The sequence below is a fragment of the Megalopta genalis genome, chromosome 13, assembly GCF_051020955.1.
Source record: "Megalopta genalis isolate 19385.01 chromosome 13, iyMegGena1_principal, whole genome shotgun sequence".
NCBI classification, from domain to species: domain Eukaryota; kingdom Metazoa; phylum Arthropoda; class Insecta; order Hymenoptera; family Halictidae; genus Megalopta; species Megalopta genalis.
In genome coordinates this window covers 6,116,802-6,188,890 of record NC_135025.1, presented here as the reverse complement: position 1 = coordinate 6,188,890, position 72,089 = coordinate 6,116,802, and the positions used below count along the sequence as shown (strand labels likewise).

The 72,089-nt window shown below is 37.8% G+C and overlaps 6 protein-coding genes across 18 annotated transcripts in view; 5 read left to right on the top strand and 1 right to left on the bottom strand.

The window, feature by feature from the left end:
- Atg18a (Autophagy-related 18a) overlaps positions 1–5,946 on the top strand; it is a 20,394-nt gene extending 14,448 nt beyond the window's left edge. For 3 of the 4 annotated variants that reach the window (XM_076525872.1, XM_076525873.1, XM_076525875.1), the window contains one exon: positions 1–2,829. This exon is cut by the window's left edge and continues 264 nt beyond it. Coding sequence is in view for 1 of the 4 variants with exons in the window: in XM_076525874.1 (XP_076381989.1) it covers positions 5,407–5,507 (101 nt within the window). In the remaining 3 variants the exon portion in view is untranslated. Of the gene's footprint in view, positions 2,830–5,406 lie in introns of those variants that run through there. The other variant, XM_076525874.1, reaches the window with a different exon arrangement.
- Positions 5,947–6,379: 433 nt separating this feature from the next.
- On the top strand, positions 6,380–7,347 carry firl (firelighter). The gene is made up of 4 exons (XM_033477049.2): positions 6,380–6,500; positions 6,578–6,695; positions 6,812–6,937; positions 7,036–7,347. Exons 1-4 carry the CDS (start codon positions 6,395–6,397, stop codon positions 7,142–7,144), a joined length of 459 nt encoding a protein of 152 aa, XP_033332940.2. The 5' UTR covers positions 6,380–6,394; the 3' UTR covers positions 7,145–7,347.
- A 989-nt stretch (positions 7,348–8,336) lies between these two features.
- LOC117224246 (short-chain dehydrogenase/reductase family 16C member 6) lies at positions 8,337–20,401 on the top strand. 2 transcript variants are annotated; one of them, XM_076525878.1, is made up of 7 exons: positions 8,337–9,186; positions 15,182–15,383; positions 16,694–17,053; positions 17,763–17,877; positions 17,973–18,057; positions 18,304–18,414; positions 18,497–20,401. In XM_076525878.1, the coding sequence occupies exons 2-7, from the start codon at positions 15,186–15,188 to the stop codon at positions 18,558–18,560; spliced, it is 933 nt and encodes a 310-aa protein (XP_076381993.1). In that variant the 5' UTR covers positions 8,337–9,186; positions 15,182–15,185; the 3' UTR covers positions 18,561–20,401. The 2 variants fall into 2 exon arrangements, with proteins under 2 accessions (XP_076381993.1, XP_033332932.2); XM_033477041.2 differs by lacking the exon at positions 8,337–9,186 and adding an exon at positions 10,356–11,199.
- On the bottom strand, positions 18,770–33,762 carry LOC117224248 (uncharacterized). 3 transcript variants are annotated; one of them, XM_076525883.1, is made up of 3 exons: positions 21,482–21,666; positions 20,391–20,524; positions 18,770–19,187 (listed from the first exon to the last, which is right to left on the bottom strand). In XM_076525883.1, the coding sequence occupies exons 1-3, from the start codon at positions 21,519–21,521 to the stop codon at positions 18,882–18,884; spliced, it is 480 nt and encodes a 159-aa protein (XP_076381998.1). In that variant the 5' UTR covers positions 21,522–21,666; the 3' UTR covers positions 18,770–18,881. The 3 variants fall into 3 exon arrangements, 1 of the variants encoding a protein (XP_076381998.1); XR_013034659.1 differs by lacking the exons at positions 18,770–19,187; positions 21,482–21,666 and adding an exon at positions 33,593–33,762 and having other exon boundaries at positions 19,754–20,524; XR_013034658.1 differs by lacking the exons at positions 18,770–19,187; positions 21,482–21,666 and adding an exon at positions 20,590–20,728 and having other exon boundaries at positions 19,754–20,524.
- Positions 22,352–33,312, top strand: NKAIN (sodium/potassium-transporting ATPase subunit beta-1-interacting protein). 2 transcript variants are annotated; one of them, XM_033477039.2, is made up of 6 exons: positions 22,352–22,757; positions 23,567–23,704; positions 23,801–23,881; positions 24,004–24,195; positions 24,274–24,334; positions 31,170–33,312. In XM_033477039.2, exons 1-6 carry the CDS (start codon positions 22,704–22,706, stop codon positions 31,928–31,930), a joined length of 1,287 nt encoding a protein of 428 aa, XP_033332930.1. In that variant the 5' UTR covers positions 22,352–22,703; the 3' UTR covers positions 31,931–33,312. The 2 variants fall into 2 exon arrangements, with proteins under 2 accessions (XP_033332930.1, XP_076381992.1); XM_076525877.1 differs by lacking the exon at positions 31,170–33,312 and adding an exon at positions 25,060–29,137.
- A 3,808-nt stretch (positions 33,763–37,570) lies between the features above and the next one.
- Positions 37,571–64,041, top strand: GLS (glutaminase). Of its 6 annotated transcripts, none has more exons than XM_033477035.2 (12): positions 37,571–37,869; positions 42,151–42,236; positions 49,365–49,400; positions 52,583–52,682; positions 52,779–52,921; positions 53,022–53,395; positions 53,945–54,225; positions 54,302–54,478; positions 55,499–55,659; positions 57,283–57,426; positions 58,696–58,836; positions 60,210–64,041. In XM_033477035.2, exons 1-12 carry the CDS (start codon positions 37,810–37,812, stop codon positions 60,397–60,399), a joined length of 1,893 nt encoding a protein of 630 aa, XP_033332926.2. In that variant the 5' UTR covers positions 37,571–37,809; the 3' UTR covers positions 60,400–64,041. The 6 variants fall into 6 exon arrangements, 5 of the variants coding, with proteins under 5 accessions (XP_033332926.2, XP_033332927.2, XP_033332929.1 ...); XM_033477036.2 differs by having other exon boundaries at positions 37,572–37,869; positions 57,301–57,426; XM_033477038.2 differs by lacking the exons at positions 37,571–37,869; positions 42,151–42,236; positions 49,365–49,400 and adding an exon at positions 45,705–45,952.
- The last annotated feature ends 8,048 nt before the right edge of the window (positions 64,042–72,089 follow it).

Here is a 72,089-nt window from a genome sequence, read left to right as displayed (position 1 = left end):
GAATGGAACACTTTCGATCAATCTTGTAGATTCAAAACGACATTGAATTTGACGCGAGGTATGACGAATTATATCGACGAATTAAGGACAAGTCATCGATCGAGTTTCGGCTGCTATCGCATAAATTGTCTATCTTTGACTTGAGGTACGGTTCGAGTTGCTACAGCCGTCTCTAAGGTGGTAAAACGTACTACGTACATATTGTTTAGCATGACATGACTGTTGTATGATGTGAGAGAACAAGTTATGGAGCGTATATCAGTTATGTAACTAATTCCGAAATTATCGTATAATAAGATACAATTTTTATGTGGTATTGGGAATGGATATTCCACAAAGATTATTTTAACTCCCTTCATCAGATTGCAATATTTGCAAGATCATCTTATATCGCAAACATTATATCATCGTTCATCGATATAAATGCAATTAATCAAAGCTGCTGTAAAGTGCTTTAAACAAAAAATTTTAAAACCTAGATTCTGCTTAAAAGTATTTCACGTAAATGCTTAATATAAAACGATATTATAGACAGTTAAGTATTTTTACCATGCATAAATACGTAAATGATTATCACGAGAAACGATGCATGCGTTTATAAATCATGGAAGATAAGATGTTTATAGAAAAAGGAACAGGAACAGGGATATTTTTACCAAATATCTTGTATAGGTTTTTTCGTTACATTAAGATTTGCAATTGTAATTCCAATATTGTGTATATCCGGTGTACTTGTTTCTCTTACAAAATGACATCAATAGTCACGATTGAAGAAAAAAAAAATGGAATGTGATGTTTACAGAAAATATAAGCAATTCTGGAAATAATTTAACATTGTTAACTATTCTGAGAGGTACATTCTTGTTGACATTTTCTTTTTTTAAGAATTCAAATACTCGAAACATTCAGAAAACTATATATGCGTTGTCATATTTTCTCTATAAAAATGTGTTCTTCAACTTGATCATCACAATGGTCATTTACAGTTTAAGCATATACAAATAATGATAGTTCATGTATACAAAATTTTAATTGTATTTATGGTTTACATAAGCTTAGAGAAATTACTTGTTAAGCGTGTTAAGTAAAATGCAGTAAGTTTACATACTGTATTAAGAGTTTCATCAATCTTAGTTTATTACGGGCGCATGTGGTAAATTACAGTCTTCGGTAAATCTTTAATCTTTGATATGTTAAGGGAAATCACAATTGCCACTTTCAGGGCCAACAGAAGCGGGGCCAGTTAACAGCCACTTTCGAGCCACAAAAATCAATATTTTATCGCGTTCGTCATTTCACTATCAGCCAGAAGTAAATTCTGATGACAGTGAAATGACGAATGTGGTGTGCTTATCGATTAAAGAGGCTGGAAAGTGGCCCGTGCATGTTGGCTCTTAGAAAAAAAAATTATCTTTTAAAGGAAGAAGTAAGTACTGTTGGATTCCGGTTGAGGAATAAGTATAATACGTTTTAAAATCGAACAAAGAGATTTTTTTTAAGAAGAGCGTTGCATATAGCAAGTATAATCATGACAAAGAAACAGGATTTGCTTGTGAAAGAATGAATTTGGAATTTATGAGCTTGGCTATGTAGGTATAGACGTATGTAGTAAGTATGAAAGTAATTTGGCTATATGCTAACGAGCTGGCATTTACAAAGGATAAGTAGCAATAACGTGTCGATCGAAGCTGGTATCCAACAGTACATAAGAAAAAAGAAAAACATAAACATGAAGAACCAATTCGTGTGAACACATGAAATAAGGAAAATTAAAAGAATTCTTAATAATAACAGAGCATAAATGCAATAACTACGTTGATTCGTAAAATAAAAAGTCTTACAAAAAAAAGATCACATATCTATTTTCATTAGTATTAGTATTATTCGTGGTGTATTTAAAAAGATGTATAATTTTGTAATTATTTCCTATGCACAATGTTCGTTTTTGTATATTTTCTGCTGTTGATAATGGGCTAAGTTCTAGAAAACTTGTTTCCTGTAAAAAAGAAATGTTTACTATTAAGAAACTTACCAGTACTTTGTATAACTAACCGATTTGTTTAATATAACTTTTAATCAGCCTTATACGGCACAAAATGATCTAGTTAAAGATTACCTGAGACCAACGCACATATTTCGCAGCGGCCACGGATTGTCTCTCTGATACTTTCAACAATAGAACAAAACATGTGGTATTATCGCGCTAATGTCAAGATACATACAGCTTTATTGTAAACATTCAACCAACCAATGTAAAACATTCATAGCTATCACGAACGTTTTATCACGACTAATATAATATTGTTTAATTCTTTTTTATCAGTCGTCCCGACTGGTTTGGTAGCTCTAGTATTAAAACTAACGTTCTAAAAGTTGAGTTTATTGGCAGTTATCAACCAAATCAAAATATCATTTCTAACGACAAAACGTTTAGTAATAATATCATAGAGCACAAGTTAAATCGGATAATAACGTATGATTTTCTTTCTTTTTTTTTTTACTGATTTTAGAATGTAACAAATCTGAGAATGTGTCGAGGTGATAACATTCCATGAATGTAGAACATACATATGTAGAAATGTCCATATGTATTTTCCGTATTGTTAGCGCTTGCAACGAGGTTTCAGGTCAAACCGATAACCTTGCGGTCCAATTTTCTTTTCTATACGTATGTATGTAGCCTGTGTATTATCAGTTATTTTGGTATGCATGATAGGTGCCAATCAACTTCAAAATGTATCACACATTTTTATACATGTATAGTCTGTACAATCGGATACATTGTGTATAAAGTTTTATTAATTGAATAGATTCCATATTCTATTTTCAGTTTTATTATTTTTTTTTTATCATGCTTGTCGAGATCCATCTATCCGACAAGTATCCTTTTTTTTTTATTTTTAATACATCTCTGTGCCCGTATTTGTTATTATAAAAAATAGGTATTCATCATATGAGGGAAACATTTGGGAGTAACTCTGTTAAAACGGTAAGGCTTGAGCGGATCTTGAGTCTGATACGAATTCCCTTTAACCGTCTAAAATCGCGAGTGTCGCATTTCTTAATGACTGAACATATCGAGCAAGGGGTTGCAATTAGCAAGGCAAGGTCAGACGACGAATAAGGAGTATTAGGGACTAGGAAACGACTTGAAATGTGGTAGCTGGATGCTTCATCAGGACAACGCACTTACGCATGCAATAATGTATCCAGTAAATCCCTGGTAAAATACGCAGCGTAAAACTTCGCCAGCTTTGATACACATATGTAGCAACCCCTACGCACAAATATGCATATAAATGCAAAATAATAACCGTAGAATAATGGTATATTTGATAAATATTCAGATTTTATTATTCCCCTTTTTTTATTTTTTCAATGCTATACTAAATATTTTCTTAGACGAATATTTATAAAAGTGTACGTAACATTAACTAAAAAAAATAATATCGATCACTACCCTTAATAAAATTTAAGAATCGTTAATGCAGTTCACTGTTTCACAGTCTACGACTATACCTTGTTCCTGATAATACAAGTTTCAGTCGATACGATAGGATGCGATACGAAAATGGTAATGAGATAAGTAAGAAAAAGAATGGACCGTAGGCTGGTGCGATCAACTTGAAATATTTTAGCAAACATTGACTTACAACAAGTATCAATGATCGCTTCGACGTGTGCGCACAAGGACCGATTTTTCAACATTAAAATTCCAGAAATGCTAAAACTTAGTTTGCTAAGTAATTAACACCCTAACGAGCTTTCGTCACTAGTTGTGCACAGTGACTAATATACTAAATATTGAACATTTTAAAGTAACTGAAATTACGAATGTTCTTTGTGCAAGGACTGGAAACATCGTGACTTCAGAAAGAACCGATTTGCGATATTCTGAAAAACCGTAAAAATAATAATGAATAGGCGAGATTGAAGAAAAAAAGGGAGTGCTGTGATTAATTTCGTTACAGAAATATTACGAATTCCACATATGACATCTATAATGAATAATGCGTATTTACCATCGATTAGAGTGACTTGATTTTATTAGACTCGTTCGGTAGCTGCAATTAACATAACCGAAGTTAACCGAGTGAACTTTGTAAGAAGTTAACAGAAGAAAGATGATTATCGTCGGTCGATAGGTTAAAAGGATGCACCGGAGTTAGCGCATAACCTAGAACTATTTACGATTTCGCAAGTCTATACATATTGCCCGCGAAGAGTGTCAACATGCACGCATTAATAAGTTATTCTTAGCTGAAAACCGTGCAAACGATAGCTATAGTTATTAATAATAATCTGAAGAAGTCACAATGTCAAGTATAGCGAGGGTCTTTCGGCTCGGTCATTTGCGATTATTATACAAACTATTTGTTTTGTCGGCGAAGATCGGTGCAGCTATAATAAACGCATCGATTAAAGGAATTGTATCGTTTGGTTCGAAGAACTTGTTAGGAGAAACGGTTCTGGTAAATGACAACAATATTATTAAATATATATAATTAGTATTATTAAATATATAATATTAAACGCCGCAAGCCGACTAAGTATAGTAAATTCTCCCTAAATTATATTCTTTTTTATTTTTTATTATATTATATAATTTTATTTTCTATTTTTTAATATGTAATAATATATTACATGTATATTTAATGTTTCGACAGGTTTAAGCTTATACCACCAAATTTTTATACCATAAACGCATCAAATTCCGTGGTCTAATAACATTGCTTAGAATTTGCAAATTCAGCTTCAGCAGTCGCAGGCGTATTTTGATTAGATCACCGGCGCTGGACACGGAATCGGTCGTGAGTTAGCCGTTCAGTTAGGCTCCCTCGGATGTATAGTCGTTTGCTGGGACACGGACTTCGAGGCGAATCAATCAACGATAAGAGCTGTGTCCGAAAATGGAGGAGAAGTGAGCTATCGTAACGCACCGATTAACGCTGAATACATTTTCGAAGACAAAGCATTTGAACGAGACAACGTTGAACGAAGTCATCTCGCGTGGCGCATAAAATGGTGATACGAGAACGTGCGATTAAGAATGAAGTTTCACTTGAATTTTCAGTTACTTTTTTATACTTATGAAACGTAAAACGTGGACAGGTATTTGTAGGTACAATCGAGCAGAGGTTGATTTTCGTGCGCAATCTCAGCGCGAATTATGATGAAATTACCGTATCTCTTGGTTTTCATGACTCACCCGATATAATAGATATGTATGCGTATTAATGAAACGAGAGAGTGCAAAAAGTCACGGAATTGTTGGTGTCTTTTTAGGATCCGCAAAAACCGTATTACGTATATCGAATCGGCGTTAATTGAACCGCCGTTAAAACAGACGTCTTGCTGCAGAAGACGTTGAGATTTTGATTCTCATTTTGATTTTGTATGACCTAGGTGTACGGCTTTCTGGTGGATGTGTCGAACAGGCGGGCGGTCTACGAAACTGTAAAATTGATGAAGAAGCAAGAGATACCGGACGTCTCGATCCTAATTAATAATGCCGCGGTGCTGTACCACAGCCGGTTTTTGAACCAGGACCAAGAACTGATCGAGAAAACATTTAATGTCAACGTCCTCTCGCAGTTCTGGGTATGGACTCGCCGAACATTAGCTCAGAGAAAACTCCCGAAACTAAGATTGCCATGTGACAAACGTTATCGTTCGATAATCAACCACATTAATCCATATTAATTAGAACTATCTTTGTCTACGTCTCATCTGCAAAAGCCGTAAGTTATTCCCGTTTTTTTTCTTTTTTTTTTTAGTAATCTCTATCGTTATTTCCATCGTTCGAAATATATAATATATATTATATATAATAATATAATAATAATTATATATTATATATATAATATATAATTTCACGTAATTGATGAATTTAACTGGTACATGAAATGAAACGGAATAAAATAAAATAAAGTTTTCTGTTAATAATTTCTTTTTCTGTAGAAAGTATAAACCATGTATTTCAGAAGAAGCTAAAGAGCTTTCGTCAGAGTGTTATTTCATAAATGCCGTTAACATTCCCACCGCAGCTCTCCTATCTGTTTCTCGCTTTTAATTAATATTCAAATATGCGATTCTTTCAGTAACGGTATTTACGATTTCAGTCGAATATCTTTTGGCTAGATTTTACACTCGCGTAAAACCACTTCCGAGCTGAAAATCCCGCTTCTGATAATACGAATTCCCTAGCTACACAGTATGCGAATGAATTTCTACGTATGCGAGCCGCAAGGCTCGCGTAATCGTGTCTCCTCTTCCCGAATTGTCCATTTTTGCGCGCAAAATATGAGCGCGAATTTTGGGAGAAATTACAGGAGGGAAACATTTTGACGCGTCGCCGCGTTTTCGCCAGACGATCCAAGCGTTCCTTCCGAGCATGATACGAAATCAAAAGGGACACATAGTATGCTCGTGCAGCATGTGCGGCATGTACGGTGTATCCGAGAAAGTGGCGTACTGTTCGTCGAAGTTCGCTGTCCGAGGTACAACTTGCTGCGAGAATAATAATCTAATCTTCGATTAGATTATGCAACGATTAAAACATCGATTCGCTTAACAGGACTGATGGAAGCGCTTCAAGAAGAACTGCGATCGGACCCGAGGACCGCCGATATACGATTTACGACCATTTATCCGTTTTACGTGGACACCGGATTAGCCAGGGACCCGAAATACAGGTGCGGAACGACCGTCGATTTGCGAGTCTAAGACGAGTCCAATTCGAAGCTGAAACTAATTTAAATAAGCAACCGACGATTAGCTTTTGCTGATTTACATACGTATTTCATCGAAGGTTCCCTTACATATTCGGAGTCGTGTCCACGGATTACGCGGCCCAAGAAATGATTAAAGCGATAAGAAGAAATTACACCGAGTACGCGATACCTCGTTGCCTTCTCACTCTGAACGCGATCAACAGGTTGGATCGTTTAATATGGGACAAAGAAAAAGGAAATGCGATTTTTTGTCACCGGTAACAGCTCTCTACCACGTTTATTTATTTTTTTTTGCCCTCAGAATTCTTCCTGACCGCGCGATGAGGCTGATTCTCGATTTCCTCGCGAACGTGGAAGAAAAACGGCACGGAAACCTTGCGACGGAAGACGCAATTCGGTTTAACAATTAAAAAAGCATGAATTATGCCTGTGCAACGGTAGGATCCTGTTGAGAAAGTCACGGATGAAAAGCAACGTGGAACATCGCTTAGAGGAACGATTATGCTTTTAGGATTTACCAGGATTTACCTGGCCATTGTTGACGAAGTTACTGCTTTCTATTGTCCACGATTATACTAAATAATAATAACAACATATGCAGTCAATTCCAAAATTAGTGGTACAGTATGTTTCAAACTCTAGCTCACTAGATGTGGGGTGATGATGGTTTGGGTCGGCAACTAAGTAATCGCCGATTTGTTCAATGAAATACAAATTTCTTTTTACTTGGAACGAAGTTTAATCTGTAATGTATTTTCCATTTTGATCGATGACCTTTCGTCATCTCTCTGACAACTTGAAAATTCCACGCTCGTAGAAAGTCTGATCCTTTTCGGTCGAAAACTGAGTTAAGTGAGATTTTACAGCGTCGTCATCGTTAAAAGTTTTACCACGAAGGGAGTTGTCCAGGGATCGAAATAAGTGGTGATCCGATGGCGCGAGATCAGGACTATATGGTGGGTGCAACATCAATTGCCAACCAATATCCATCAATTTTTGCCGAGTGGACAAAGACGTGTGCGGCCTAGCATTGTCCTGCTGGAAAATGACACCTTTACGATTGACCAATTCTGCTCGCTTTTCCTTGACCGCTGCATTCAATTTGTCCAGTTGCTAACATTCACGGATAATAAAAAATAACATAATAATAATAATAATAATAATTTTATAATATAACATTTACGGATATCATAAAAATGAGAGTGAGAGACGTCTATAACTGAAATCGGCGATTACTCAGTTGCCAACCCAATAGAATAATTTATAATATTAGAATAATATCAGTAATTACGCAGACGATTCTTATGCCTTGCAATACCTTGTAATACCAAGCTTATGCCTTGAAATATAGGCAAACGCGTGCACCAAGTTTCCAAAGATTTCATTCGGGGAAACGATGTAATTTGGAACAGAAAGATACATCTTGCCGGCGATATCGACACTGACATTTCGTTGCATATTAATTGTTACAGTTGATTGGTTTGCGGCGACGTATCCCAATACAGTCGGTGAAAACAGTCTACGCGCACTGTACGAGAAGTTACTTTGAAGTTGCATAATTTGCAAAGAGAACGGTAATAAATTAGGAATATTGTTTGCCGAAGCATTCTCGGATCTCGAAGATATCGCTTGATATTTCTAACTCCAACTCTCTCGAGCCGTCATCGATCTCCCGTTGCGAACAGGTAATCGAAACGCAGACTCATCCCTCCTGTGACCTTGGCCATGGCGATTAAACCGGACTGGTTCAGCGATTATAATGCAGAACCGTTGAACTGCATCCTCACGCATCTGTGTACGCGTTCGTTGCAGCAGAATTCACCTACGCGTTTCATTGTATGCACCTAATCCGAGATGGTCGGCCGCGAGCTTGTTACCGATCGGCTGGAAACGGTGAATTCTAAAGCAAACAAAGCAACGGGTCTGGAAGAGAGGAGAAGAAGGGAAGAGGCTGACGGTGGCGACGACCTTGCGTACTCTCGACTTATCCCAACATGTTCGAACGGAACGATATCCAGTCAGGTTGGAGCTATTTGAGCGTGCTGTGTCAGGCGGCCGGCACCACGCGGCGACTTCTTCGCGGACTCGTCCCTAATCGGTCGCATCATCTTCCGCGGCTCCGTTCGGCTTCTGCGGTTCTGTTTGAAAAGTTGCAGATCGTCCTTTGAGCCGGGATGGTGCGGCGTCGGCAACCAGCCGTCTTCGAGAAGATTCCGCGAGTTTTGTAAACGCTCCCTTGAACGCAGAGTTCGTCTCGAATCGATTCGAACGCCCGGATAAGGGACTAAGCTAAGCTGTTCATCGTGGAGCATAGTTAATCGTAATCTCAGTGCTTCGCATCGGAATAGGTGATTCATCTCGGCGCAACGATTACACACACCGGACGCCACCCGCGTTTTCATACTTAGCTCTTGGTCTTTCCTCGTGCTGCCGCGGCACCCGCAAGTTCAAGGTAAGCCTATTGTAATAACGATTTTAATGATGAAATTGATGGAATTGCATGGAAACGGTCGTGCGTAGTCCGATGTAATTTGCAACAGAAAGACATCTTGCCGGCGATATCGACACTGACATTTCGTTGCATATTAATTGTTGCAGTTGATTGGTTTGCGGCGACGTATCTAATACACAGTCGGTGAAAAAAGTCTACGCGCTCTGTACGAGAATTTACTTGAAGTTGCATAATTTGCAAAAAGGATGGTAATAAATTAGGAATATTGGTTGGAACAACGTCCTGCGCACCAATTTTTTCCGCCTTTTATATATATATATATATATTATATTATATTATATTATATTTATATATTATAATATATAATATATATTATATTATATTATATTTTATATATTATATATATTATATTATATTTATATATTATAATATATAATATATATTATGTTATATTATATTATATATTATATATATATATATGCCATTTATTATGCCAAAGAGGATGCGAGAAATCATAAAATTGAAAGGCGGCCCAACGGACCACTAGTTAACAAATTATAAACAATAATGCTACATATACAGAGACCTTCTTGACCACATTTTCGTTGAGTTTGACCTTTTCTTCCGTTTATTCGCTAACAAACAAATGCAACACCGTTCTTTGTTGTACTGTTAATAAATGTTACGTTCGTGAGCATAATAACGCCAAAGATTATTTGTATATTACTGTTTTTTCTGTCAAATTATGCAACCGCAAATAAATTCTTGTACATCGTACGGAGACTTTCTTGACCGACTGTAGTATGTATATTATGTATTTACGCGGCTAGGTGTTCCGACTAACCGTTTGGTTACATTTCCTGACGCCAATGTATGCAAATCGTGTTTCTACTTCCTTATTTACAGGAAGAACTTTACGAAACTACGGAATAACATTTCTCGTTCGTACTGGTTACGAGCACTGTACTCGTTTCTACCTCTATGTGCTATTAATTAATTGTTCTTTTAATTAATTATTATTCCTTAAACATTTCTTGGCGACTACCGCTATTAATTATCTATCCATTTAAATCGATCCAGTCAAATAAAAATGTTTCAAATGGAATTCGAATGGTTTTCTTTGGGGGGGGGGGGGGTAATCTGATATTAATAACGTGTCAACGACATACGAAGGTGTAATTTATATTTTTTAAACGGCATTATACATTTTTGATTATGCTAGTCGATTCGGCTTGTCATTCTCTTCATAAAAATACCGAGACATTTATTGCGAAAAATCATTGGTTTCGAAGATATTTTAATTTCAACATCTTTTCTAGAGACAAGAATAAATCATTGCACTCAGCCCGAAGGTCGTATTTTTGATGTCGCGTATTTATTTATGTCAATTTACGCGTCCCCCTAAAATCATTCAAATTTCGTTTGAGACATTTTTTGGTATAAATTTAAATGGGTAATCCTGCGCGTAGAATATATTTCTAATAGTTGCGTCGCTATTTTAACGTTGTGTTAAAATGTAAAATATATAATGTGCGTAAATATTTGATCTATTGTATCAAATATTGCATTCGTAGTGAAAGTGCTCTACACAGAAACAAATACATTTTTGAGTTTGGCATTTTGAGTCATTGCAGATTAGAGAATAACAATTTAACATTTTTGGAACAGTTGCAGACCCATGGAGATGATTTATGTCGAACCGATTTGTTACCTCGAATTATTAATTGCAGTTCGACGACAAAAAATGCCGCGAGGTGAATATATTTCGAAGCGTTTCCTTGTTTGTTTTACGATGATCCATCTCGGAATCGTGGAATCGCCAACATAGATTTCGAAACAAGTGACGTCAACGGGGAACAAAAACTGCGCCTTGATTAGCTAAAAAAACTCCGATCCCCCGGAAAGACCTTGCGGAACATTCGGAGCAATGACCATCCTCGCGTGGACGACGATGGAATCCTTTGTCAAAATATTACAATGGCGGCTGGTTCACATCGTCTGCAGATCGTATCGGTAAACCTCATTAAATCGGGTATTTCGCGACTGGTTACACAAAAAGATGTATCTGAACGTGTACACAGCGACTACCGTACATGGCGCAAAAAACAAACACGCAATCATCTAACTGCATTGTCGTTACCTTATCTCTCGTTGCATAAAAGTAAGTTAGTAGTGTAAGAAAAAAAATGAAAGGTTGTTTAAACTTCAAAAGTTGCAACGTTGAAAACGTTGAAAAATTACTGGCCTTTTCAGAGAGTTTATCCAGTTTTTATCTGTACAAAACAGAATAAAAGAGGCGCCACGATTGTCGTAAAATTATAAATTATACTTTCATAATTATAACATGTAATTGTATAAATTATAAATTATATAATATAAATATAATTGTAATTATAATTATACAATTATGTATTATATAATATAAATATAATTGTACATTTATATATTACACAATATAAATATGGTTAATTATATATTAACAATATAAATATAATTGTAATTATATTGTTATCTTATTTAGCAATTTATATTTTATTATATTTATATATTACACAATATAAATATGGTTATAAAATATATAATATAAATATAATTGTATAATTATATTATATATTTTATGACCATATTTATATTGTGTAATATATAAATATAATAAAATATAAATTGCTAAATAAGATAACAATATAATTACAATTATATTTATATTGTATAATATATAATTGTATAGTTATATTTATATTGTATAATATATAATTGTACAATTATATTTATATTATGTAATATATAATTATAATTATATTTATATTGTACAATATATAATTATATTTTTATTTTATTTAGCATTGTTCCTCGGTAGCTGCGATCACAAAGGCCATAAAATGACCATGTATCGAGCCGTAGTTGATCAATCCATGTGCTGCAACATGATATGTCTAGCACAATGGAATGCGTTTGTAGATTTGCAAGTGAAAACACTCATCTGACTCATGCAGATTAATTTAGCTAGAATGTTCATCTGCGCGAGACGATTCGAAGTGAAAATATTAACGCGGTTCCAGTCGAATAATAATTAATCCGATTCGCGTTAATTCGTCGCGTACTCGAATATCTAGCACCTGAAACAGGTTTTCGCCGTTTCACGAATTCATTCGGAGAGTCGTCGGCTTTCAAGTCCGGCAAAAACGCAAGATTTTCGTAACGATATTTATTAAGAGGATATTACGGAGCTGTCACCTCGCTCGCGTTCTCGACGCTTTCAGCGTCGGCATTTACCACTTACAATGTTAGATTATTGTCTTTCCATTACTGAGAAAAAAAAATGGCTACTGGTTGACCCTCTTTGCGCAACGATTAGTGCAAGTGAAAAATAGATTATTTCCGCTACGAAAGCGGAATAGTCTTGTTTAGCAATTATCGTTGATCGAACATCGCGAGCGCATACCCAAGGCCAAGGGGACGTGTACACGTTTACCTTGGAGACGTTTTTTAAGGAAATGTGGCAAGTTCGCGAGTCGTTTTCCCAGATATATTCGCGTTAAAATATACTCGACGAATTTTACGCTGTTAATTAAATTTCCGAGTCATTGGCACCGAGGACGCAAGCTTATGCAACCCTTCGTTACGAGCTATTGTACTTACTATTATTGCTTATTATTATTGTACTTACTATTATTACTTATTATTATTGTACTTACTATTATTACTTATTATTATTGTACTTACTATTATTACTTATTATTATTGTACTCTTACTATTATTACTTATTATTATTGTACTTACTATTATCGTACTTATTATTATTACTTATTATTACTGTACTCACTATTATTACTTATTATTATTGTACTTACTATTATTACTTATTATTATTGTACTTACTATTATTACTTATTATTATTGTACTCTTACTATTATTACTTATTATTATTGTACTTACTATTATCGTACTTATTATTATTACTTATTATTACTGTACTCACTATTATTACTTATTATTATTGTACTTACTATTATTACTTATTATTATTGTACTTACTATTATTACTTATTATTATTACTTACTATTATCGTACTTATTATTCGATGCAAATCACAAATCGAGTCATTCGTTCTGATAACCAACAAACAATTTATAAGTAGTTATAAATGCAGATCTTATATCATTATATTGTTATTATTATATATAGATCTTATTGGAGAACAAATTTTTCAACATTTTTCCTTCATGAAATCTACGAATAATCTAAAATCCTTTAATGACTGGATTATATCTAAAAGAAGCTTAATCACATTTTTAAGATAATAATCTCAACAGTTGGTTAATGTATCATCATTAAATTCGTACGAATGTAGCAATCAACGTCGCATCCTTTTCTGCCTTTCAAGCTTTTCTCGCTCGACACTTTTATTATATAACCCACATAATTTAACACATTTCTTGCCGGATCATAACGAATGAACCGCGATTAATTTAATACCGCAACGGCTTTCCATGGTTACAAGTGCTGTGTGACATAATACTCCATCATTTATAGACTACGCAATCACTATGTTAGTTTAGGTAAAATCTTTGATCCTTAATAACGCTATTAATATACAGGGTTGGTCAGGCAACGTGATCAGCATAATTTATTCTGTCGCCAGTGGTTCGATCGGAAACTTTTTCACCTGAAATAACACGATTTAAGGAGACCTTTAAGATGATCGTGCCAAAATTTTGTGTCAACCCTTTCTTTTCGGAATTATCAAAGTTTATTTATAGGTATAGCCACGGTTTTTTTTGTTTATATTCTGAGAAAACTATGCCTTTCGAATTCGTCTCAGCATCCCCTGAGCAATGGGTACAACAAAATTGTAGGTAAATCTGTGCAAAACTGAAGGTGACCTTGACAACTCCGAACGGGAAGGATTAACAAGAAATTTGGTACAATCATCTTAAAGCTCTCCTAAAAACCACGTTATTTTAGCTCGAAAAGTTCCCCGATCGAGCCACTAGCAACAAAATGAATTAAGCTGATCACGTTGCACGTGGTCCACCCTGTATGAAAATGGTTTCTTTCTCGTCGATGTTAATTCAAAAGGGAATTGCGTTGCGTAAGATAAAATGACTCGTGAAATGCGATGGTATACGATGCTTTTGCATCGCGCCGAGCGTTTCCGTGGACTTTGCTAATAGAAGATCTTCAAACAAGGAAGTGGATTGCCACGATAATTGAGTTATCATTTCAAATAATGGGAGAAGAATGAACAAACGAATTTCATCTTTTCTCGCCGTGTTTAGACAGCCGACCGCGACACTTGGAAATTATCGTTTCATTTCGCGTGCATAATACCCTTTGCATAACATTAATGTGCAGTTTCGCGTCCGATAATCCACGTGTCGCTTTGTTTTTCTGAGGTCGCTTAGCGATACGTAGTTTATTTATTTATCTATCTATTAAACCGGATAAACCAATCAAAATGATAAAAAGTGGTATATGAAAATGTCGGATGTTCGTTACGTTCGAAAACACTAGAAAAAGTGTTCGGAGGAATTTAACGTTTGCTGCAGTGATCAAGAGTTCGTGTTAATGGAATAACGTCGTAGCTTTTTTATACAGATGCAACATCAGATAGTAAACTTAATTGCGTTTAGACGTAATAAATTCGATATCGATTGACAACAAGCTGTGACAATTATTCTACATAAAGCTGTATTACCACTGATCCGACTTGACTTATTTTGCAACTTATTGAACTTATTTTAAACTTATCTTTAAATTTATTTTGCAAACTTAATTTGCCCATTGGTACCAAATTGGCGCAATGGTAAACAATCAGTACGACGAAAAGACAAATAATCGCGCACGACTTCTGTGAGAAGCGAAACACAAATTATTTCTTTCTTTTAGATCGAAATAAAACTTATTTTGTGGATACAGTAACGACGAAGACAGTCTAACTGCCGGATAGCGAAAGGGGACGATTGATCAAAGTAATCTGTTCTTGTTTCAGCGAAATGTTCGTCGAAAACTGCGAGGTTCCCGCGGTTCCCGTGACGAACTCGAGATTCGGCAGTCCTTCGACGATCGTCTGGCTGATCCTCGCTGGTGAACTTCTGATCGGTGGCTTTGTATCCGGTCTTCTGGCAATCCTCGAGTTCGTGAAGTCGTTGCTGCCTAAACCGCCAAGAGATCTAACTGGCGACGTGGTCTTGGTAAACGTTTTAACATATTTTAACACTTCCACGACCGCGCTAGAGACCTCAAAAATGTTCATAAAATTAAAATATTCCATTCTATTGAACAAAAATTACTAAGCAAACTTATATGGCATCAATTACTTCTTCAGCATTCGTACCTCATGCAAATCTTAATCAAATTAAGCAATCAGTTTTAATTTTTCATTAATCATCCATTCGGTCGTCAATCGACTGAATTTAAAACGGGGAGATCTCCCCATTTGGTTGGCTAAGTGTTAATGAACCGCAAAAATGGAACCGAAAGTTCGGTTCGATCGAGATCGACAAGTTACGGCGGTCAAATTGCAATTTTGCAAATATCGAGGGAAAATCGGGCAGTGTGAACCTGTCTGTGAATTGTTTCGTTACATCTTATTGTTGGACCAGAGAGACAACATTTTTACGATCTGCGTATTTTTAAATGCGTCAAGATTCGCAAGAAACGATATCAACGGAAGAACTTGAAAAATTCCATCGATTGGAGAAGAAGTCGTGTGGCACGACATAGTTGAATAAATAATCATACGAGTCCACGTGCTAATGATTATTATGCAAATATCCCGGAAGGCAGTGAAGGAAAAATACGTTCGATCTACTTATCCTTCATCGCTAGGACTCGTATTTGCGTCACGTAACTATTCCTATAACGTAAACGTGCAACCGCGTAATTCATTCTAATGATTGTTAAGCAAAAAGTTGTAATAAAGATGCGATTAATTCTATAGTACCCTCTCTCGCTCTCTTTCTCAATAGTTCGATATACGAGGCTATAGTATTTCCACGAAATGAAATGTTATGATTTGAAATAAAAAAATATTAATATAAATATTAATATCGAAATATATTATGAATTGAGATATCGCGGTTTTTCGGGTCTCGCGGCTCGATTTTCTAGAATCTGCATGCCGGTGTACATTAATATGAGCACATACTAATGCTAGAATAAAAACGATGACTCGACTTTCTTATTTCCAATTTTTGGCCACGATTCGAAGGCAATTCGGAGGCCGAGAAATTCACAGCAACCCGAAATTCGGCATTTCCAGGAGAATTAATTTCTCTCTAATTTCTCTCTAAATTAATTGCTGTACTTCCTTTCACGCTACTTTTCTATATAATAAAAGAACTGTGTCATTTCTTGTGTACGCATTGAACAAACTATAGCAAACGTGTCGCACGAAATACGCACAGAACGTGAACATGATTGGGGAGGAGGTGAAAAAAGAAGCTAATTTATGGCCCCCCCGTAAAAGTCTGATACGACGGAACACGTTCCTTTGTTTCAGATAGCCGGTGCCGCGTCGTCCCTCGGCGAATCTCTCGCGGATGAGTTCGCCAAAAGCGGTTGCTCCGTGATCTGCGTGGACCAGGATGCTGAGGCGATCAAAAGGATAGCCAGCAGCTTGAACGCGCGCTACCCCATCGTCGAGGAAGTGAAGCCGTCCCACAGAAAGGACGCCTCGTCGGGGCCGAGAACAGGGAAAACCGCTTACGAATGCGATCTTCTAAACAGAGACGACATACGGAAAGTAGCCGAAAAGATTAAGGACGAGGTTGGCAGAGTCGACATTCTTGTGACCTGCGTGGGCAGTCTGGATCAAGATATATTCGACACGGCCAGCAAAACGCTGATGAGCCATTTTTGGGTAATCTTCGGTTATTCTAGTTCGCGGAAAGAGAAACAGGTTCGGCGATATTTATTGACCGATCTGCTGTGTTCGACGAGCATAATCGTTGCGATTAAAGGGTAGCGGCCATTGGCTATTTATTGTAATTTTACAATTGTAATTTTCGCGAGAACGAAAACGTATTCTCAAATTTCAAGATGTTATATTAATATTTTATATTAATTTTATTTTATATATTATTATATATTATATTAATTTTATATTATATATTAATATTTGTAATAATATTTTAATAATATATATATATATATAATAATAAATAATATATATATATAATATTAATATATAATAATAATAATATATATATTATTATTATATATTATAATATATAGTATTAATAATAATAATTTTTATATTAATATTTATGCTAATATTTTATTAGCAAGCGAATAAATAACATGAATAATTTGAGATAAACGTGTCACGCGTCCACGAATGCTCTGGCTGAAACAGCTTATTTAATATTAGCAATGAAATTGTTGATTTTATCAAAATAAAACCGTCTTTTTGATCCGACATTTTCACGGCGACGCTTACTCGACGCGTATTCTACGAGTACGTTCGCCGCGCGCTCTGAAAAGAAGGCGGCACAGCTAACCGGTCGAATATGAATCCTGGTTCTCTCGCGTGTATACACGGTTCCGTTCTTATTTTTCTGTTTCCGTAGACGGTGTTGGCGTTCCTGCCGCTCATATTGTACCGCGAACGGGGCCACATCGTCGGCGTCACACCGGTTGCATCGTGTCGCGACGCTTACCACGGTTCAAGGGCGGCGATAACCAGTCAGTATAAAAGTGTAGCAACGATGCATTTCTAAAACCGAAATCCCGCTGCCCGACAATACATATATCGTCTCGATGTCAACTATTTTCTGCAGGTCTCATGGAGAGCTTGTGCCAAGAATTGAGCAACCATAGCAGCCGGCTGACGTTCCTGGCGTTCTCGCCAATCGCGAGATACAGGTAATGCAACTAATCCCCGAAAATTCTTTCGCGAACGCCTCGCTCTCGAGCAAGCCCGACGATCGTTTTCCTCGATCGCTGGATATCATGTTTCGCACGCGTTTCGTTGCGTGCGCTACGTCGCTGGTCAGACTATGAATTAACAAATGCCGGAGACGATTCGAACATTCGTAACATTTACCACCGTATCTCCTTCTCCCTTGTTGCGCAATTTTATTTACTTGTATTCTCATTGGATGGTCCAAGCACGCCGGAAGAAAGCGAGAAAGAGGTGGCCGCGGGCATCGTGCAAGCGGTGCGGACCGATCGGAACACTTTGAACGCCGACTGGACGTCCACGCTCTTGTATCGGATGAGGTATACTAGCTTTGTGGAGTAGCGTGAATCGAACGAAGCGCACCGTATCGCGAAATATACGTTTTGTAATCGTTCGTTTCAGCTGCGCGGCGTATCGCTGCATAGCGACGTTCACGGAATGGGTTCACTCGCAAGGGGCCGACTAGCGCGAGGTTTCGTGCGTTTTTCTGTGCCACGTGGAACACGATCGAACGAATCGAGGGTGCACGAAGAAGGCGGAAGTCACGCTGCCGATTCCAGGCTCTCGAAGAAACTCGCACGGTGAATCGAGAGAACAATGTACAAAAACTGACGATACAGCACTGTTGATGCAAGATAATTTAAAAATCTAATTAGCGCAGGAAGAACACGCGGGTGCGTAGAGAAGGCACGATTTATTCAAGAATGAACAAGGACGAGAAGAGGAGAGACGGTCGCACAGAAATTTCATGTAATGACTCCGTTCGGGATCGATGATACGCGGCGGTTCAGTCGGGTATCAGAACGTCGTAATGGCCGCTGTCCGAGTTTCCGGTGAACAGGAGCCTCGCGGTTCGATAATAAGAGCTCACATGGTTGTGGAACACACGCTTCAGTTGATATATGTCTCTGATTTCCCGGTATATCGACAGGTTCATGTAATTCATTTTCGTGGCCACCGTGCACTCCAACTCGCTGGCAAACGTGCCTACTATGCTCATGTAGTCGCAGTACGCCTGACGGTCCGATATGTTCCATTCGGCCATCACGAATGGCCCGTACTCGTACCAGTTGTCCTTGATGTGTTGGACGACCTGTTGGACGACGGCAAACAAATGTCAATTATAAACGTGATTCATTAAACGGCCGCCGTTTCGACGCGAACGAAACGAAGATTGCGATCGCGAAGTCGTTAACTAGACCGCGGCTCTTTACGCGCTCGGGGTTTCTAAAATGGGGAGGTGCGCGCACCGATACGAAGATCATTCGAATTATTATTCGCGATAAGAAACTTCTTAGTCGACGTAAGAAACTCGGCTCTTCTTCAGGCGGTCGGTAATCGAGCAACGAAAACGAGAATCTGCATGAAGATCTAGTCCAGTCATTGCAATCTGTTTTCTTTTTCTCTCGAAGAAGTAGCTTATTGGTCGAACGTTTGGAACGTTAAATAAACTTGGAACTTGCATAATCGTTGCAAGTGATTTTAATGGTTTAGCAGTTACCGAAGCATCGACTGAAGATGAGTCAATTTCTTAATAGCATTCAATCTTCGTTTCTAACGATTGCTTGATTATTCGCGTATATTATATGTTCGTATCAAATTAGGATCTTTCCGTGTTAAGTTCTACTTGTAAGAATGGTCACGATCGAAACATTGAAGTGTTAGCAGACAAAATTTATTTTTAATATATCCGACAAAGCTTCTAAACTCTGCCTCGTGCAAATTAGATGATCATTTGAAATTCTTGGGATTTTGAAAATCTCGAGAGAGATTTTCAAAATCGTTCGAATACGATACTTGATACTGACGATTTAAACTATGCTTCTTCAATGGGATGAGCTATTCAGGTTCCCTGCAAGCCAATCGGGGAACAGCGCGCATTAATTTTCAAGCCGCGATTCGCGTTATTCGAGAAATCAGTATAACTCCTCTTTACGACGTTTACCAAATGCTTCATAATTAGGATACGTAGCGATTCATAAATTATTGTAACAATTAAAGACTGTTGCCGAGAGAAACGCGCCGACGTATGCGAAACGGTCGCCGAGTAAATCGAAGTGCAGCGCCTAGGTCCTATTCCTGCAAGCTTTTCTTCCTCCCTAAACGAACACTTGTGTCCCCCGCCATTCGAATGCGCATCCAATTCCGGAGCGAATCTCGTCTCAGCGGAGAATTCTCTCAGCCATCGGTGCAAAGCAATTTCTGTTCCCACATCTCGGTGGCTGAGCAAGTTGCGCCCCGAAGCCGAAGCGCAAGAATAGGACTTACTAGTTGTACCAGGAAAAATAAAGCGCACCATTGTACGGAGGTGTCGGTGTTCGTCCTCATTTCGCCATAGAATGTAACTGATCGCTCGGAACATGCAATTCCCATCGCCGTATATGTTGTGCACGCGAAACGTGCCCTCAGCGCACCTTAACCGAGCCGTACCTACAACGAAATTGCGAACACGTGAATAAGGAAACGACGGGCTGACGGCGAACGTTTCGAGAGACCTTTTTTGAAAAGGGTGAAACGTTTGTTTTTAGGTTTACGGGCCCGAACGGTTCTGGATTCGCGCGAGATCAACTCGGTGCACGAACTCCAATCCGTGGACCGGAAGCGCGGGAATTTCGTTCCCCCAATTCTTGAAGCGTTCCTGACGTCACCGCGAACCAAATATTCTTTGTCTCTGCGGCAATCGCACCTTTTCGCATTCTTGATCAACGATGGACGAGACAACCGCCTCTCTATCGACAAAATATTCTGACTAGTGCGTTATTCGAACTGCGAGCTGTGCAGAGTTAATCGCACAGCGGGCGATTTGCCCAAAAACCGTGGCTGAAACATGTATCTTTGCAAGGTACAGTAAATTCTTCCCAATACTTCTTCAGCTTGTAAACAAGAAAGGACAATTTGGGAACAGGAGATACGATTATCCGAGCCTAGCGGCTCATTTTTATAATTAACGATTGTCAACAATTATAAGAACCAGTAAAAAGTCGTATCTCCTATTCCGAAATTGTCCATTTTTGTTTACAAGCTGAAGGAAAATGAGGAAGAATTTACTGTATACGTTATTTGCAAGTCTTGGACCGTATAGTCTGAGTAAAAAATCGTATCTCCTATTCCGAAATTGTCCATTTTTATTTACAAGCTGAAGGAAAATTATGAAGAATTTACTGTATACGTTATTTGCAAAGTCTTGGACCGTGTAGTCTGAGTTTGGTATTATTATTTATTTACCAGCATAGAGAACTACCTTTATGAAACTAATCTTTATAGGCACGGTGACCATACGTTCTTTATTTAAGTCAAGAATACCTATCTCTTTCACCTGTTCTTCATATTAAACAAAATTAAATTTTTTTTCACGACGAAAAAGGGAAGAACTTCAATTTTCTTTACCGTCTTCGAAGATGTGGCTCCCGAGGTAGAAACACACCATACAAGGTAAAAATAGCGTTCTCGAAAATGTTAAAATCGGAACTTCAAAAACGTCCAATTTAGGTTTCCTTCACGATCGAGATATGGTCTCTGCTTCATAGATTGCCGCATCTTTCGGTGGTATTGAAATGCGACCCAAAAACGGGTAAGATTGTACGCTCGACCTATTTACAAATTGAACAACGCGATTATTCACATCAGCAAAATTTCGTACCATGACGTTTTCATTTTGTGGAAATTCTCACGCAGAAATTGCATCGATCGATGCTCTTTTTTTCAAACGTTGAAACTGCATGCATATATACACTATTATACAGGAGCATTATAATTTTAGAACGATGAATTGTAGCGTTTCTGATGCAAAATGATGTGTTACAAGATTAGGTATCACCTAACAATATTTCATTTCTTTGATGACAACGTCGGTTCAGGTAATTCATAAAAATTGCACGAATATCTATTTTTAAGTACAATCAAAGAGGGTCGAAAATAATGTGAAAAAAATGATATAAGAGTTACCGGGGTATTATTTATACTTTCTACTTGACGAGCTGATTAATCGATAACACGAATTTTAAGTGGATACTCGAGTAAATTTTTTTAAACGAGGCGCACCATATGCGGGACGATAAATCTAAATGGGTTCAAGTGTTTAGCACACTGTGTTGTTTAAAAAGAAATTTGAATTAAAAGATAACAGCTTGTCAGCGGCACTGATTCATGGTGTTATATTTGTAATTGTGTCGTAACCTTTGGATGGTGTTCCATGCGTTTCAATGAACCCGAAGGGGTTAAGAGAATCTCGGTGTACAGCGTTGTTGTGCGTTGCACGATTGTGTTATCGGCGGAGTGCGAACGTTTTCCCCTTCTTATCTACCATTTAAATGGTAGGGATTAGCTCGAACAAGGTATAGGTTTGTAGACGACAAGCCTGGTCGTGCCGTTCTCTACCTACCCCGTCATAAAGCTAGTCTCGGTCTCGGGTACAAAATAGTACCGCGGACGAACCGTGTGCATGTCACTTGCGCCAGTCACCCACGAGAAAGGTACGGGGAACAAGTGTTGAAGAAATATGGCGGCGCATTGGAACGTGCAAGTGTGATGCAGCGTACGCGCAACGAAACGCTCGTCTCCGACTGACCAAAGAGGCCTCGCTCGCTAAATATCCACCTGGCCAAATGACATGGGAATTTGTAATCGAAGGCACTTCCTGCTGACAATATGTGTCTTACAACTCGTGAGTTTCCCCGAACCAGCGAACACGATACTTTTTCGTCCCTTTGTGTATCTCTCTATATCAACGTTATCATTCGCGATCGCGATGCACTCCGCAAGCGTGCACTTTTTCTTTCGTTTACGGATCGAGTCGTGTTTACACCTCGTTCACTTAAATCGAATTTTCGGGTCCGCTTCACACTTTCGTTTTCTGGGAACGAGTATATTGTATTGCTGCGGAACACCGTGCTACCATCGTTACGTGGAAACGGTGAATCAGTTTACGAACAGTTTTATCGATAATGCGCTACGACTCGATCGCACGCCGTACACTTGCTCGATTATCGTATCGTTTTATCGATCCGGAGGTCGCTGTGTTATCTTTATACCGGGGGATCTCTGTAGAAACTCGCTGAACCATTTATAAACACCGCTTTTCCTACTTTCTATTACTTTCCTTGGCTCGATATGAAAGTTGACCATTTTTCATTGACCAGGCTTAATCCAGTTTAATAAGTCATAAGGAATAGTAATTTTTTAGTAATCAAAATCTCTTATGTAATGCTCGCATGCTCGCGTAGAATGCTTTTTTTTCTGAAAAGCAATGAATTGCATTCTACGGAGCTGATCTATGAACTCACTATGACTCTGAGCAATTAATTCAGTATTTGGAGCATAAGACAATTGGAACAGATTATGAATGCGTTGCACAAAGTGTTCGCTGAAATTGATGGAGTTGCTTCATTTTGATGTTGGCCTGTTTACGTTGGCTTCATCTGTCTTATTACATACGAATAGAATTACGTCTATATTATTGCCTTCCTTTCGCAGATTACTACTGTGGAGCGCCAGGTTTTCGACTTTCTAGGCTTTATGTGGGCCCCGATACTGATTAACTTTTTCAATATTATATTTGTGATCTTGGGATTTTTTGGGGCCTTTCAATGCAGACCTAAATATATCATATCTGTAAGTAATAATTCTTATATTTGTTGGTTTAACAACGTAAACTAATACATATTATTGCATGTACGTTATTATTTAAAAAATCCTTGATTATTTCAGTATTGTGTATGGAATACCGTATGGTTGGGATGGAATATATTTATGATATGCTTTTACCTTGACGTGGGCATACTGGACAAAGTGAGTCATAGTATTGTGTATCTTTATGACCACAATTATAGTTATTATAGATATATATATTATTATGGCAACAATTATAGTTAGAGATATAGTTCTTGTAATAATTTTGAAATACTTTTTAGAATAGCGATATTTTGAACCTTGGAACAGGAAGCTTTTCATGGTGGCATGTCAATGGTCCAGGTTGCAAAGCCATTTACGATGTCACAGAACCTGAATTATTTAGACCTGCAAGGCCTAGCAATGTAACAGACTGTGTATTAGATTATGAAGTAGTTGAAATTTTACACGCGTCAACACAATGTATCTTAGGTGTACGTATTACTTTTGTAAATAATTTCTCATGAAATTCATTGTCATTTTCATTGAACATAATGTTTCGTGTATTTCAGTTTATTGCAGTCGTGGGCGGTATTTGCCTAAGTAAAGTTTTCCTGGAAGAAGATGACAGCTGTAAGTATCAAACTTAAAACCGTTCATTTCGATCAATCCTACCATCAGATCACTATAAAATGCAGTTCTGTTGCGTAAAATCATTCAGTGTTCTCTTTCGGGATTTTGTCTGGTGGTAAGTTCAGGTATAATTAGCAATGGTAACGGTGAACAAGAGCTGCATAGAAAAGCGAATCACGGGGATTATGAAATATCGTTGTATCACTTTTATGCAGTGAAACACTTCACGACTGAACATTTTTATTTCTAAATAACATATTGGGATTTATTATTGCTTGAAAAGAGGGTTGTCGGTTACAGTTGATTTCATTGGTGGATTTGATCCCCCATTTTGGTAAGTGCTTTGCCTGATTCATTGTTTGCACGCATTTTATTTTTTTTATTTTTGGTATTTGCCCATCTCAGCACGAGTAAAATTATTATTTCTCGAGATTGTCGACGAGAATGTCACTGCATTGCGAGAGATAACATATTCTGCATCTTCGTAATAGCGTAAACTTTGTGTCTGTTCACTTAGCTCTATGAGATCTCGACTAGCATGGATCATTTATCGAATATTGTTTTATTATTTTCTTTTCTTTTTTTTATTTTTCGCAACATTCGAACGTTCCAAAAGATCATTAGATGTCTCGATAAATAAAACTCTCGCGAGAAGAATCGTCTAAACAACAAATAGATACAGCAAATTATGATCTAATGCAATGGGTTCTGCGTCATATTTTCAGTTGACTTTGTGGGAGGTGATGACTTCGGGTTGGCAGGCCACACACCGTTACATCCTATGTACGTTAGCTACTCGGCTCTTCCATCACCTGCCCACCTTCACAAAAATTCCACTCAAAATTACTCGGAAGGCACGGTTAGCTCTCACCAATCGATCGGTCACGATACCAGCTTCCCAAAGCAAAACGAGAAATTCTTGAACAACTCGGTGCGAAGTAAAAATAGCTTCCGTAACGACACGATACGAACCACCAGAAGCAGCGTGTCCAATCGCGACCTAAAGTACGTTGACTACTCGAACGATTATTCGAATCCCTTAGATCATTTGCAGAGACCTGTGTCGCCGTACGACGAGTACGACTCATTGGACAGCGCGGCTAGATTGAGATATCAAAAGAACAAGATGTATTATCCTCATTCGTCGCGGTACAGTCCTGTCGCGTCTCCGCGTGCTAAATCTCGTCCGATCTCGTCGAAGCAACCTAAAGCCTCCGGTAAGCCTAGAGTCTTTACGGATCATATTCGCGAGCAACCCCTCCGATCTTATTACTCGGATCCTAGATTGGCGATCGAGAACCAACCAAACGCAAACGACCAGGAACATCCGAGTAGTAGACCCCACAACCATAGAGATAGCAGACCGTTGTCCTTATACGCCAGTAATTTTTGAAACGGTCACAGCCCTCGGTTCTTTTTTTTTATCTTCTCTTCTCTAGGGTCTCACGTCGGATTTTTTTCGCGGGTTTTAAATTGCGTACGACTGATGTTCTGTGAAGCACTTCGACGTTGAGTCAAAATTGTCAGAGCGCAACACGTAATTCCTATACTTGCCAAATAGATAGAACGATTAGAGTAGCTAATTTAGGGTGCCTTCCCCATCTACGATCCACGTTCTAGTGTAAATGGGATTCTCCATAATTCTCTGTAACATCACGCTAACACGTGTTCGCCACGTTTGTTTCTCTCTCTCTCTTTCTCTCTCTTTCTTTTTAAGTATTCCGACTGATTGTCTAATCGGATCCTGTGTTCAATAGCTCCGTTCATTTACCGTGCTCATGTTAGGGGATGCATACACTTCGGTATGGCACAAATAGGGTTGCATTCATGAATTGTCTTCATCTCTATTTTTTATTCGAAATTGTATATTATTAGGCAATCGTTGCCATTATTTAAAGATGCACAGTTTTATTTTTCGAAGATTTTTTTCATTAAGGAAATATTAAGAAATAGTGAAGATTCATATATACGGTAGGACAGATTTTTCGAAACAACGTCTGTGATACCAAAAAATATCTATTTCAAGCTTTGACTGAATGAAGTACGTAAATTATTATTTTAAAGTGGATAATTATGATAAAGTAATGGTCGTATAGAAATTCTCTTTAAAAAGGGAATCGCATGAGAAAACATTGTTATGCTTACAGAGAAGCACAAGCGTAATACTGTGAACTAATGTCGACAATTTTGTGCCTTACTTGCGTGTATCTAAACCCCTTAATACATTTTCTCAGAGATTTATTTACAATTAGACATTTGTGGGTGGTTATTAATCGTGAAGCATACGTATAATCATGTTCCGTGAAGCAACATGTATTTATACGGATACACGCGCGCTGTGATACGTATAGAAATATGAATTCATGATCATAATCGAGACTTTTTATCAATTGTAAGTTTTTTAAACTTGTACTTAGTGACAAATTTCGTCTTTCTCTCTCTTTTTGTTTGTTTTTTGTTTTTTTTTCTTTTTTTTTTTTGTTTAAAATATACCAGACGACGATGCGTTGCTTTGTAGAAAGTAACAAGCCTGAAATAAAAATTTTATTGTAAACGACCGCGACTGCCGTAGGGCTCGTTCGAAGCTATACATATTATTTTTTTTTGTGAATGGCTTGAGAAAGTGACATTCGATGGAACTTCTAAGGCTGCATTTGACGAGCTTGTTGTATCGTGACGATGAGCTAGTTTCGTTTCGTTTCGTTTCGTTTCGTTCACTGCTGCCGGATATTCTCTTGATTTGACGAATGTGTCTGTCAATGAGTAGTGCATGCTAGTTTCCTCCCCCCCCCATTACACGATTCTTTCAGTTCTCGGTAGAACGTTTATTTTAGGTTTTTCTTTGTCGAGCAAAACACACAATTAACACTATGCCGTCCGCAGATCTTAGATATGATTCTTTTGTTTGACGCCGGCATAATAGTTTGGAAATTTTAGATTTTAAAAAATATTTCGAAGATGGCGGTAATATAAATGAAGATAAAATGAAGATATGTCATCCAAAAATTTTCGTACTTAATTCTTAGTTAAATAAGCACAATGCTATTAGTTAGTTTGCTGCCTCTTAACACCCAAGAAATATAGTTCGAATGTTATTTCAGTTTTTGAAAATGGCACCAAAGTGCTACCACCGGCATACAACAGATAGTTTTTGCATGGCACCAGCGTGGTGCTATCGGACGGCATAGTGTTAAGGTATATCGGTTAGACGTAAACATAGACTTAATATATCGAGCAAAAATAACGCGTGCAATTGGAGATATTTAAATAAGACGACAACGATATGAATTTTCTAGTTTTACGTTCCACCGTCTCATTTATATACACACGTATGTATATAACAATATACTTTCTCGGAAAGCTGATTCACGACATTCCACGTAGATCATCGATCGCCTAACGGCGGATCCCGAGGTGGCGAAAAATTGTACATTGAAGCTCCTCGTTTCCTCCGAAACGAGGTGGTGGGTGTTCGTGTTTTGTTTTCTTCAAATAGACTGCACAAACTGGCGTTCGCGCAGGATGTTCTACGAATCGCCGTTGTTTTTTTTTCACGGAGGCGACGAATTATTAAATTATCGGTCGCGTGCGCGCGGCGGGGACACAAAAAGTCACGGAACGAACAAATATTTCACTTGCCGAACGTTGCTCGAACCTCCGGACACGCGAAGTCCGCGCACATGTCCTCGTTCCGTGTGCGATCCGCTGGCACGGCAATTAAGCTGCAAAATGCCGTTGGATCGCGCGCGCCGCAACGATTGATAAATGAATATTTAACGCGATCTAATAATAGACCGAACACGAGAGAGGACTAGCATTGCCCGATCCGTTGACAGGAAGAAGTTGTAACGACAGAAAAATAGGATATATACATATATGTATATACGTGTATATATATGTATATACATATGCATATTTCGTACTTGAGCGTGTTACGCAGTCTATTCTTCGTCGCACACGACCGATATCATATCGTTGGCCTCGCAAGGTTCATAAAACAACCTGTTCGCCGATCGAGTTTGTTTCTTTATTTTGTAAGTAGGTTTTATCGATGCATCGTTACTTATGAATTAGATACATCGTACACGTTGCAAACGACTAGCGCAGGATAGAAAAACGAGCACAAATTGTTTTACTTGACTTTCTTGCAGTGTTTCCCCCTGGGGGGCATATTTTAACGGATTTGCTGTCTATTTTTCTTTTGTTCTACTGTCGCTCGGTAATATATATATATACATATACAAATTGTACACACGTGTACGTATTTTTGGCCGATGTGCGCGTACGCATTTCTCGCGCGACTTTATTTATACGAAAGCAACACAGTTGAAACTTCCTGGTAGAACCTCGACGGTCGCACGTAATTGGGGCAGGAGATGATGATGATGATGATGATGCATGCTGGGTAACCGATCAGTCGCATATAAGGCCTTCCACTTCTTGTCACAGTACCAATACTCCTTCCGCCGTTGATTTTGTAATTTTATTTATAACGCAACCCCGCTGCCGAGAGCGACCGTCGCCGATACGCGTTGCAACTATCGAGGTTTCTACCGGTGTTTAGTCCGAACAAAGAACACGTTCCCCGGCCAGCCGTTTGTTTTTAACGCGCTACTTCCGGTCCAGGTGGTCGAACGTACGGTAGTGCAATTTCTCTTCCCGTTTGAAGCTTGTACACAAGTAGTCTCGTGTGTATGTGTATCTCGTTTAAAAGGCGTAGCTCTTAGTTTTATATTTATTTACTGTATCATTTGATTTACCTTGGTGCGGTTCATTGGCGACAATAAACGTGCAATGCTACTACTTCGCTTGCTTTTTTTTATTTATTAACCCCCACTCTATCTCTTTCTTTCCCACTCTAACAATCTCCTCTTCCGGTATTCGGGGAACTGTTTTTTTTTTATTTTTTATTTCATTCGTTCACTTTGTGTCCACTACCTTTTTTTTCTGGTTATCGTTCGCTATACGGGGGCCTTGGGGAATTATAGTGGTCGTGGGGCTGCGGAACCTCCGAGAAATTCTATTTCGTCGCGATGGGAATTTCATTTTTTCTTTTTTTTTTTTGGAACCGATTTGGTCGAATTAATGACTCGTAGACTCGTAGTGCATCGCTTGGGGAAAACGTAGAAATTGATATGTATATGTATATCCTAGGAAACTAAACTGTCCCAATTTATTTCCGTTCGATCTTTTTCCCGCATCTGGAAGTCCGATATTTTCTCTCCTGTTGTCCAGCTGCACCCTTTCCGATACCTTACACGTTTCGCTCGTTGTTTTCATTTCGTGCGAAGACAATTTTCGAGCCTCGTTGGAAAAAATAATCCGGAATTCTTTACGCGCTTTAACCCTTTGCACTCGAGTGGTGACTCGGAGGCACCACTATAATTTGTTACATCACGTTTTCAGATAATTTTTATATTAACAAAGTTCAGATTTACAAGATCGTTAAGAGCGTAACTGTTGCGCGAGTCCCAAGAGTCAATTTCATATGCATAAAATGCACTTTATCGTATAAAATAAAAATGCTGTAAGTGAGAAAAATGATTTTATATTTACAGTTAAAATAGCGTCGAGTGCAAAGGGTTAAAATGTATAATGGCAATTAAAATTATACTAGATCTTGAACAGCGAAATCTCCATTTTGATTTAGCTGATTTATCGTTTTCAAAACTTCGTGGTAAACAATCGTTCTCTCTACTTCACGATCTCAAGATCGAAGCAATCTTTTTACAACGCGCAATTTTCTGTTGCTATTTCGTTGCACTTCGAATAAACCTAAATCTACCGCTGGTATTGCAATAACTGTATGAACTATATTAATCTTGACCGTCGTTGAAAACGTTCTCCAAATCAAATAAATTCGTCTACACGGTGCACGAACTTTCGCTGTTTAGTTAACTACATCCTTTGGCAGTCGAAACAAGTTATCGCGACCTTGAAGGTCACTCGAAGCAAGCCATTTTAACGCATTTGTGTCGATTAACTTCTAAATCTTGTGTTAAATCCTATCATCTGCGTCTACAGGGTGTCCCTGAAAGATATGTACAGACGGGCACCAGGTGATCCCTCGTAAAAAGACATGACGAAAATATAGAATAACTTCTTCTGTTTGGGATTTTTCTAATTTTCGAGAAAATCGCAATAGCCGCAGAACTGACATCCCTTGCGTGGAAGGTTTCGATCACCTTGGGTGACCGAGGAGACACCCCGATCAGGGACACCTTGTACAGGGTTTCCCAAAAATGTCTCGCAATCCGAAAGTAGGCGATTCCTGATGCCAATTGAAACAACTTTTTCCTTAGCGAAAATGCAATCCGCGGCTTCGTTTACGAGTTATTAACGAAAAACAGTGACCAATGAGATGCGAGATCAGCTGGCGCGGGACGGCCGAGCCAATGAGCGCCGCCCGCCCGCCTCGCGCCAGCCGAGCTCGCCTCTCATTGGTCACTGCTTTTCGTTAATAACTCGTAAACGAAGCCGCGGATTGCATTCTCGCTAAGGAAAAAGTTGCTTCAAATCACCTCAGGAACCTCCCATTTCAGGATTGCGAGACATTTTCGGCACACCTTGTGTAGTCCGGTCAACCAGACGAGTCAGTAAAGCTCGATGCCTGCGGCTGAAGCAAAATTGGCTGTCGAGTGCCGAGCTAAGGGCGAACTTTGGTCCTCCTGCGAGGACCTTTGCTTGCAAGGCCTGATTGTAAAGCTTGATACACGCACTGGCTCGTCTCCCTGGACAGACTATATAGCATACGCGACCGTTGCTGTGTTTCTTCGACTCCTAAGCAATTGGTTCCCCATGTGACCAGACTCTTCGCTCTTTGTTTCCGCGACAGTACAAGCTAAACGGAAGAAGAAGCAGCCGAGGCCGTTGTACAGCATCGAGTACTCGCAGCCGGAGCCGCCGGTGCACGACGACAGCGTGTCCCCGAAGCCGATGACACCTCGAAGGGTGAAGCGGCGATCGGTGATCTCACGGGACGGGACCAGACGGTCCAGCCGGAGGAGCTCGGTGCGGCAGTCGCGCAGAAAGAACCCCGTGAACCGCATCATGGACCACCAGGAGAGCCTGTACGCGAACACGACGCCCAGCAACCTGACCAACCAGAACGTGAACTCGCTGTCCCAGGGCACGCTGAACTACGATCGCATCTCGATGACCTGGGACAGGGACCGTAACTCGAACTGGCAGCCGGAAGCCGTCAACATGGCCGTGTCCTCGCCCGCCATTTGGAACCAGGACTCGTCCAACAACTACTCGAACACCAGCAACTACGCGAACCAACCCTATCCGAACTGGGACGCGAGCAGCTCCACCAGGAATCTCACCGACAATTGGCAGCCGAGCGAGGTGAACCCGATGCAGTGGCAGGGCCAGAGCAACCCAACATTCCAGCAGACCAGCACCCAGAGCCTGAACGGCGAGGACCTGGACGATTTGTACAATAATCGACCGGCCAGCGCCAGGTCCAGCTATAGCAATTACCACGGGGTCAGAGCGACGCCCCAGGTGCCTAACAGGAACGACATTGTCAGACAGAGCCAGAGACAGTTCGTTCTCAGCGGGCCGCCCGCTTATCAGGACACGGTTATTTAGGATGATAATATTCTTCGGCCCGCGTTCGTGGGAGTCGAGACGATGGGGGAAGGACAATTTCACGAATTAGGGAATCGTTCATGGCGAAATGTCGGTCGGCTGCCAGACGTTGCTGTTGATTCAACCGTTGCGTTATCATACTTGATCATTGATTGATTTATTTCAAGTCCTGTTTACGCATTCAAATTTGTATTGATTATTCGTCTGCGATCAGGACGTCTAAATCTGTGAGATTTCTTCATGAAGTTCTTGCGTTTTGAATCATTTTTATCGCCGCGTGTTCCTTGATTTTTATTCGGCAAATTTCGTTGTAAGATTTAGAGGTAGATTTGTAAATAATGATTGGATCTGAAATAACGTTTGGATCTGTAGTTTTGTACAGAACTATGATTTTTATAGTTCAAAGATGCAGAGATAATTATGAATGAAGAATACACGAAAGACCTCGGGGAATACAACTTATGTCGAAGGAGTAAATGTTGTAGTAAAAAGAAACTTATTTTTAAGATTACATGTTCCGAGACTTCGAGATTATCGACGTTTCTTTTCCAGTAATAACTTTGCGATGTTGACATAATACTTGTAAAAATCTCATCCGCTAAAATGCTTTTCTCCTTCAAAAAATGAATCTATTAAAAACCACGTAATTCCGTGACGATTAACGTCTTCGAAATTGTACGTTTCCCATTGAAAAAAAGGTCGATGAAAAAGATTCTTTAATTTGTGCCTCTCGAGCACAGATATTATTTTCACTCTTCCTGCATAATTACGCTGCGCCACTTAATGCAAATCATCGAAACGGTCTGAGACAAAAAAAGACCAACGCGCGTTTATCATCGATGAATCGACGCGTTTAATATTCGATTCCTCTTCGCCACGAGATTCGACGATGCTCGATTCGCTTGCGTCAGCTGATACGTTTGCTTTTGTAGTTCTGATCCGGCCACGCGGATTTCTTGTCCCTAGGTTCGAAACACCTCCAGAGGAACAGACGGGGATAGGAAACGAATGGCATAATGGTTGAATCAGCAAATACGATTGCAGAATGATCTCATTGGTATCTCCCCGGGTCTCCCAAGGTTTCGATGTACGCGCGAATGCTGGCCATTGTTAGTAAATCATAGTTATACGCTGCGGCGATCTTACGTTAGAACTGTTACTGTTAAGGTACAGTGAGCGTGGGAAGGCTCGCCCTTCCCGGCGCCTCACTGATTTTCAAGCTTTACTTAATAGCAGCGGATGCGATTCGCACGGTTCGAGCTGCGCCTTGTTGTACTCTATAATAGAAATTCGACCGGTTTAAACAGGAGCAATCTCCCGGAAATTCTGATAACGTTTACAAGATATATATACATATATATACATACATATATATATAATACATATATAATACATATAATAATAATAATAATAATATATATATATATGTTATATATTATATATATTATATATATATATATATATATATATATATATCATATATTATATATATTATATTATATATATATATCATATATTATATATATTATATATATATTATATTATATATTATATATTATATATATATATATATATATTATTATTATTATTATTATTATTATTATTATATATATATATGTATATCGAGACTCGCAATATTTTATAGATCTCGTAGGTTCTTACCTTCTCGTAATCTCTCTGCCTTTTATCTCAGGATCGAACGCGTTGGAGGTTTTTCTCAGCGATACGCGCCTCTCTGGCATCGCGGTTGTCGCGAACGTTACGGTTCTCGCGATTCTTCACGACCACAGATCCGCGTTGCCGTTCAAACTGTGCTCATTCGTATAATCATCTGTAAATATCGAATTACCGTCATGACAATCATCTTTATTTATACTATACTGTTCGAGCCTTAAAAAGAAGAAAAGAGAAGAAAACACGATGCACTTACGCGTAAAAAGGTTTCGTAGCGGGGACACTTGCCTTTTTACATGCTATTTTTTCTAAAGGAGTATTTAAGATTTGCACCGAACGCCCAGTCGCGGCGTCTCGTTACGATATAGTGTCATAGTCTTCCAAATTGCGGGCGGGCCGCGTTCCGTAGATTGTGAACTGCACGGAGGCCGAAATAGGATAAGAATAGATGGACGGATAGATAAATTAGGAAGAGAGGACGTGGCGAGAACAAAAAATAAGAGCGTTACGAAAATGTTTACGGACGGATGAGAGTTGTGCCGGCCTCTCGTGTAGCTTTTATATATGTATACTGGTTTTATATATGTGTATGCACTGCGTGTGAAAAGTGCAATAAGGGGTTTTCATCGGAACTGCGAACTATTCTTTCATACGGAAAATCAAAATAGATTACGTCGATGATGTTGTCGAGCTCTGCGTACTTCTTAAGTACGTTCGTAGATTACCTGGTAGAATGTGAAATGGAAACCAAAGTATTAAGCATCGATGTAAGTTATAATTAATGATATACACCTAATCGTAATCTATTCATTGTAATTGTTAAACTGCCTCGAATCTTTCGCCGACTGTCGTACAACGTTAGGATGTAATTCGCGTCTCCGGCACAATCGATGATATTAGGTACTTAATAACTTTGATGTATCGGAAGTCTGTTTGTTCAATTAACAGGCTGTACTCTATTAAAAAGAAACAAAAAAAAAACGATAGCTTGATAATCTTCTGTTGAAACACCCGAAAGATATTATTACGATCTCTAAGCGCTATTTTGTTATCGTCGACCAACCTTAACGAGAAATCTGTGGGCTGTTAAGCATTGATCTTTTTAAAAGATTATCAACGCGTCGTTGTTTCTTACGGTAGGGATAAGCGTTTTTTAAGAACAATTATCGTTTTAGTCTATGCGTAGAGCAAATTTTCACTTCGCACGGTTATATCGCGTCGGTTCAAAATTTCGTGCCTATCCCGATGGAGAAGATATTCGATGAGTATGTTCGCGAATGTGACGGAATCGCGCGCGCACATGTTACGAACAGAAATGAATATTGTACGTGTATTAAAGAAGATATTAATAAATCACGGTAGGATGATCATCTTCCTTTGTCAAATACAAAAACAGTGCGTTGTCCAACCGTGCGTAAAAATTCTAACAGAATCGAAGTGACAGCTGATTTTCGGAAGTAAAAGATAAAGGGTTGAATCGTTTTATGAGATTCTAATAGCAAAATATGATTAAACGTTGGCACACGAGAAAGTAGAAAAATAGATCATTGTACCATAGACAAGTTTTAACAAGTTTTAACCAAATTTAACGCATTCTTCTATCTTCTCTGCGTCCGAAATGTTCCGTCGTTACATTTGTTTTTACCGTTAACACGTTCCGTGCCGAGCTTTTTTTTACTCGAATCTTCACACTTTGATCTAAAACTTGATGTATTACGTGCAATTATTAATTCTCGTACACATAACAACGTAACAAAAACTTATCAACGCCCATTCTTGCGGTGGAAATTGATTCTTCGGTTCTAAATTTTTTGTAAACAATTTGTTCAGTTCACTAAGTAAACATGCAAGCGTGTACCATCGATGGTACACGTGGCACGGAACGTGTTAACAAAGATGTTCGCGAATTAAATGTATAAATAATTTTTGCAACAGATGCTTGATTTATATCGAGTCGAATAATCTTTTTGCCAGGATAATTCTTTAACTGCTGCAATTTTATTCAACGATTGACAATTCTCTCGGCGTACATTTTCAAAGAGAAAAAACTTGTAGCTAAAGTTGTAAACAGCGACGTTTCAAATCTATTTGAACCGTTTCGGTTGCCTACCAAACAGTTATGCATAATTCGGTGGCGCGTTTAGTATGACCACCACGGCGGCGTTTAACGTGTCGATAAATGCGTTAATTCTCTTGTTAACAAGTATCACTAAACTCCGTAACGCGTGGCTTATCGACCAACGAACAGAGCGATGCGCGAAGAAACAATATGCACTTACATATTTGTTACGGCCGGATCGATGAAGCGCCTCGCCGGGTTCATATGATCGCCTCGAGTTAACGGGAACCATAACTCTATTGTATTCCCGCGTAATCGCGGGATCGTCGTTAATTATAGTTCAGTGCCCTGTTACAATGGCAGCTGTACCTATGTCTTTTTAATTCATTAGAAACGAATAAATCGTGTCACGTTAAGAATTCACCTTTCAGATTTCATTCGTTAACCGTATTTTTTTATATTCTTGTCCCGTGGGTTCCATGGATTATGTTCCTGTAGCACGAGTCGCACGATTTAATAATCTTTGGCGAGAATTCAAGATTTATTTAAAAAATAAGTAAGCGTTCTGTTTACGCTAATCGCCGTTACTTTCTCTAACTTTTCTCCTTGCTGAAATTCGTTAATTTAATTTTAATTATGCACGTTATCTATTGCCACTATTGCTCTAATAATAATAATAATATTATAAGAAAATGTCATTTCCAATATAGCTGCCGGTCAACACCACGTGATCGCAAAATAAGGGGAAAATTATTTGATATTATTCTTGATTCTCTAATCCCCTGAAAAATATTGGATTATTCGTTTGTACATCTAATGATTATTACACTGCAGATTTGATGCATCGATGACAAAAAGGAGTGGATTCAAAATGCTGTTATATCGTCTCCAACATGTCAGAATTATTAATTAAAATTGCAAATTGAAGATGCAATATTGACAGAAATGCAGACAATTTTTATTTTCCATGAATATCCACGGTTTAGTAATTACGACAGACTGTTTAATTTAACAGTGCAGTGAAATTAAAAATAATCGATTTTGATGGTTCGACGTTTACTTCAGAATTAATTTTCTTTAGTATGTCTTATTAAAAATTGTAAGAAACGCTTGCTGAAGATTTTGAAGTATAAATTAATTATTAATGTGATTTACGTCATATAATACGCATATCATGCCGTAAGAGGGTACTAACAACGATAAAAACAAACACCAATGATGCATATTTTTATATCTTTAATATAAATCCGCAAATAGGATCAGATTCTAGAACATATCCGTATGATCGAACCTAACCTCATTTCCACTAGAAACAATAGAAAAAAAAGCGTGCATGAAATCCACGCACGGAAATACGGGGCACGGAATTACGTGCTCCTGTAGGGGCGCGGAATTCTGGCGCGAGAAACGCCAACTTTTATTTCATTAAAAATTACCAAATCATTATCATCACCAAATTACAAACTTTCACCGTGCAAACAAATATACATTTAAACTAAAAACTGTCCGAAAAATCGAGATATATTTTCAGTGCATCGAATAAGAATTCTAGCATTTAATTGAGCGTCCTGTCGAAGCAAAAATCGGCTGAAAGGCACAGTAATCGGTACCTAAATCATCCCTAATTATCCTCTGCCACATGCAAGAAAAACTAGAGACGCGTTCCATTTCGCAACGCACGTCGAAACAACCCTTGCACGCAGCTCCTCCTCGCATCTGGATCAGCCGCCCCCGGCTGCCCCGAAATCCGCGAGGCCGACCGGGGGAGAACCAGTTGTTCCGTGTCCTATTGATTGCACAGTACGGAAAATCCGCTTCGAAATTCTCTCGACGGCGCGCCGCCACGTCTAAATCGCGCATGTGCCCTATTCTCGGCAGGCCTCCCCGTTAGTATACGTCCCCGCGCGACCCTTAATACCCGCAGTACCTCAAAGTTAGCAGGACGTCGAGGGTCGCTCTCTCGCGTCGCTGTTTTCCTCCGAGAGCGTGTGCGTGCGTACGCGGGCGTGTTCCGAGAGCAGACTCCGAGAGCAGAGCCGACAGTGACACAACCCCCAGGTTCCTGCGAGAAACTCCAATTCCACACATCGGTTGGTCCGCCGTGATCTTCCTCGAGAGCAGCCGAGAACTGCTGAACACCAGAAAAATGCTGAAGCTCGTGAAGATCGGCGCGAACGGGATCGGGATGCTGCACATCAGCAACAAGGTGCGAAATCCGTGGTCTCGCGAGCCCCGTTATTGATCCGAGAGATTCCCGCGAAAAATTCGCCCGACTTCTTCTATCGTATTCGGCAGCTGGAGACAATCGCGCGTGTCTCTGTGGCGATCGAATCGAACGCTCAGACCTGGCCGCTTGCGATTAGCAGCATATGGGCTGCTGAGGCCGGCTAAACTGCGCGGTGTCCCAAGGGCTCGGGTTGCCATGCTTACTTGGAAAGGTCGAACTGGATAGCCGGAGATAATTCTGCTCTTCGAGATCTGTTCTTCGGCGATCTCGAAGAGATCTACTATTCTTCGGCGATCTCTTCGAGATCTGTTCTTCGGCGATCTCTTCGAGATCTATTATTCTTCGGCGATCTCTCCGAAATCTATTATTCTTCAGCGATCTATTCGAGATCTGTTCTTCTGCGATCTCGAAGAGATCTATTATTCTTCGGCGATCTATTCGAGATCTGTTCTTCGGCGATCTCTCCGAAATCTATTATTCTTCGGCGATCTCTTCGAGATCTGTTCTTCAGCGATCTCTTCGAGATCTATTATTCTTCGGCGATCTCTCCGAAATCTATTATTCTTCGGCGATCTATTCGAGATCTGTTCTTCGGCGATCTCTTCGAGATCTACTATTCTTCGGCGATCTCTTCGAGATCTGTTCTTCGGCGATCTCTCCGAAATCTATTATTCTTCGGCGATCTCTTCGAGATCTGTTCTTCGGCGATCTCTTCGAGATCTACTATTCTTCGGCGATCTCTCCGAAATCTATTATTCTTCGGCGATCTCTTCGAGATCTGTTCTTCGGCGATCTCTTCGAGATCTACTATTCTTCGGCGATCTCTTCGAGATCTGTTCTTCGGCGATCTCTTCGAGATCTATTTTTCGGCGATCTCTTCGAGATCTGTTCTTCGGCGATCTCTTCGAGATCTATTTTTCGGCGATCTCTTCGAGATCTGTTCTTCGGCGATCTCTTCGAGATCTATTTTTCGGCGATCTCTTCGAGATCTGTTCTTCGGCGATCTCTTCGAGATCTATTCTCCGGCGATCTCTTCGAGATCCATTCTTCGGCGGTAGAACGACCGATGACGATCGCTCCAGGGTCCAGGAGCACAGTTCACAAAGGACAAGAAGACAACTGCAGCAAACCACTTCTTCAAACCTTTCCGCGTTCGTTCGTATTTATCTGGATCGTCCGCTCGATACGCGCGACTTGTCGTCGCCTCGCCGAGCAAGCTTTTCGATCGCACGTTACGATACGAGCTCGCGTCGTTCTATTCACGTTTCGTCGTCCACGTGGGCGGTAGCAGCGGCCCATGGTCCATGGCCCACTTCGCCGACAGAAATACACGTTTCGTTCTACTAACGATTCACGGCGAAGTCGCGCGAGCAACGCACTCCAATTAGATCAACGACGTCTTTCCGCGACGATAAATTGCTGTCAACGTTCGACGACGACGACGTTGCGGCGGATCGGTTCCGATGCTCGTCGCGGCCGCGAACGGCGACCATCTTTCTTTTCTTCTTTTTTCTCGCCGGTTCGAAAACCGGAGGGGGTCCCGAAACTGGGTCAGGGACCCAGGCGGCACCGGTTGGTACCATTTGTTTTCGTGCGCGTACGTTCCGCTGATCCGAATTAGGGGTACACGTGCCAGGTTTCGGCTTAGGGTAGTTAGGGGTTGATTCATCGAAGGATCAATACGGAACTGCCCCTGGCAACTCCCTTCGCACGCTTCGCCGAGCCGAAATTCGTCGCACGCGAGACACGCCGGTCTTCGAACGGCTGACATCTATTCACCGGGTCCCCCGCGACCCTGATCCTGCCTCTACAATCGTCGGACCACCCCATGGTTTCAATACCCAGCTGCCGCGTTCGACTGCTTAACCTCGCGCCGATTAACCCTAAACCCACCGACGCCGATCGAACGATCGATTCCTTGGCTGTCTTTTTTTCGTTCTATTTTGTAGGATTATTGAAATCGTCTATTGACAATTATCGAAACGACGGAGCACGATAATAATAGTAATCGCGGAAAATCGAAACGAATGCAAGTTACTCGATTTTTGGAGAAGATTAAAAATAGTTCTCGTCGCTTTTAGTGCTCGGTGGATTTTATGGTAATTGGATTGCGATTTTTTGGGCGCTTATGGCATTTGCCAGATTGTAAATTATAAGAATATTTATATATATATAATATTATATATATTATATTATTATATATTATTATGATATATTATTAATATTATATTATTATATATTATTATGATATATTATTAATATTATATTATTATATATTATATTATATATATATATAATATAATATAATATAATAATATATATATATATATAGCATATTATATATATAGAATATTTCGGTTAGTAGCGATTCTTCCGGTTCACTGGAACAAATAAACGACACATAAGCGTGGTCTGTGTCAAAAGAAAAACTAGGACAAAAAATAGGAATTCGCAATGAAGTTTTCGCAGCTCAGCGTTGACCCTTCGCCTTTTCAAACTGATCGCGACGATTTCTAACAGGCTTCAAAAGGCCGCAGCTGCTTCTAAAAGCGCTTGATCACCAGGAGATAGATACTGTGTAATAATATGTCTCTGTTGGTTGGTTACGAAATGGTTGATTTAATTTTGTTCTAGTTGAAACGTTGCTTATTGCATTCTGGGAATCGTATTCTAGGATGTCAGTGGTTTGTCCAATCGATACACGAATCTGTTTCACAAGCATTTTCTGCTTTCAATATTATTCAATCTTTTATTGTTTCTCTTATCTTCCATAGAATTTTCTCTATTTCATATATTTTGAATGACAACATCGCGAGAATAAAAACGTAATTGGCCGAATTAAAGAGCAAAATGAAAATGAGTGAAAATTACCGGACAATCTTTTGCGCAGATAATTTGACATTTTAGTTGTTTTGATTGTTTTATCGAATGTACGAGAATAGTTTGAACAGTTCGTTTGATAGAAATTGTCAAAATGTTAGCTATTATTTGAAGGAGTGTATTAAAATGCACCCTCAATTAATTTACTGAAAATTGAGTCAGATTATAATCTATTTATATATATAATATAATATAATAATTATATTAAATATAATATTATATATTTTATATAATTATATATATATATTATATTAATATTATATATTAATATATATAATAATATTTTATATTATTATTATATATATAATATACATTTGTATAATTGTTAGATTCGATCTACATACCTTATAATTAAATTACATCTTAGCATTTTCGGATTGTTTTATTCGAAGCGTTCCAGAAAAATTTTAAATAATTTCAAGTAACAAAAGTAATAGCCTCGAAAAGAAATTATATTACATGATTGGAACAGTAAATGCAAATACATTACCGTGTAACGAATATCCTTGATTGTTTCGTGATGCTATTAATAGAACTCGCTCTACCACATTTCTGCCACAATTAACCAAGGTACATTACCGAACGGTCAAACAAAAGCGTTCACCCGTTCTTGGGTGTAACTGTGATGTTAGGTAACTTTGCACGAGTGATCGATCGAATGAGAAGTTACACCCATGTCCGCAAATATTGGGACACCGTTGAATGAGACAGTATCGTCTGAGCAATTATGTATTGCAAAATTACTGCTTCTACGAATGTATTTCTTTACGAAGGATTTCGTACATTAATTGCTGCGACATAAATCTCACAGACTACACAGAAATTAAATCATGTTTTTGCTTACATGTCAATAATATCACGAAATTATTGTTCCAATTAATCTCTCGAACTTTTAGCAACGAGTGCTTTTCGATCAAAGTTAACACTTTTTTTTTAGAACAAATCAGGTCTCGCAAAATAATATTTCTACGAATATCGTTCGATGTTCAGTATGAAAAGACGAGAACCGAAGCATCTGTTATAAAAACGCATCGCTTCGCGAACGAAATACAATAATTTCTCCCTAATTCGCGCTGAGATTGCGCGCAAAAATGGACAATTTGCGAAGCGGAGGTGCGATTATTCGAGCCTTGGCGGCTCGCTTTTTATACTTAACGATTGCCAGCAACTATGAAAACGAGATCCTCTTCTCGAACTGTCCATTTTTGCGCGCGATCCGAGCGCGAATTAGGCAGCGGAATTGCTGCATCGCTGTTTCCGACGAGACTGTTAGATGCCCTAATATATATTTACGGACACGTGCATGCATAATTGTAACTACGGACGCGGGAGAATGTTCGAAGGAGGTCTGATTACGATAGCAATATTGATTGGTTGCAGGGAAAGGCTGCGAAGAAGCTCGGAACTATAAAATACTTGGACGCCGCTTTCGGAAGTGCCTTAGAATTAGAACGCGCGCAAACACGGTAACGAACACGCACACTTATCTTCTCCTCTCTTGTGATTATTTAACAATTACGCTGGCGAACAGTCGGCACTATGAAAACTCTCGTTACGAGTTACCTTTCGTCCCGATGAAGCCGCGACCACGCGTTAACTTATATTCAAGCGAACGTTTCCGAAGCTTCTTATCAACGCGGAACACCTTCGCGTCGACGAATGCACGTGCTCGATGTTCAAATTACATTGCAGATCCCACGGAAATTGCCCGGCGAAAGGCAATCGCCTTGTTCGAACTTCGTTCAACCCTTTGCACTCGAATGTCACCTCTCCAAGGGACACAGCGAAACCGCTGTCAATTATTTTACTCTCCAAATTGATAATTTCTCAATCGTAGAAAGATCATTTGCAATATTTTAATTTTTATTTAAACAAATATTCCGACGGTTCTATCATTATATATATAATTATTATTATATTATTATTATATTATTATATTATATATATATATATTATATTGTTATATTATATTATATTATATTATATTATATTATATTATATTATATTATATTATATTATATTATATTATATTATATTATATTATATTATATTATATTATATTATATTATATCATATTATATTATTATTATTATTATTATTATTATTATTATTATTATATATATATATATTTTTTTAAAACGTCAACTTTGCCGATAAATGCGTGACCAGAGAAAATCCTCCGAGTGCAAAGGGTTAATAGTCGGTTACGAAGAAACATTAAACCTTCCCTTAGAATAAAAAATTCATCGATTAAATTTTATTATGAAGTCTATGAAGTCGTTGGCTTTGTTCTGTTTGGCGAATGAGGTATAATTTCTTGATTCGAGAGATAAAGCAAAAATGATTGGTCGATGATTATCCTCTAGAATCTCTTGTATCTTTGAGAAACGCGCGAGAGCTGAGCAAATTATAAAAAGGAATTTAAATAGACTGTTATCATTGCTTCGCGTTCTTAAAGCGAAACGATACAAACGGTGTGATATTTCATCCACGATGAAATGCGCAGATGCCTGCGCACTTGAAACACACGAGTGCCATTGACCGCGAGGACAAAGCCTAAAGTCTAAATATATATACAAATAATATATATATAATAATATTTATTATGTTTAATATATATTTAATATATAAAATATATATATAATAATAATATATCAATAATATATCAAATATTACTATTATAATATTAAATATTATATTAATATATATATTATTATTATTTATTTATTATATAATATTTCTATACAAAATATTATATATTTATTATATAATATTTGTATACACAAAATATTATATTACTATATCATTATTTATTTATATTATATTATATCATCATACTAGTATATGAAATATTAATTTGCATTGTTTTGAACATATTTAATCCTTCCGAGATTCTTGGCATGGCCAAGTCGAGCTACTAATCTCTTACAAAATTAAAAACAGCTGTTATAAAATTAATTTGCCTATCCTCGTAAAATCTATGAAAATCGCGATCATGGCACGCGTGCGTCGTCGACGGCGAAGGTGTCGATTATTATAGAAAACGTGAGGCACATCGATGCATCGGAATGCATAATACATATAATCGAGAAACACGAGAAGTTTCGCGACGAAAGTGCGACGCTCGTTAAGACACGTTGCGAATTGTGCGGCATCGTTCGAGCACGATTACGTAATTCGGTGATTAAATCTAAAACGTTTAGACAAGGAGCCGGCCCAGTTAAACTTCAACGTTGCGTAGAATAGTCCAATTGCTCGTGTCGCAGAGACCATTGTTGCGTATTCGAAATAAGGCTAAACGATTATCGCGTTCTCCCTTAACCGTAGAAAGATAACCATATGACAACGTACGTAAAAGAGAACCATACGCTTCAGAGTCGCATGCTTTTCTAAGGCGTCAATTTTATACTAACAATGGATATTTATTTAAGTTAATCTAGTCATTTTAAAGGTTTGGCATTATTGTAAAAATAAAATGCATTTATATTATATTGTTTTATATTTTAAGTAATTTTAAACTTAAATCACTAGACCTCTATGAAAAATTAACAAAAATCAACAGTCTTCGCAGGCGCCTCTGCGACGTAGGTTATCTTTCTCGGGTTAACCGAGGAACATCGTAGCAACGGAGAACCGATACACGCATTAGGTGGAACACAATGGGCTACCAATAAATCCGATGCAATCGATGCTGACGGTTCTCAATCGCGACTCTAAATCGCTGGAATAATGCTCGATCATGGTCGATCCTTCTGTCGCGTCGACGTCGTCGCGATTACATTATGATTCGTCTTTCTGCGAAATAGAATTTCAACCCTTTGCGAATTCGAAGCCGAATTTAATATAGTTCTTCCAAATTATACAATTCGTTTGAACGTTTAATGAAATAAAATGTATCATATTGCACTATTTACAACTTATTAAAATTATGAAAAAAAATACGAAATAAATATCCACGTGATTTTTAGATCTTGTAATTAGTATAACTTTCATTTTGCATAAAAATTCACAGTCTGGTCATTGCTACGGCAAATAAATATCACGTAATATCGTAATAAATATCCACGTATTTTCTAGATCTTGTAATTGGTGCAATTTTTATTTTGCATAAAAATTCACACTCTGGTCATTGCTATGACAAATAAATATCACATAATATCGTAATAAATATCCACGTAATTTCTAGATCTTGTAATTAGTATAACTTTTATTTCGCGTAAAAATTCACAGTCTGGTCATTGCTACGACAAATAAATATCACATAATATCGTAATAAATATCCACGTATTTTCTAGATCTTGTAATTGGTGCAATTTTTATTTTGCATAAAAATTCACAGTTTGGTCATTGCTACGGCAAATAAATATCACGTAATATCGTAATAAATATCCACGTAATTTCTGTATCTTGTAATTAGTATAACTTTCATTTTGCATAAAAATTCACAGTCTGGTCATTGCTACGACAAATAAATATCACGTAATATCGTAATAAATACCCACGTAATTTCTAGATCTTGTAATTAATATAACTTTTATTTTGCATAAAAATTCACAGTCTGGTCATTGCTACGACAAATAAATATCACGTAACATCCTAATAAATATCCGCGTAATTTCTATATCTATTTTATTATTAATTTCTATATTAGTATAACTTTTATTTCGCATAAAAATTCACAGTCTGATCATTGCTACGACATCGGCCGTTGCTGCGACTGTTAAAGGGTTCCCTAAGTTTACAGAAAATGTGGATCTTGTCGAAACGTTAAAATTGAACGAATAAATTGAACTTCGTCCGGGAAAAACGGTTTTCCATGCTGCTGTACACCGTCGACGATCGCGTGGCCGATTAATTGAGAACCATTGATCTTCATAGATCCGACCCCAAGCATCGCAATTTATTGTCTTAACGACGTCGCTCCGCATTTAAATACGTTCGGCGGAACGCATGATTTTGTTCTCCGTAAGTTTGCTGGATCGATCGATCGATCCCGCGCGCTTACGGAAGAGAGTGTCGGCGCCGCGTTAAAAGGGTAGACATCGAGGATAACATCTCCGCGAACGATGAACAACTGGAGCTCGTTCGAATACGCCCTCGAGACCGAACGGAAGGCGATGGGCAAGAATTTCACCGGACACCACGCCGAGGATATCGCTGAATTTTACAATTCGTCGCTCTGGTGAGACTGTTACGGTAGAACCTCCTTTATCCGAGCTGTCCGGGGGATAACAAACATTTCGAATAACCGAGCGGGTTGAATAATAGAAGCTTATGTGTCACAGAGTTGGGCATTATTCGAGTAACATTTTATTCGAGTAAAATTTTATTCGAGTAGATTCTTCGAATAATGTGAATAAATTCTTCGAATATAAGGTTTTATTCGAATAATATCTCGATTAAATTACTCGAATCAAATTTTATTCGAATAACATATGGAATAAATTACTCGAATCAAATTTTATTCGAATAACATATGGAATAAATACTTCGAATCAAATTTTATTCGAATAACATATGGAATAAATTACTCGAATCAAATTTTAATCGAATAACATATGGAATAAATTACTCGAATCAAATTTTAATCGAATAACATATGGAATAAATTATTCGAATCAAATTTTATTCGAATAACATATGGAATAAATTACTCGAATCAAATTTTAATCGAATAACATATGGAATAAATACTTCGAATCAAATTTTATTCGAATAACATATGGAATAAATTACTCGAATAAAATTTTATTCGAATAACATCTCGAATAAATTACTCGAATGACATTCTATCCGAATAACATCTTGAATAAATTATTCGTACGACATTTTATTCGAATAATCATCTCGAGTAAATTATTCGAATAACCTTTGAAGAGGAAGTATTAATGAAGTATTGTAATTTCATTTTTAAACAGTTTTCAGATTTCTCACAAGCATGAAACAATTTAAAGCAAAAAAGACGAAGGTTCTTCTTATCATAGTGGTTTATTCAAGAAATTTGTTTGAAATTATTTCAATGAGACCACAGTTGTGTGTATAGTAAGAGCTGCTTTATATTTACGAGAATGGAAACGAGAAAATTTTGTTACATTTTCCATAATTTTGCTTATTTTCTTCCTTCAAGTATATCTTATTAACACTTTCTCTTCAAAGATTATTCGAATAGTTTATTCGACATGTTATTCATATAATTTATTCGACATGTTATTCGAATAAAATTTAATCTCCTCTTCCCAAATTGTCCATCCTCATTTACAAGCTGAAACAAAAATTAGGGAGAATCTATTGTAAATCGTTTCGTACAGGGTTTGCCTAATTTTGAGCTAATTGCAAATAAGTTGGACAATAAAATAAAGTATGCAAAATACGTTCGAACACGGGTGTCCGGCGCACGTGACCAGGTTCGTCGACGAAATCCTGACGGTCGCCGCGCGCTCGCCAGATGACTATCATTCGCGGTATCCGATCACCAGTCGTTCTAATTGAACCTAATCGACTGTTTGCTCGCAGGTGTGATCTCATCGTTCGTGGTATGTGCGGTGGTCGCTACGCAAATCTTTGTTGTTCAGACTCCGACGCGATTGTAATAATAATAAGAGTTATTATTTATAACTAAAAAGTTCGCGGATGTTTATGCATATTTTTATGGAAAATAGATATACAGTAGCGAACATAAAATATATATAAGACCGTATGAAAAGAAAAACGGTATAACTTTTTTTCAAACTGGACCAGATGACTTGAACCCATTTTTTAGATTATAGAGGGATCGATGTACTAGATAATGACCCTGATTTTTCAAATTTTGCTATTGTATTTGGAATGACGAAAAAAATAAGAAAAATTAATATTTTTCAATACTTTTTATCTATTGCTTTGCGCATGTCTATTTAGGAATACAGTAATGTCTCCCTTACTGACGCTCAGATTGTCCACTAAATTGGGCGATTTGGGAAGAGGAGATACGATTTTTATAATTGTGGACAATTCATAACTATAAAAATAAACCGCGAGACTCGAATAATCGTATCTCCTCTTCGCATATTGTCCATTTTTGTGCGCAATCTGGGCGTCAGTTAGGGAGACATTTCTGTACAGTAATGTCTCCCTTACTGACGCTCAGATTGTCCACTAAATTGGGCAATTTAGGAAAAGGAGATACGATTTTTATAATTGTGGACAATTTATAACAATAAAAATAAACCGCGAGACTCGAATAATCGTATCTTCTCTTCACATATTGTCCATTTTTGTGCGCAATCTGGGCGTCAGTTAGGGAGACATTTCTGTACAGTAATGTCTCCCTTACTGACGCTCAGATTGTCCACTAAATTGGGCAATTTAGGAAAAGGAGATACGATTTTTATAATTGTGGACAATTTATAACAATAAAAATAAACCGCGAGACTCGAATAATCGTATCTTCTCTTCACATATTGTCCATTTTTGTGCGCAATCTGGGCGTCAGTTAGGGAGACATTTCTGTACAGTAATGTCTCCCTTACTGACGCTCAGATTGTCCACTAAATTAGGCAATTTGGGAAAAGGAGATACGATTTTTATTATTGTGGACAATTTATAACTATAAAAATAAACCACAAGGCTCGAATAATCGTATCTTCTCTTCGTATATTGTCCATTTTTGTGGACAATCTGAGCGTCAATTAGAGAGACATACTGTAACGCTCTATTCCGAATCGAGGACCACGAAATTCTGTGAACAATTGAATCAAGTAAAATCGATTATTTTTGAAATCTGTAGATCGAAATGTACCCTCGACACTGAAACCGCTCGTAAACCGCTTAAACCAGAACTCGGTCTAAAAAGCCGGCACGACCGAGAAAAGAAAAAACGGCATCGATCTTCTTCCAGCCGCGAGGCGGAAAATCGCGGCCGATATTGACGGATACAATACAGTTTGTTTGCGATTATGCAAGCCGACCACCAGTGACGATCTCCAGTTTTTCATGGCGCCGTTTTGTTTGCTCGTTCGAAGCACGCTCGTACACACGAGCGAAAAAAAAAGAGAGAAAACAAAAAGAAAACACGTTAAAACGCACACCTGTCGTTTCTACTTGTTGGCGTTTCTGCTATTTTTGGATCGTGTTTCCCTGTCGTATGATAGCACAGCTCGTTTCCGTCCATATAAGCACCGTCCATATAAAGACAGCATCCCGAGTTCGATCTTCGCAGACATCGACGAACACTTTCGTTGGTTTCCGGCTTAAACGGAGCAACCGCGGCGGACTCGAATCGCGACATATTCCCTTAACTTTTTTGTTCGCGGCAATCACGGTTGTTTCGAAACGCTCGGCGACAAGGAAAAATACTTGCGGCGAAAAAATGAAGGAGAACAACCTGAGCATCGTTGTGCCTTACGTCGCGATAGACGAGGAACATTCGGCTGATAGCAAAGAATTGATACCGGTCAACAGCCCCGACGATTACGCGATCAGATCGAAGGTCGCGTGCTCCATCTGGCTAGAGAAGAAAGGTTACAAGTCTAAGAGGATGCTGGCGCGATTCCTTAGGTAATGATCACACTCGCATTGTCGACTGATACAACCTTTTCGTTGTGTTTCTTTTGCAGCGAGTACAGCTTCATTCATGACAGCCATTACATGTAGTGAGTACCGTGTGGAACGTGTTGTTGTTGTTGTTGTTATTATTATTATTATTATTATTATTATTATTATTATTATTATTATTATTATTACTACTACTACTACTACTACTACTACTACTACTACTACTACTACTACTACTACTACTACTACTACTACTACTATTATTATTATTATTATTATTATTATTATTATTATTATTGTTGTTGTTGTTGTTGTTGTTGTTGTTGTCTTTGTTGGTTGATGCATGACACAGACTGAAAGGTCCGAAGGCGAAGTACATACGGTAATTTCTCCCTAATTCGCGCTCAGACTGCGCACAAAATTGGAGCATTTGGAAGAGGAGATACGATTGTTCGAGCCTCGCGGCTCGTTTTTATAGTTATCGATTGTCAACAACTGTAAAAACGAGCCGCTAGGTTATTCAAGCCGAGCGTCAATTACGGAGAATTTACCGTGTTTAGTTTCCTGTCAGCAAAGATAAGAGTACAACTAGATAACGGACTACTGCAAAGAAATATATACGTTTGATACTGTCAATGTATACTATAATCATAATAATCTACTTACTTAATAATCTGCTGTCAATATATACTATAATCAATGTATATATTATAATCTTCTTTTACGAAGAAAAATCGAATGATTGAATAAGTTTTAGCACAGTGTAGCTAGCATGATATATATAATGATTTATAATTTATGATTTATATAATGATTATATATATTATTATTATAATATTATATTATATATATATATATATATATATATTACTATTATTATTATATTAATATAAATATATATATTATAATCATTGAATAAGTTTTAGCACAGTGTAGCTAGCATGATATATATAATGATTTATGATTTATGATTTATATAATGATTATATATATTATTATTATAATATTATATTATATATATATATATATATATTATTATTATTATATTAATATAAATATATATATTATAATCATTGAATAAGTTTTAGCACAGTGTAGCTAGCATATATATATATATATATATATATATATATAGAGAGAGAGAGAGAGAGAGAGAGAGAGAAGAGAATTTACTGTATATATTATATATACAGTAAATTCTCTCCAATTCCCCATCAGCTTGTAAACGAAAAAGTGGACAACTCAGGCAAACCAAGCAGAATTATTCGAGCCTCGTGTCTGGTTTGCTCGCGTTGTCCACTGTTGTTTGCAAGCTGAAGGACAATTGGAGAGAATTCACAGTATCGGGAAACATTTTCCAACACTCTGAATGGAACCTCTAACCAAGAGACAAGAAAACATAAAATACTTGAAACACACAGCATAATTCTAATGGAAGTTTATGAAGCAAGTTATTTCGTATTTTTTAAAACAGAGATATAGCGCCGATCGTTTAGCTATTATCCACGAATTTTGCTAGATTTCTCGGCAAGCCACGCAGTGAGAAAAATAAACGCTTCGCAACCAAAGTGCCATTTACTGTAATTAATCGAGCGATCTCGTTATAGATTCGCAACCCCTTGCCCTATAACACGACCCTGGACTCGCGTTGCAGGTTCCAAACTTTTTTTTATACCATTCATTTCCGTGAAACTGAGATGAAATTGTATTATTCTCTCATTAACATTTAGCTGTAATAAAATTCCAATGTGAAATTCTAATTATAACTGTAAAGAAACGTCGGTGGACGAGGGGTTGAAGACAACCGTTCTTCCAAAAACCCAGCAGTTTGCAATGTTCTCCTTATTCTGCATGAAACGGTAGATTGCATGCTCCTTAGAAGTACTATGCACATTAGGGTCGTCCTTAGCTGTAGGTGGCGAAAATGATTTTTGCATTTTCTTCTGGCTAACCCCTCTCCCCCAAATTGTGCTATATGATGAAAAAAATAATGCGTTCCACTGTTCTAGAGGCAGTCTTATAATAATCTGTTATAGTGAAATTAATTGATTAATTGATTAATTTATTAATTTTCTTATAACGTATAATTAGAGATCAAGTTTAGATAATATTATGTACATACAAGACACTATATTTTCATGAAAAAATATTCACTACTGCATCTGAAATAGTGGAACACATTTACATTGAAATAATATATAATCATATTTTATTGTTTAATTATAATATATAATAATATAATAATGTATAATTAGAGATCAAGTTTAGATAATATTATGTACACACAAGACGTTATATTTTCATGAAAAAATATTCACTACTGCATCTGAAATAGTGGAACACATTTACATTGAAATAATATATAATCATATTTTATTGTTTAATTATAATATATAATAATATAATAATGTATAATTAGAGATCAAGTTTAGATCATATTATGTACATACAAGACATCATATTTTCATGAAAAAATATTCACTACTGCATCTAAAATAGTGGAACACATTTACGTTGAAATAATATATAATATATAATCATATTTTATTGTTTAATTATAATATATAATAATATAATAATGTATAATTAGAGATCAAGTTTAGATAATATTATGTACATACAAGACACTATATTTTCATGAAAAAATATTCACTACTGCATCTAAAATAGTGGAACACATTTACGTTGAAATAATATATAATATATAATCATATTTTATTGTTTAATTATAATATATAATAATATAATAATGTATAATTAGAGATCAAGTTTAGATCATATTATGTACATACAAGACACTATATTTTCATGAAAAAATATTCAGTACTGCATCTGAAATAGTGGAACACATTTACATTGAAATAATATATAATATATAATCATATTTTATTGTTTAATTATAATATATAATAATATAATAATGTATAATTAGAGATCAAGTTTAGATAATATTATGTACACACAAGACGTTATATTTTCATGAAAAAATATTCACTACTGCATCTAAAATAGTGGCACACATTTACATTGAAATTAACATTCAAATTAACAATGAAAAAAATAATAGAAATTTCGAAGCTTCGACACCGATGCGACACGGATTCCCGTTGTCCAATCGCTTTGCAATTTTGCACACATTATTTGTTCACCATGTAGCACAATTTGAAAGAAGAGGGTAAGCCAAAGGAAGCTCAAAAATAATATTTGACTCCTATGATTAAGGACCACCCTTGATGCACATACATAGACGATCGTTAACTAATTCCTCGGTCTGTTCTAGCACCAGAGACCAGGATCAAGCGACGAACGCCGAGGATGCATTATTCGACATGTTCAAAAACGAGGAGACCGAGCTTCTGCCGGTTGGCAAGTTCTTGGCCGTGAGTATCCGACGCGTAGAATCCTCGTAACGCGATTTCGCACGCGAGAGCGTCGTCCTTCGACGTTTCGCGTTATCTTGTTTCGCGTGTTTCAAGGCCCTGAGGACGACCGGTTTGAGGAACGACGACCCGAGGCTTCAAGAATTCTCGGACAACCTGCGAAAGGAACACTTGAAGACGGGAGGTCACGAGGGCGTTTCTCACGAGACGCAGAAACTGAACAGGGAACAATTCCGCAGGTGAGACGCAGCCGCGCGCCGAAATCGCCGCTTCGTCGCCGCAGAAAGCGATCGCTTCGACGGTTTCTGATCCCGATCTCGATCTCGGTCTCGTTCGCAGGATCATAAATCCGAACATAGTATTGATCTCGAGAGCGTTCAGGCACCAGTTCATCATCCCGGACTGGTCGGGCTTCACGAAACACATCGAGGACTTCTATTGGAAGTGCAAGTCGAACTCGGAGGGCAAGGTCGCGTCTTACATACCCCAGCTGGCTCGAATGAATCCGGATTACTGGGGCGTCTCGGTCTGCACGATCGATGGACAAAGGTTCAGCATCGGCGACACCTCCATACCGTTCACCCTGCAGAGCTGCAGCAAACCGTTGACTTACGCGATAGCCTTGGACAGGCTCAGCCAGGAAGTCGTCCATCAATATGTCGGCCAGGAGCCGTCCGGCAGGAATTTCAACGAGCTCGTGTTGGACTATAACAGTGAGTTCTAATAATAATACTAATATATATATATAATTTAAAAAATTGATTTAATTAAAATTAATAATATATAATATTAAATATTATATATTATTATTACTATATTATTATATTATATTATTATTATTATAGTATAATATAATAATAATAATAATATAATATAGAATATAGAATATAATAATATAATATAATATAATATAATATAATATAATAATATAATATAATATAATATAATATAATAATATAATATATATAATATAATATAATATAATATAATATAATATAATAATATAATATATATAATATAATAATATAATATAATATAATATAATAATATAATATATATAATATAATAATATAATAATATAATATAATATAATATAATATAATATAATATAATATAATATAATATAATAATATAATATATATAATATAATAATATAATATAATATAATATAATAATATAATATAATAATAATATAAAAATAATATTAACAACTAATAATCAATCTGCGAACGTGTCACAGCAATCTGTACGCATGTTTCCAGAGAAACCCCATAATCCTATGATCAACGCTGGCGCCATATTGGTCTGCTCCCTGCTGAAGGCGTTGATCAAGCCCGAGATGACGCTCGCGGAGAAGTTCGACTTCACGATGAATTATTTCAAGAGGCTGGCGGGCGGCGAGAATCTCGGCTTCAACAACGCCGTGTTTTTATCGGAGCGAGAGGTCGCCAACAGAAACTACGCGCTCGGCTTTTACATGAAGGAGCACGATTGTTATCCGGACAAGTCGAATTTACGTGATATAATGGACTTTTATTTCCAAGTAAGTCGCTTTTCGTTTCCGGTTGCTTCCGAAAGTCCTGTCCGCATTATTCGCAACGATGACATTTCGGCGTTAGTGTTGCTCGATGGAAGCTAATTGCGACACGATGGCGGTCATGGGTGCCACCCTCGCCAACGGCGGCATATGTCCTATTACCGAGGAGAAGGTCCTGAAGCCCGACAGCGTTCGAGACGTCCTCAGTCTGATGCACAGCTGCGGCATGTACGATTACAGCGGACAGTTCGCGTTCAAGGTAAATCGAAAGTGAAAACACCTGGAGGTGTCTAATCTCTCGCTGTGCAGCCGACGGTCATGCGTTTCGATCATCGTTACCGCGCGTCGTGATTCTGTAGATTTTGTAGCTTGTATCGTTTTTAACATTTATGGCTTTCGTAGATCTCGACGCGACGAGGATCGAGCCATTTTTCTCTGTTACTCTCGGAAATCTCGAAGAAATGTCGAATCTTCGATGTTAACCACCGTCGCCATTTTGATATTATCTCCTTTTATTTGTTCCCCCTCCTTTCGCTCATAAAAGGAGATAATATTATTAATGATATTATGATATTATATTAATATTATTAATATATATAATATATAATATAATATAATATATAATAATATATATTATTAATATTATTATTATTAATGATATTATTTATATTATATTTATATAATATTACATAAATATAAATATAATAATGTATTATATATAATACATTATAATATTATTAATGATATTATTAACATCGAAGATTCGACATTTCTTCGAGATTTATAAGCGAAAGGAGAGGGGGAAAGAAATAAATCTCTTCGCCATATAATCTCGCCAATAAATCTCTTCACAGAATTTCCGCTTCCACGCGAGACACAGTTGTTCCAACGAATTTTTATTGCAATAAATAAAAACTGTTCAATCGCGCAGAATAGTAGTCGAATGAAAACGTACTCGCTCTTTTAACCCTTTGCACTCGAAGCCGTTTTAATTGTAAACCTGAATCAACTTTTCTCACTTATAGCATCTCCATTTTATGTGACGAAGTCCATTTCACACATATGAAATTGAGCCTTAATTTACATTATCAAAATAATGTAAAAACTACCTTGGAACGTGGTGTAACGAATTTCAGTGGTTACATTATTATAGCCCCGGAGTCGCCACTCTCGAGCGCAAAGGGTTAATAGTTCGAATAAATTGGAAATCACGTAAGAAGATTGTACGACAAGCAATGCGATCTTCTAATCACGATCGAACGCGTCGATTAAATTGCAGGTCGGAATACCAGCTAAATCCGGAGTGTCGGGAAGCCTTCTGGTGGTGATCCCGAACGTGATGGGGATCTGCACGTGGTCGCCACCCCTGGATCCCCTCGGCAACTCGTGCCGAGGCGTGCAGTTCTGCGAGGAGCTCGTGACCGAGTTCAATTTTCACAGGTACGCGGCTCGATGTTGCTAAAACGGACGATCGATTTCGTTAGAAAGCTTCTTAGTGGTCGCAGTTATAACGAAACTTAGACGGGCGCGTGCACGACCGATTGCGAAATACTCGAATCATAGGATCGCGAGCGCAGCGAAAACCGACCGAATACGCGCGATTCCGGGAATCGCTCGCGATCCGGCATTCCGTTATTCGCGCTTGTCAGTCTTTAACCCTTTCGCTACGGGCGGGTTCTCCGTCGCGGTACTTCTGCTGAACAGAGCGCTGCGACATCACTGCACGCTACGCGACGGCGATCGTCAGCCGAAGTCGGTACTCCGCGGCGGTCGGCGGAGAACCTAAGCTGTTTGAATTGAATGAATTTTTCTCCAAAGGGTATTTATAAATAAAGGGTATTCCAGGGTATTTTATAACGTCTTAGCATGCGCTCTTTAATTTACAGTATGAGAGGAAATAACATTATGCAATATTATGCATCTTATGGAAAGCCACTATAGTGATCCGTAGTACCTCAGTGGCACCAAATGGAAAGCCACTATAGTGGTCCGTAGTACCTCAGTGGCATCTTATGGAAAGCCACTATAGTGATCCGTAGTACCTCAGTGGCACCAAATGGAAAGCCACTATAGTGGTCCGTAGTACCTCAGTGGCATCTTATGGAAAGCCACTATAGTGATCCGTAGTACCTCAGTGGCACCAAATGGAAAGCCACTATAGTGGTCCGTAGTACCTCAGTGGCATCTTATGGAAAGCCACTATAGTGGTCCGTAGTACCTCAGTGGCATCTTATGGAAAGCCACTATAGTGGTCCGTAGTACCTCAGTGGCACCAAATGGAAAGCCACTATAGTGGTCCGTAGTACCTCAGTGGCACCAAATGGAAAGCCACTATAGTGGTCCGTAGTACCTCAGTGGCATCTTATGGAAAGCCACTATAGTGGTCCGTAGTACCTCAGTGGCATCTTATGGAAAGCCACTATAGTGGTCCGTAGTACCTCAGTGGCATCTTATGGAAAGCCACTATAGTGGTCCGTAGTACCTCAGTGGCACCAAATGGAAAGCCACTATAGTGGTCCGTAGTACCTCAGTGGCACCAAATGGAAAGCCACTATAGTGGTCCGTAGTACCTCAGTGGCATCATATGGAAAGCCACTATAGTGATCCGTAGTACCTCAGTGGCACCAAATGGAAAGCCACTATAATGGTCCGTAGTACCTCAGTGGCATCATATGGAAAGCCACTATAGTGATCCGTAGTACCTCAGTGACATCTTATGGAGGGCCACTATAGTGGTCCGTAGTACCTCAGTGGCATCATATGGAAAGCCACTATAGTGGTCCGTAGTAGCGAAAGGGTTAATCTGTAAAAGCTTAATGCGATCCACGACCGAGAGTGACAACACATTAATCAATTGTTTATTTCCCTTCCTTTGCTCTTCTCTCACGACCCGCTCTACACGTTAACCCGCACGAACACCATCCACAACCACCTGCCCGTCAAAACTCTCTGTCTGCGCCTTCGAAAATCGGAACACGGACCGACCATCCAACGGCCGACGTAACTTCTTGGGCTATATTCATTGTCTCCCGTCGTCTCTCCATCCCGTCCCGATTAGTGTAGCACCTACTATGATCACAGGTACGACAATCTGAAACACGCGACGAACAAGAAGGATCCGAGGAGGCACAAGTACGAAACCAAGGGACTGTGCATCGTGAATCTGCTGTTCAGCGCGGCTAGCGGCGACGTCACCGCTTTGAGGAGGTTCGCAACTCGTTAAACTTCTGTCGTTGTCCCAACACCCCCCACCCCGCGATCACCGAGAAAATAGTATTATTGTTTGAAGAATTTCTCTTGAAAAGTTTATCGAAGAGAAGAAGCGGTTCAAAAATACGACGCGTCTCTCCGCGATAAAATGTCATTGAAAAGAATTATTTCATTCGGGTCGATGGCATTTTTTACACTCGCAATCTTAGCACAGTAACGTCTCCCTTACTGACGCTCAGATTGTTCACTAAATTGGATAATTTGGGAAGAGGAGATACGATTATATTTTTATAATTGTTGACAATTTATAACTATAAAAATAATGTCCATTTGTGTGGTCAATCTGGGCGTCAATTAGGGAGACATTACTGTACAGTAATGTCTCCAATACTGACGCTCAGATTGTCCACTAAATTGGATAATTTGGGAAGAGGAGATACGATTATATTTTTATAATTGTTGACAATTTATAACTATAAAAATAATGTCCATTTGTGTGGTCAATCTGGGCGTCAATTAGGGAGACATTACTGTACAATAATGTCTCCAATACTGACACTCAGATTGTCCACTAAATTGGATAATTTGGGAAGAGGAGATACGATTATATTTTTATAATTGTTGACAATTTATAACTATAAAAATAATGTCCATTTGTGTGGTCCATCTGGGCGTCAATTAGAGGGACATTACTGTACTATAATGTCTCCCATACTGACGCTCAAATCGTCCACTAAATTGGATAATTTGGGAAGAGGAGATACGATTATATTTTTATAATCGTGGACAATTTATAACTATAAAAATAAACCGCAAGACTCGAATAATCGTATCTCCTCTTCCCAAATTATCCATTCGCGTGGTCAATCTGGGCGTCAATTAGAGAGACATTACTGTACGTTCATTGCTCTTGATACATCGACCTGTATATCGACCTGATAATCGAACGTTGACCCGTAGCGTGCCCATAAAAATTATTGTATCTCAACTTGAAACAGTTTTCCACGTTGCCAAATTCCATCGTCGAACAAATCGAATGAACGTTTGCGCTCTGTGAAGCCAACGCCGCGGAAGATTATGGTCCATGCATGCTCGGTTTTGCAACTTAGCTTCGCATCTCGATTTTGCAACTTGGTTTTGCAACATGATGTTACAGTTCGGTTGCAAAATGTCGGTCGTTTTCAAGCCCCTTTGAAGATGGATCGTGTTCTGTCTTAGCAACGAGACCGGGAAAGAATTGTAGAGCGTTTCTGACTTCGATTTCAGGCATCGTTTGAGCGGCATGGACATGACGCTTTCGGATTATGATGGCAGAACAGCCCTGCATTTGGCAGCCAGCGAAGGCCACATCGACTGCGTCGAGTTTCTGATCGAGCAGTGCGCGGTCCCGCACGATCCCAAGGACAGGTAAGCCAAATTCTACACTCTCAAAATTGTGCAATTCTCAAAAAGTTATCGTCTGTCACGATCGATACTGGTGCTCTTGTCGGGACACGCTTTCTTTTACGGCTCGTTATAATCTCGATCGATGAATTTAATGACATCTTGGTAGAAAATAAACCGTGTAAATATTGGAGTGGTTACATACTTTAATATTGGAGCTTTGCAATAATTAAAACAGATGATTGGTAATACTTGGTGATACTACGAAGTTCTTTTAAATAATTTGAGGGCGTATTTGGAAAGTGTTCAGAGAGTATTATTTGGAAATTAGGATGAAGCAAGAGTACAAATTTTTGTCAGACAAGCTCTTTCAATTATTTTTTTACGTTGTCAATTTTCTCTTATCTCTGCAACACCGATAATTGGACCGTTTACTTCGAAAGTGATGTAAATCCACTTTTCAAAAAAAAATTCGTATATATATTTCCAATTTTAAATTGAACGAAACAATGGTATTTTTTAAGATATTAAATATTAACTAGTATTATTAACTTAAGGTAATATACTATTATAATAATAATATACTATTATATAGTATATTAATATAATATTATAATAATAATATACTATTATATAGTATATTAATATAATATTATAATAATAATATACTATTATATAGTATATTAATATAATATTATAATAATAATATACTATTATAATAATACTATTAACTGAAGGTTCCACTAAATTAATCAATTTAGTTTTAGTCTCTTTATTTATAACTAGTTAATATTTAATATCTTTAATATCTCCAAAATTAATCAATTTAGTGGAACTATTTATGACTAGTTAATATTTAATATCTTAAAAAATGCCAATGTTTCAATATAAAATTGCAAAAGTAAATATTAACCCATAAATCTGCATTATCTCATCAAAATTCGTCTGAAAGAAATGTATACAATCAAATTACACATCGACAAATTAAATAGAAACATTAACAGACTCGACATAATTGATTTATGCCTTTGAATCGACCAAATACGCCAACATTTAATTTCCAAATTGAAAACAATTAATTTCAAAATTACTTTCAAAATACCCAATTTTCAAATTGTCACTCGTTTCTAAGCTATCGATAAACATATCGACTAAGCAGAAATCTTTGCTATGAAGCAATCCTCTTCTGAGAAAACCATTAATTTAATCTGCCCGACACTCAACGCTGTCCTCGCTTTCGAGCGACCAACGAAATCGCAATCGTTCAACATCGACGCAAAGAAATATGGCATCCCGCCAAAAATATCGCAAAATTCCTCGATCGGGATCGTGCGTCAGACCCGCGGGATTTTCCCGATCGAACCGGATCACCGAGCTGATCGTGAGTCACGTTTCAGGTGGGGAAAGCGGCCGGTGGACGAGGCAGAAACGTTCGGGCACATGCAGGTGGTGGAATACCTGTGCAATTACGCGATAGCGCACAAAACGGAAATGGAGAACAGGGAGGAGGAGAAGGAGACCGAGAACCACGAGACCACGGAGCCGAGGAAACCCGCGGAGACCAGTGCTCGAAGTCCGCTACCATAAACGAGGCTTTAGATAGGATACTTTTTCATGGGAAACGTGATGCGCGTGTGTGTGCCTGCATGGCTGGTGCATCTGTGAGAATATTGGTGGGGCTGCGTGCCTCTGTGTGTATGCGTGTGAATTTTCGTGACGTAGGATAGGGAAAGAAAAAGGAATACAGTAATGTCTCCCTTACTGACGCTCAGATTGTCCACTAAATTGGATAATTTAAGAGGAGGAGACACGATTATTCGAGCCTTGCGGCTCGTTCTTACAATTGTGGACAATTTATAACTATAAAAATAAACCGCGAGGCTCGGATAATTGTATCTCCCCTTCGCATATTGTCCACTAAATTGGGCAATTTGGGAAGAGGAGATACGATCTTTATAATTGTGGATAATTTATAACTATCAAAATAAACCGCAAGACTCGGATAATTGTATGTTCCCTTCGCATATTGTCCATTTTTGTGCGCAATCTGGGCGTCAATTAGAGAAACATTGCTATACAGTAATGTCTCCCTTACTGACGCACAGATTGTCCACTGAATCGGGCATTTTGAGAAGAGGAGATACGATTTTTATAATTGTGGACAATTTATAACTATCAAAATAAACCGCGAGGCTCAGATAATTGTATCTCCCCTTCGCATATTGTCCACTAAATCGGGCAATTTGGGAAGAGGAGATACGATTTTTATAAGGACAATTTGTAACTATAAAAATAAACCGCGAGGCTCAAATAATCATATCTTCTCTTCGCATATTGACCATTTTTATGCGCAAACTGGGCGTCAGTTAGGGAGACATTTCTGTACAGTAATGTCTCCCATATTGACGCTCAGATTGTCCACTAAATCGGGCAATTTGGGAAGAGGAGATACGATTTTTATAATTGTGGACAATTTATAACTATAAAAATAAACCGCAAGACTCAAATTAATCGTATCTCCCCTTCGCATATTGTCCATTTTCGTGCGCAATCTGGGCGTCAATTGGGGAGACATTTCTGTACAGTAATGTCTCCCTTACTGACGCTCAGATTGTCCACTAAATCGGGCAATTTGGGAAGAAGAGATACGATTTTTATAATCATGGACAATTTATAACAATAAAAATAAACCGCAAGACTCAAATTAATCGTATCTCCCCTTCGCATATTGTCCATTTTTGTGCGCAATCTGGGCGTCAATTGGGGAGACATTTCTGTACAGTAATGTCTTCCTTACTGACGTTCAAATCGTCCACTAAATCGGGCAATTTGGGAAGAAGAGATACGATTTTTATAATCATGGACAATTTATAACTACAAAAATAAACCGCAAGACTCAAATTAATCGTATCTCCCCTTCGCATATTGTCCATTTTCGTGCGCAATCTGGGCGTCAATTGGGGAGACATTTCTGTACAGTAATGTCTCCCTTACTGACGCTCAGATTGTCCACTAAATCGGGCAATTTGGGAAGAGGAGATACGATTTTTATAATTGTGGACAATTTATAACTATAAAAATAAACCGCAAGACTCAAATTAATCGTATCTCCCCTTCGCATATTGTCCATTTTCGTGCGCAATCTGGGCGTCAATTGGGGAGACATTTCTGTACAGTAATGTCTCCCTTACTGACGCTCAGATTGTCCACTAAATCGGGCAATTTGGGAAGAAGAGATACGATTTTTATAATCATGGACAATTTATAACAATAAAAATAAACCGCAAGACTCAAATTAATCGTATCTCCCCTTCGCATATTGTCCATTTTTGTGCGCAATCTGGGCGTCAATTGGGGAGACATTTCTGTACAGTAATGTCTTCCTTACTGACGTTCAAATCGTCCACTAAATCGGGCAATTTGGGAAGAAGAGATACGATTTTTATAATCATGGACAATTTATAACTACAAAAATAAACCGCAAGACTCAAATTAATCGTATCTCCCCTTCGCATATTGTCCATTTTCGTGCGCAATCTGGGCGTCAATTGGGGAGACATTTCTGTACAGTAATGTCTCCCTTACTGACGCTCAGATTGTACACTAAATCGGGCAATTTGGGAAGAGAAGATACGATTTTTACAATTATGGACAATTTATAACTACAAAAATAAACCGCAAGACTCAAATTAATCGTATCTCCGCTTCCCATATTGTCCATTTCTCTGGACAATCTGAGCGTCAATCAGAGAGACATTACTGTACACCGCGCTAGGATCATGGACGCGATAACGGGGTAATCAAGGTCGCCGTGATTCTATCCTTGTTCCCGCGGAGAACACGGCCGATTTCGTTCGTGGCATATAACTTTTTCCAAGCGTTAGTCTTTAATCAACGGACGACCACCTGTTTCCTTTTTCCGCGGAGACACGGCGCAACGCGCTTCTTCCGCCGGCGTATTTATATTTTTTTATACTTCGTACACACACACACATGTTTCTCGCGCGTCGCCTTTTTCAGTGATTTTTGCGTTATTGTCGAAGAACATTGTTGCGCGGCATTTTCTAGCATTATTAGCATTATCCGGCGAAACACGTCCGGTTTGCGAAAGATTCGTGGGTGAAGCGGCCGTTGCTTAATCCGCTTGGCTGCGTCGATCCGTTTTTAACGATCGATTACGTACGCGTCTTCTTCTTTTTCTTTTGTTCTTTTTTTTGCATCGATCGAACACTGGGCGCAGTTTCTTTCGCCGCCATCATTCTAAAACGCGCGAAATTTGCGAACATGTTTCGCAAGCGTTGCGAAACTAAGTCGCGGGAGAAGCATTATCGTTGCACGATGTAAAATTGCTATTTCCTTGCGACGTGCGCGCGCGCGCGCGTCCTTCACAGCCAAGGGGTTAAGCAGGCGGCAACCATAATTTACAGTATTATCTGCTCCGATAGCGAACGTAAGAGTATTTCTGGCACGGTCGTGATCTGTGATTAAATTGGGGATTTTTACACGAATTATTCGCTCGATAGATTAACCCTTTGCGGTCGAAGCTATTCTAATTCGAAAACCAAAAGATGTTTCCTGATTTACAGTATTTCCATTTGCGAAGGGTTAATTGAGCCCTTTATTTTGCAAGTGGCATAAGCCACTTTGTTTTCAAGTCGATATATTTAAGGGTTTGCGTTTTAGAACGTTTAAAAATATAGATGCTAACTTTCGAGAAGATTCACTTGTATTTGTTATCTCAGGATACTGATATCTTTCTCGGTATAAATAATTTCGTATAAACATTAAAAAATCACCACTTTTCATTACGGTTAAAGTGACTTATGCCACCTTCAAAATAAACGGCTCAATTGTGAGAATCGAGAGATGAAAAGCATCGATTTCGTTGACTATAAATGATGATAAGGGGGGGCTCCCCTTCGAAGGGGAGGATAAATAAAGATCCCTATTCTATTCATAGCGTCGCGCGAACCAGGCTTAAGCCAATTATGATTTAAATCCGCCAATGAACCCGCATAATCAAGCGAAGGAAGAGATGTACATTTTCTTACGGTTAGCGTTCCATTCGTTTATGTGATACTCGTTCCTATTTCTCTAACATTTAAGAATTAATTAGCTCTCGACTGCTTGTTCTCCTTGTTTCCGAGCAGTGCTTCCGAACGCATTTCCGTGCCGTTAGGATCAGTCAATAAAACAGTCAATAAAGCCGATGAAAAAGCGTCTCGATTACGTGCCGCTGTGAAAGAAATCTTTCTGTCGCGCGACAAAATGATATCGATCTGCCGAACTCGACGAGAGGAGGATGTGTTTTTCGGCGACCGGTTCCGATGTTCGCGTACGATTGTCTCGAGTCGAGAATTACGCAATCTCGGAGTCGGAGTCGAGTTCGCAGGATTTGTGTGATCCGAGAGAACCGGAGTGCCGGCGACCTCGTCCCCTTTTAATCGGATCTCGTCCGAGAGCGAAGCAGCGCGGCGTATTCGGGTTGGGCCCGGGTCGCACGAGCGTCGACGTATTTAATTAAATATTAATATAATCTATTAATATTAATATATTTAATTAAATATAATATCTATAATATTAAATATAAATATTAATATTATAATATTAATATATAATATTATAATATTATATATAATATTAATATTATAATATTAATATATAATATTATAATATTATATATAATATTAATATTATAATATTATAATATTATATATAATATTATATATAATATTATAATATTATAATATTAATATTATATATAATATTATATATAATATTATAATATTATAATATTAATATATAATATTAATATTATATATAATACTATAATATTATAATATTAATATATAATATTAAATATAAATATATTGTCGATCGTCTTTCCTCATTCTTCCGCTTAAGCGGTAACAAGGACAAATTATTCTTGTTTTCTATTCGGCGAATAGAAGGGGTGGGAAGCTGGCGAGCCCGCTCCGGGCTCGACGGGAACTGTGATTTTTTGGTGTCCTACACGGGGAGAAAGTGCTGGAGCTTTATGGGGGAGAATGTACGCGAGAACGTTTTCCGTTTCCTCCGGCGGGGAATATTTTTCCACCGTTTCTTCGTCGGACGAAATGCTTGACCCTTTGCCTTGACAAACGACAGGTACTGTCCTGACTATGATAGTTGTATGCGGTCGGTCATGGGAGTCGCGTACATCTGTTGATTTGTGAAATATTCGATGGGAGAATAAGGATTTTCTATGTTGTTGTTTAGGGGTTGGTTGACTCTTGTTGAATCAAATTCGGCAATGTTCGAGAATCGATGAGCAAACGGAAGAAAATGTTATTGTGGCGGTTGTCTTTTTTTTTTAATCCTTTGCATACCGAAACCGAGACATTCGATGACAAATAAAATCATTTGGTAATATAATATACATATGAAATACAACTAAGCTTACTAAAGTGAAATTCTTTTAAATTATGCTGAAATAATTTTTCGTCGCGCTGCGGAATTAAGCTGATTTATTCGTTTAATTATTTATAGATTATATAATATAATATATAATATTATATAAGATTATATATAATAATCTATATATAATAGATTATATTAATATTAATAGATTATATATAAGCTATATATAATATAATATAATATAATATAATATATAATATTATATATAATAATCTATATATAATATATTATATTAATATTTAATTAAATATACTAATATTAATAGAGTATATATAATCTATAAATAATAGATTATATTAATATTTAATTACATACATCAATATTAATAGATTGTATATAATCTATATATAATATAATATATCTGTCTCAGTTAATTATCAATTAATTCGTAGGACGCTTTTGCAAAAGCGGACGGACGTCCATAAAATATCGAAAAATCTTCGTTTCTCCGTCTCGAGAGTTCAGGCCGATGTACGTGGAATTTTCACGGTCGACCGCACGTCTTTTCCGACCATGAGTTACCATGAATCTCCCATTCCTTTAGCGAGTTAAGAAGAATATTAACGTCTATGGTAAACTAGGCTGCGGAACTTTGTGTATCCACGGATTGCAGAATTCGGCAGAAAATGTTTTTGGCACAGTTTTCTTTTATTCCCCGAAGTTCTGCCGGCTTCATTGTTGCGCATCGTCGACATTTTATTTCAGAAGAATACGCGACGAAGCAACGAGCGATGACACTTGATGATATTTCCGACGGATCTCGTTCGACGTCAAAAGCGCCAAATATTTTTCTACGAAGATATTTGAAGGGCCGAGTGTGTGATAAACAACGAACAGATCGGAATGAAATACAGTAATAAATTCAGGTTCTCGAATCGAATCTGTTTCGAAGAAAAATACATCCGAATTGTTAAAAGATCGAAAAGTAATTTAAAAATGGAAAAGCGACGAATGCAGTCGATTTCGGAAGCGTTTCGAAGCCTGATTCGATTTACAGCGATATTAATAGTCTAATCGTCGATTTAGCGTCTCAATAACCGTCCCTTATCGGTTTTATAAAAATTTTGAGAACAGATGAAATTTTCACCCTCGAAAATATTTCCGTTTCACGCGGAACGATTCTATTCTGTAGACACCCTTGAAAGCGGCGTTGTATTTCTTCAAACATGTTGAAATAATTCTAAAGATAATTGTAACGTAATAAGTATAAAGATAATTATAAAGATTTTAGTTACATATAATACTGAAATCTTTATAATTATCTTTATACTTATTACATTATTACAATTATCTTTATACTTATTACATTATTACAATTATCTTTACACTTATTACATTATTACAATTATCTTTATACTTATTACATTATCACAATTATCTTTACAATTATTATATTATTATGATTACATTTATAATTATTATATTATTAATTATACAATTGATCTTTGTACACTAGATTTATAGTATTATATATATAACTATAAATCTAGTGTTACAATTTTTTCTAATTGTCTTCGGTTTGCCATACGATTTGAAAATTTTGGGGCGCGAAGCAAGATCTGAACGCGATAACGCGGATCCTCCAGCCGGTGAAACGGCTGTTCATTTATAAAACCTGCGCGTCCGCACGAGCTTCCGCAGTCTAACGATGACGAAAATCAAGTAAAGGATCGTCGATGTCAGCGTCAATTACTTGAAAGTCTGCCTTAAATGTCGCCGTAGAACGGGGTGAATGTCGGCGCGGACGACGATCGAAGGATCCGTGCAGGCGCGTCTGAGCGCGACGAAGAACGCCTAACGGGATGCGAATATGTAATAAGTTTATTGGAAAATACAGATGTTATCACGCTGGACGTATCTTCTTTCCAAACGCGACGTTCTCGCCGCGTTAGAGCAGCGGAATTCTCTTCTCGCGATCGCGAAGGCGAACATATCCGAGCGCGTTCTCCGCTCGCGTTGCGCGCAACTTTTGCCAAATGTATTTTCCAAGCAAAGGACAATAATAATAATGATAATAATAATAATAATAAAGATTATATATATTTCGATCGCGGTTGGCGAGCAGCGCGAGCACGTTAATCGTGGCTCGCCGTCGAGCATCCCCGATCAATGTTCGCCCGATCTCGAAACTCTTTCGCGTTCGAACGGGTGCGCCGACAATAATTTGTATATCGGTAGTTTCCGAGCCGCAGATACTGTTTTAGATGATCCACCGGCGACCAATGTTCCGTTAATTACGGAATTCTCGCGGTTAAATCACGTCCCGGATGTGATCCGTTGCGGAATGAATCGCGAACTCGCGCACTCGTTCCGAAGGGTAGTTTTCGACGTTTCAACGAACGTCGCGACAACTTGTACCTACATCCTTGTGTACCTCGGTTGCTTGTCGAATAAATGTTCTACGTAAACGCCGGCGCGTACAATTATTCGCGAACCAATTCCCTTTTAGACGCATATACGCCCGAGCAATGGCGTAGCCGGGGGATTTGCCACCCTCTAGCCTCAGGGGTGTCAAACTCGCGGCCCGAGATGAACATTTTTGATGTCAAGTATCAGGACGTAAACAATAATTTAACTTTATATATGTCTATTACAATGTACCAGTCGAAATAAAAATATTTGTCTCTATGAACATTGATTTTTTTCTTTTTTCGCGGCTCACCTAAAGTTAAGCATTGTTTATTTGGGCCAAGTCGACGACCGGCTGACACAATAGATACGTGGATACAAGATTCGATATTCGTGAGAAAATACAATTCAGAGTTAATTTTCTTCTGGAAGCATATGGACGATAAAGAGAAATTTGAGCGTGAAGCTTCGACAAGATTTGCTGAGACGATCTTTATTAATCCTGTACGTCATCGTTTCTTTCACAGCTATGTTAATTAACGTTTCTTCGTTCTCGATAATCCTTTGTGGATACAACACAGGAATGCTTTAATAAATATATCAATCTTTAATTTATTTAAGTGAAACAAGGATCGCGTCAACAAGAGAGATTTGGCAAACGATTAGCTTGAACACAGGCGACAAGCTTGACGAAAAACTACTCATGGAACACAAAAAATTCGACTAATATTAATATATTATTAATCTATAATTATAATATATATATATATAAATATATATAAATATAATAATATATATAATATATATTATTATATATATAAACTCATAGAACACAAAAAGTCCGACTAATATTAATATACTATTAATATAAAATTATAATATATATCTTATATTTTATATAATATATAATATATTATATCTTTTATATATATAAACTTATAGAACACAAAAATGCCGACTAATATTAATATACTATTAATATATAATTATAATATTATAACATAATTACAACATATATCTTAAATTTTATATAATATATAATATATTATATCTATTATATATATAACATATATTATTAGATATATTATATATCTATTACATACAATATATAATAGAACATATATAATTAATATCTAACAGAAACCTAACGCTGTTAAATTGAAGGAGAGAAGTCGGAAGGGCTGACCACCGTCGTCGAATCGAAGCGGTTGTCCTCGTCGTTCGATCATCGGTTGCGCCGGTTACGTCATGTAAAAAAAGAAAAAGGAGGAACACCGTGCGCAACGAATGCTAACTGAATCGCTAATAAAACGTGACGCGTTTCCGCGACGATCGCGGTCGAATATTCGTGACCGCACGCACGAAGAAGCGCGCCAGGTCCACGATTCTCTGTCCCCGGCGTTTAGATAAAGATACCGATCCACCGATTCCGTCGAATCACTGCTGGGTTTTCCTCATTGCCAGCTGCCGACGAATTTTATCAGTCGTCGAGCGGAGCTGCCGACGATAATTCATCAAGGTCTCATCAGACGGTGCGCGTTGTGGCGCTAACGTTTCGTAATGGCTTTAGTTCGGTGTGTGAACGACAACAACCTGGTTCCGCGAAACCCGAGGCGGTTGACCCAACGATCTTGATTTTAACTGAAAAAACTCGGCTGTTCGAACTGTCCGAGCTGGTCCATTGATAAGATAGAAGATAGTGGCTCTAGTATATATAATAGTACATATATATTATATTATATCATATCATATTATTATATTATATTATATTATATTATATTATATTATATTATATTATATTATATTATATTATATTATATTATATTATATTATATTATATTATATTATATTATATTATATTATATTACATTATATTACATTATATTACATTATATTACATTATATTACATTATATTACATTATATTATATTATATTATATTATATTATATTATATTATATTATATTATATTATATTATATTATATTATATTATATTAACTGGTCCCTATATCGTATAAAAAGAATTCAAGACAGTATAAAACCAGATTCATAGAAGATAGTATGTTTTTTTATAAGATATACGACACGGTTTCGTTCTGCTCCGACTTGAGATTTGATAATTGTCCGGTGACGATCGTTTCGATGTTGTTCCTGGTGTAAAATGTGCAACGACAATGAAACTCCCGCATTCTCCAGGTGTGAGAATCTTATTTATACGCTCGTGATACATTGCCATATTGAGAAACGGTTAAGACAGCGGTGAAACGTCAATCCTGGACGATGATCAGTATGCGGATGAGATTCTTCGTGTAGCCTAGGCCAGAAAGCTTTATCTCGTGCATTTATGTTGTAAAACCTGAGTCGAAAATTGTTCCGACGCAATTATGGTACTACGGTAATGTCTCCCTAATTGACGCTCAGATTGTCCACAAAGATGGACAATTCGGGAAGAGGAGACACGATTATTCGAGCCTTGCAGCTCGCTTTTATAGTTATTGACAATCGGTAATTATTATATTATATTATTATTATATATTATTATATTATATTATATTATATCATATTATATCATATTATGTCATATTATATCATATTATATCATATTATATCATATTATATCATATTATATTATATTATATTATATTATATTATATTATATTATATTATATTATATTATATTATATTATATTATATTATATTATATTATATTATATTATATTATATTATATTATATTATATTATATTATATTATAGTTATATTGTAGTTATATTATAGTTATATTGTAGTTATATTATAGTGTACAATTAGGGAGACATTACTGTATATGAACCATAGCAACAGGCGTGCTCGCTTATGTTATTATCTTCATAAAAGATATTATATTATAATTAATATAAACACATTAAAAATGACTATTCAAATATGGATTCTCTCGTATATAGGGTGGTCCTTTAAAACGAGGCAGCCTAACGATCTCGTTGAATAACGTGAACGATATCAAAAAAAAAAAAGAAAGATCAACACGCAGCAAGAATGCACTTTCTTCGATGATCATCCTCTTGGCATCTTCTTCGTCGTCGTCATTCATTCGGTCATTTTATAAACTAATTAATAACGCAATTATACCGCGAAGCCTGTGCGCCTGTGCACTTTTTCGGCGTGCAATCTTCGCGCCTGTCGCGCACGAAGGACATCTATTCCAGCCTCCATCGTCGTCTCCCAGAACCTGTATCCTCAAGGTCGGGTTCAACGACTGCGAACTAATCAGGTATGTAAAGTAAAGTGTTCGTAGGAGAGGCGCAAAACGATCGTTTAAGTGGCGATCCGACGAAGCGGCGATCTCTCTTCGATTCTGGATTACTCGATGAAGAAGCCGTTCGCACGAGTCGATCGGCCAGAGTCGCTCGCTGGTCCTACTGCCATCGATTCTCTCTACGTCTGCGGATTTGACGATAACGACTGGGAAGAATAAAAAAGAAAGATAAAGAACGTGGACGCACGTGGATCGGGACCAAGAACCGGTTGCTGTATTCGAACGTCCCCCCGGCAGAAATATAAATTTTGCGTACGACTCACTCGCAACAAAGAGCTCTTAAAAATAACAAAATATCGTTCAGCCATTACGACTCGCTTCACTGTCCATGGAAGAGAATCCAGTCCGATCAATTAAGTCCATTTTAACGATCGAACAAATAAGGCTTGACTGTGCTTCGTATGGGCAGACGGGGTTTTAACCCTTTCACGGAGGAATAAAATTGTTAATTTCGACGAAGGGAACGTGTAATTTTCATACCGTTTCAAAGCGATTAGCCAATTCGAAAGCAATTCGGAGGAAATTCGGAGGTAATTCGGAGACCACTTGCCACGATTCGAAGGCAATTCGAAGGCCACTTGCGACGATTCGAAGGCAATTCGGAGGCCACGTGCCACGATTCGAAGGCAATTCAAAAGCAATTCAAAAGCAATTCGAAAGCAATTCGAAGGCAATTCGAAAGCAATTCGAAGGCAATTCGAAAGCAATTCGAAGGCAATTCGAAAGCAATTCGAAGGCAATTCGAAAGCAATTCGGAGGCAATTCGAAAGCAATTCGAAGGCAATTCGAAAGCAATTCGAAGGCAATTCGAAAGCAATTCGGAGGCAATTCGAAAGCAATTCGAAGGCAATTCGAAAGCAATTCGAAGGCAATTCGAAAGCAATTCGGAGGCAATTCAGAGGTAATTCAGAGGCCACTTGCCACGATTCGAAGACAATTCAGTGGCCACTTGCAATGATTCGAAGGCAATTCTAAGTCAATTCGAAAGCAATTCGGAGGTCACGTGCCACAATTCGAAGGCAATTCTAAGGCAATTCAAAAGCAATTCGAAGGCAATTCGGAGGTAATTCGGAGACCACGTGCCACAATTCGAAGGCAATTCAAAAGCAATTCGGAGGTAATTCGGAGGCCACTTGCGACGATTCGAAGGCAATT

Excerpts from the sequence above, each read along its gene's own strand:
- firl (XM_033477049.2), top strand. The coding sequence starts at position 6,395 with ATGATACGAAATCAAAAGGGACACATAGTATGCTCGTGCAGCATGTGC. Across the intron at positions 6,501-6,577 it reads GTCGAAGTTCGCTGTCCGAG|GACTGATGGAAGCGCTTCAA; the intron begins GTACAACTTGCT and ends TTCGCTTAACAG. Across the intron at positions 6,696-6,811 it reads GCCAGGGACCCGAAATACAG|GTTCCCTTACATATTCGGAG; the intron begins GTGCGGAACGAC and ends ATTTCATCGAAG.
- LOC117224246 (XM_033477041.2), top strand. The coding sequence starts at position 11,114 with ATGACCATCCTCGCGTGGACGACGATGGAATCCTTTGTCAAAATATTA. Across the intron at positions 17,054-17,762 it reads CGCTGATGAGCCATTTTTGG|ACGGTGTTGGCGTTCCTGCC; the intron begins GTAATCTTCGGT and ends CTGTTTCCGTAG. Across the intron at positions 18,415-18,496 it reads ACGCTCTTGTATCGGATGAG|CTGCGCGGCGTATCGCTGCA; the intron begins GTATACTAGCTT and ends CGTTCGTTTCAG.
- LOC117224248 (XM_076525883.1), bottom strand. The coding sequence starts at position 21,521 with ATGGTGTGTTTCTACCTCGGGAGCCACATCTTCGAAGACG. Across the intron at positions 20,525-21,481 it reads GAGCCACATCTTCGAAGACG|GTACGGCTCGGTTAAGGTGC; the intron begins GTAAAGAAAATT and ends ATTTCGTTGTAG. Across the intron at positions 19,188-20,390 it reads ACCGACACCTCCGTACAATG|GTCGTCCAACACATCAAGGA; the intron begins GTGCGCTTTATT and ends GTCGTCCAACAG.
- NKAIN (XM_033477039.2), top strand. The coding sequence starts at position 22,704 with ATGGGAATTTGTAATCGAAGGCACTTCCTGCTGACAATATGTGTCTTA. Across the intron at positions 23,882-24,003 it reads ACGTGGGCATACTGGACAAA|AATAGCGATATTTTGAACCT; the intron begins GTGAGTCATAGT and ends AATACTTTTTAG. Across the intron at positions 24,196-24,273 it reads CAACACAATGTATCTTAGGT|TTTATTGCAGTCGTGGGCGG; the intron begins GTACGTATTACT and ends CGTGTATTTCAG.
- GLS (XM_033477033.2), top strand. The coding sequence starts at position 48,893 with ATGATAGCACAGCTCGTTTCCGTCCATATAAGCACCGTCCATATAAAG. Across the intron at positions 52,683-52,778 it reads CGGTTGGCAAGTTCTTGGCC|GCCCTGAGGACGACCGGTTT; the intron begins GTGAGTATCCGA and ends GCGTGTTTCAAG. Across the intron at positions 52,922-53,021 it reads AACAGGGAACAATTCCGCAG|GATCATAAATCCGAACATAG; the intron begins GTGAGACGCAGC and ends TCTCGTTCGCAG.